This window comes from Sinohyriopsis cumingii, unplaced genomic scaffold, assembly GCF_028554795.1.
Source record: "Sinohyriopsis cumingii isolate HCF-2022 unplaced genomic scaffold, ASM2855479v2 utg001292l, whole genome shotgun sequence".
Classification (NCBI taxonomy): domain Eukaryota; kingdom Metazoa; phylum Mollusca; class Bivalvia; order Unionida; family Unionidae; genus Sinohyriopsis; species Sinohyriopsis cumingii.
In genome coordinates this window covers 578,646-650,734 of record NW_028315979.1, presented here as the reverse complement: position 1 = coordinate 650,734, position 72,089 = coordinate 578,646, and the positions used below count along the sequence as shown (strand labels likewise).

The window sequence follows — 72,089 nt, the reverse complement described above, 5'->3', positions numbered from 1 at the left end:
TATATATATATATATATATATATATATATATATATATATATATATATATATATATATATATATATATATATGTATATATATATATATATATATATATATGTATATATGTATGTATATATGTATATATATGTATATATATATATATATATATATATATATATATATATATATATATATATATATATATATATATATATATATATATATATATATATATATATATATATATATATATATATATATATATATATATATATATATATATATAATTCGCTTCCTAAATGGAGGTTATCCGTAATTAAAACCTACCCTCATTAACGTAATTTTATTTTCTGATGTATGTGTATACCCTGTCTTGGCAATGGACATTTAATAGCCAACCAAGAAACCGATCTCCGAGACAGCGAAATCTTTGTCTAAACTTTGAATATCATTGGCAATATCGTTCATACATAGATGAAATGCTAGTGGTCTTAAAGGTGACCTTTGTGGAACACTTAGTTGAGTTAACCTTAATTCAGATGGGGACAAGTTTAGCTGTACGCATTTTCCCCACAGACGAAAAGGTTCTAAACCATTCTAAAATTTGATGTCTAATGCTATTGGTTTAGTTTAAACAAAAGACCTAAGCCTATATTAATTGTATCACAGAAGATCATGCACATATTCTCATCCTGTCAAGAGTTGTACAAATGTTAGGATAAATACAAATGTGATGGTGAGTAGCAGAATTATAGGCAAACATCCGGTCTGTAACTATAAATATCCGGTCTGGTACCACAAACAAAATCCGGACTGGTACTGTAAAGTTTTCGATAAAGATAATATCATAATCATTTAAATAAGACTCTTTCCGAAATATTTCCTATACAAATCAATATTAGGTAGAATCAGTTTTTAAAACTTGGCAGTTTTCCAGATTCTACACAAATGATGGTGTCTAGCTGATTTATTCCAATGTGACTAATTAATCGCAGAAATTGCGCCTCTAAGCATTTGAGGACTAACTTGGTTATATTCAATTGCCTTACGAGGAGGACTGTTTATATTAACATCACGAAAATATTTTGTTCTAGGATAATAATACATTGGATATCTTGGTTTGTTCTGCCAATGGCAGTAGAGAATGGTCATCATCTAAGGTGGGCATTAGGGCAAATAAGTCGTTGATGCAAGCAGTTTTTTCTTCATTCTGAGGAGTGGTCAGATGCACAGTCCGTATCGTGCTTAAAAAGCAAACGGGAGAATACTGAAGGAGGAGGAGGAATAATCTGTGACCAAACGTCTTGTTAATATTCAATAATCTATTGATTTTGTAGTCAAGACTGTAGTACATTTACTGCTTACAATTCAATTTTCCTTTGCAAACAATTTAATTTTTAGTTGATGTCATTTCTAAGCTGTTTTCAAATTTTTTTTTCAGTGGCTATAGATTTCTATTCTTCATAGCTTCTTTCTTTTAGTCCGTCCCTTGATCGGTTAGATTTTCGAATCAGTTTGTCACGCCGTGATTTATCAGTTGTCTCTTGTTTGACATATTTTGATGGATTACACTGTTTTTGTTTTTTGCGATAACATGGAGAAAAGTAATTTAGCTGGGTATTCCGAATGTCGAAAGGAAAATAAATCCACACAATACACAGTATGTTACGATAAATGCGTTGGTGTGTTCATATTTCTCTCGATAAACAAAATACATTTCCGCCAAAATATAAGTCGCCATATGGTCACTTATTACTAAATTGACTGGAATTAATTCAGAAGCAATTACATTTACGCTATATGTAACAATGATAGGATCAAAAAGAAATACCGTCCGACAAGCGTGTGGGTTATTTTTTTTTATTTTCGCAAAGTGTTTACAGCTTATGTAATGCCATTACTCTGAAAGCGATCATCAAACATGGCTTTATTTTAAAAATCTAAAATAACGATAATTTCATACACATTGAGGGTTTGTTGAATCGGTATATTAAAACAATCCCCAACATGTATGTTTCCTGAAGGAGACCTGTGAATATTATAAGAAAAAAAGTTGTACTTCATCGATATTTCAATACATAATGCTTCGATATTGTCAGATACAACATCGAAATGTAGAGCAATGTTTTAGACATATGTACTGTGAAGACTCTTTCACTTAAGGCCAATTAATCAGTTTAGTCAAGACAGACAAACTAAGTCATTTCTAGACACATCTAACTCACGATACGTTTCTGCAAATAAGATATTATCAAATGCACTTAGTTCAGTTTCATTAAAATCAAGCTTATTGTGGACTGGTCTCGTACTTAAGTTAACTATAGATAAGCAGTTTTGAAGGTCAACAGAGCCAGCCTAGTCGGTGACGCTTGACTCCATAAAAAGCGAAGACTCATCCCAGATAAAATGTTCTCAACCATGTGACAGAGAAATATTGCTGGTTTATGACCCTTATGTTCTTGCCTCGGTCTGGTTAACTCCGGCTGGTTGTCCCGGGCCACCATGTGACAATTTCATGACATTATCATATAGTTTGGTGCACTTTAATGACTTGAGCGTCTTCATCTAACGCCAGTCATTGATGTAATGGAATGAAAATGAATTATCACTGTCCTCGGATTGCAGCGGCATACAATAGTCTTTAATATCCTGATGTGCAGTTTAACACCAGTCAAGGCAACCATTATATCCTGAGGTGTTTAACACCAGTCAAGGCAACCATTATATCCTGAGGTGTTGAACACCAATCAAGGCAACCATTATATCCTGAGATGTTTAACACCAATCAAGGCAACCATTATATCCTGAGGTGTTTAACCCCAATCAAAGCAACCATTATATCCTGAGGTGTTTAACACCAATCAAGGCAACCATTATATCCTGATGTGCAGTTTAACACCAATCAAGGCAACCATTATATCCTGAGGTGTTTAACACCAATCAAGGCAACCATTATATCCTGAGGTGTTTAACACCAATCAAGGCAACCATTATATCCTGAGGTGTTTAACACCAATCAAGGCAACCATTATATCCTGATGTGCAGTTTAACACCAATCAAGGCAACCATTATATCCTGAGGTGTTTAACACCAATCAAGGCAACCATTATATCCTGAGGTGTTTAACACCAATCAAGGCAACCATTATATCCTGAGATGTTTAACACCAATCAAGGCAACCATTATATCCTGATGTGCAGTTTAACACCAATCAAGGCAACCATTATATCCTGAGGTGTTTAACACCAATCAAGGCAGCCATTATATCCTGAGGTGTTTAACACCAATCAAGGCAACCATTATATCCTGAGGTGTTTAACACCAATTAAAGCAACCATTATATCCTGAGGTGTTTAACACCAATCAAGGCAACCATTATATCCTGAGGTGTTTAACACCAATCAAGGCAACCATTATATCCTGAGGTGTTTAACACCAATCAAGGCAACCATTATAGCCTGAGATGCAGTTTAACACCAATCAAGGCAACCATTATATCCTGAGGTGTTTAACACCAATCAAAGCAACCATTATATCCTGAGGTGTTTAACACCAATCAAGGCAACCATTATATCCTGAGGTGCAGTGTAACACCAATCAAGACAACCATTATATCCTGAGGTGTTTAACACCAATCAAGGCAAACATTATATCCTGAGGTGTTTAACACCAATCAAGGCAGCCATTGTATCCTGAGGTGATTAACACCAATCAAGGCAGCCATTATATCCTGAGATGTTTAACACCAATCAAGGCAACCATTATATCCTGAGGTGCAGTTTAACACCAATCAAGTAATCGATGCAATCATTATATTTTCACCGGTTGAAGTCATACAAAAATTAAAATCGCATATATTTCAGTGTCAAATCATAAGACACTTGGTGCTATATTTTCTGGGTAGGTGTCACGATATTGTTAAAAATATTGAGGCCAAAAGACATTTTCCATCACTGAAAGCCTACATTATGTGCATGCGTCATTCAACACAACAATCATCACAGTTGTAATAACTGAATATAGCATCTTACTGATTCTACTTGTTGCAGCTGGTTTGGGAAAGAAGAAACAATACATAATAACTATTTTGTGTACTCTAAGAAGTGGAGCAGGTGTTACAAGGATAATAAATATATTGTTGGACTGAGCCAATCAGCCCTTTATACAGTCACTTTGTCTAGACAAGGTTTGTCATTTTGATGGACAAATATCCCACGCTGTTTTATTCACGGCTCAGGCGATGATCTCAGCTTAAGAGCAGAACAATGATAGTGCTTTGTTTCTGATTCATAACGCATGCGTGAATTTTATGGTTTTTTTTTTCTTTATGTGAAATAGGATTTGTCCATCTTAATAACAGCAATAATGTATCCGATGGTCCGTATTTCACAGTGGCAACACTTTCACTTTGCATCTGTTTTCTCCGTTTGGATTCCTGAAAAGAGCACGCGCGCATTTTGAAACAGCAGATCCAATACGGTCTTTTCCCTCTCGAATTTCTGGTTCTTTCTCCCAATATAGCTACTCCACGTTTGGAAGAAAATAAAGACATACATAGTAATTGCGAGTGACATAGAATACTAGTGGTATTACTATGTGATCTGAACGGTGGTGTTCTTAATATATACAATTTTATTCATTAGTATATTATCTACCTCTGATAGCGTGTACATTATAATCCAAGCTTGTACTTTGTTATTATCAATAAAAGTTTAAGAACTACTGATATACAAAAACAAATATCAACATCGAAGCTTCCACATAAAATCGACTCATTGACGATTTTACATTCCTTATTCAGTTTTTTTCTTTTTCTTTCAATCAATAATAATAAGAGACTATTTTCTTGAGAGAAAAAGAACGTCTACCATCATTAACTAATATAGTGTCGTCCATGGAAGAATGCATATTATTATATGTTGCATTATGAGAGATTAAAATATATCGGCGTGAAAAATGTGGTATGGTAGTGGCTTTTTCACTTTTGGAACTACTTTCTCTTTCCATTTAGGAAGTATATCTGCCATTATGTATTATATCCATATCTATATTTATCTATTTAGATCAGTTTCATTTTCTTTTTCTTTTTCTTCTTCTTCTTCTTCTTCTTCTCTCTCTCTCTCTCTCTCTCTCTCCACAGGATGAGTTAATCCTAAAATGCGTCAAATGTTTAAATCGTATTGTATACATTCATGTAATAAACGAGAATGTGCCATTAAAGAAAACTAAAAATTAAAATTACAAATTAAAATTAAAAATTAACCATAGAAAAGAAAAAGTAGACTTTAGGCATTAATCTTTGTATAATTAGTTTTCCACATAAATTATGCAAAAAATTTCATTGACTGAACTTGCTATTCGATGTTCTGTATCATCCATAATGTATCGTATACCTGTCACACGCAACAACTCTCAATTACATAAAGTAATAAAATTGATTAATTAGCGATTTTAAATGCCATCACAATCATAATAATGTCTGAAAACGATAAAAAAATCAGGCATTGATTAGTGTCGATTGTAAACCGAAATTAAGTGACAATTGAAATTTGGGTGCAGCTTCTGCTTCCGAAATAGACAGCAAGCTTGCCAACACACGACAATTCGCGTCTGAATACAGAAGTTTACAAAAGTTGAAATCAAAATCCTTGCAAGTAAACTCGCAATCATTAAAATATGTTGTTTAATGTTGTTACCCTCTGAAGGATGTTGAACCGTTCTGTTATGGTTCTAAATTTAGAGTATACCCACCCCATGAATGTTCACTATCAATCCGAGCAAAAAAGTCCCTTCGTTTTCGTATGAAAACAGTCATTAGTTTGATAAAATACACAAACTGAAGCATTGTATGTACAATCTACAGGTGCAGAAAGCTCCCTGTGCTAAAAGTATTGTAAACTCTTTGAGCTTCGTTTTTTATTGCTGTAGTTAATCGCATTGACACAGATTAGAGAATAAAATGCATGCAAAATCGAATGGTTTTGCATATAAAAAATAAGTAATGAAAAAAAATTGACGTTTCTTGAGTAGATATAATAAATAGTTCACTCGTGAAGTGGAAACATTTTGCTACTCCACTCGTAACAATACAATGTTTCCACTTCGCTCATGAAATATTTAATTATATCTACTCAAACTATGCATTTATCTTCTATACACCGACCAATGTGGGTTAAAGTCCAATACCGAGACAAAAACCCTTGAGTCAGTTGTTTATTGTTGAAGACTTTAGTTCATAATGGTTTGACTTTTAACATCTGTACTGATTATAAACTCTTTTTTGAACGAGATCATGTGTTGACGATGAATTTGTAGATTTATTTGAGAGGCGTAATGGAGCAATTTATTTCTTGCCACTTTTTATGAAAAACTAATTAATTTTTCCAATACACAAGATTACATCCTGTAATACACACTATTCCCCCTGGAGACGATCACATTTCCGATTATACATATGCCTAGAAAGTTGAGTTTGAAATGTTTACAACAACCGGAAGTAGGGTATATTGATCTGCTTTGAATAGACGCATATTGTCGAAAGCATGGCAGCACACTATTTCCCAATTAAAACACAGAACTGATTCATATCTGATTAACCAATACTACTTGGGAGAACAAGTTAATCAGCAAATTAGAGTGGAATAGACTTGGCATTGAAACTCTAAATTACTAATGACATTTTCGATTGTGTAGATACATTTGGGTTGTTTGAATGATGGTAATAATAGAAGAGTTTTTGCGTACTTTTGAGAGTCGTAATGTGATGGAAAACGGGACAAATGTCTGTGTGCAAAATTGGGTACATGACTGCATATAAAACTGGGTACATGATAGTATTGAAGCTGGATACATGATTCCATGGAAAATTGGGCACATGATTGCATGGAGAATTTGATACATGATTGCATGGAAAATTTGGTATATAATTGCATGGAAAATTGGATACATGATTGCATGGAAATTAGGTACATGATTGCAGGGAAAAATGGATGCACGATTACATGGAAAATTAGGCACATAATTGCAGGGAAAACTGCATAAATGATTGCATGGAAAACTGAATTCATTATTGCATGGAAAATTGGATATGTGATTGCTTGGAAAACTGGCGACATGATTGCATCAATGAGTTTTGTGAATAATCTTTACAGCTCAACTTGTATTCATACTAGACTACGTTTGAGCTTTTGCTATTTGATATGATGGATGATGCATGCTGTGATATAAACTTCCTCATTTCTGATAATACTCCTGTTATAAACACGGATTTAAAGATATTACGGTTGGTGCAAAGTGGACTTTTATAATGCATATGCAGTACACCAAAGATATATGATAGTTGTATTAATGTCTCCGTTTATACCGCTGCTAGATTTTGTGATTATTTGTTGAATATTGGGAGTCGGCATTGGGAAGCTGTTTCTCAGCCCATGTAGTTTGCCAGTTTCCTGGATGTATAGTATTTACGAGATTTTGTGATAGCATGGATTAGTTTTGTAAACTGTGTCTCCCTAATTTCTTAACATAGAATTATCTTGATAACATGGTCATGCATGTTTAGAAATTTGAGATAGGAATAAGTCTCTGAATTAGATTTGTGGGCTGTGTTTTGTATTGTATTGTACGTCGTGAATACTAATATTTGGCTTGGATAGGCTTGCTGGTGAATCATACAAATGTGAAGCAAGAAAAAAACATTCAAGTGTGAATCTTTTATTTTGATGATGTGTGGTCATTAAGTGATTATATAATAATTATTTGTAGTGTTTGCTCCTTAATAACCTTTCAGTTAAAAGACGGAACGGTACCGATACGGTTACTGAATCCTACTAAAAATACAGTAAATTTGCAGGCTGGTGTTTGGTGCACTATCGACACAAAATGTTGAGTGTTCCACCAAGTATTCAGCGGCAGTCTACTTTATGTTAGTTTTTCGAGAGATCAAGCAGCTCCACTCAGTACCAAGTTGAACGAATTTTACACAGTATTTGCTAAAGATGGTAACGACATGGGTAGAACAAATTTGATAGCATACCCTTTCAATAAAGGGAACGCCGTACCGATCCGAGCCCAGCCAGAATATTGCCGTTCCATCTCCGGCAGGAAATTGACACATAAGTCGACGATATTTTGAAGAAGGGAGTTAAAGAACCGTCAGTACGTCCTAGGGCTGCTATGATAGTACTGGTAGCCGAGAGAGATGGGAAGAAGCCATTTTGTATGGACTATATAGCTCTGACTTCGGTTCCCGGAAAGATGCATACCGTCTTTCTCGAATCGATAATAGTCTTGATTCGCTGTCGGGCATTAGCTGGTTATCGACATTAGATCTGATGTCAGGATTCTGGCTAGTGGAATCGAACGGGCTGGCCGACCTAAGATGGTGTTTGCAGCAAGAAGAGGTCTCTGCCAGTTAAAAGCAGAAACCCAGCAAATATAGGTTCTTTGCGCGAGAGGTTCGGTGTCGTGGTCATACCATATTTGCTGCAGGAGTTGCCACTGGTCGTATCAAAGTAATTGTTATAAAGAAATGGCCCACCCCAAAATCAGTTACTGCGGTACTTATATTCCATTGGTTTTGTAGTTATTATCTGTGACAGATCTGGGTCTGTGCAGTTTGTCAGAAGTAATCAGTAGAACAAATAACATAGACCCTGATCTGCGGGCGCATTATGCTACGGTAGCTCAGGATCATTGTTGCTTGCAATTTGACTCTACTTATAAGTGAGTAAATATGGTTTTCTCGGCGTAATATGTAACACACATAAGATTTCCACGTTATGAGCATTCTGCACGTGTTTTGAGAGATATAATTGGTTCATTCAATTGGTTATTTGTCGCCCGAAAATTTTTTTATACTTCTCTGATGAAGTTGAACCCAATTTCCAAATTACATTCTTCAAACGAAAGTGCTCCAGTTACAAATCAGCCACCGAATATAAGTTCAGGACTGTTTACATCGTTAACAGATTACGGAGGTAACCACCTGTTGTATGGTTATTGCTAGTTTGTGGAATAGGTATGAACCAGTCAATCGGAAATGAGTGTGCCGTGATGATTCCAGCCATTTCCACGACCCTGATGAATATGATAATCCCAATTTCGGACATATTTATTTGTATTTACTTACACTGGAAAAGTTACAAAGTTAAAATGATATACAATTCACAACAAAAGGCCATGTAAACACAAGTCTCAAAATATTGACTAAGTGCTTTCTTTCACATCGACACGAGCAGAAGTTATTGAATTTCCAGCTTAAGCAAGACTAGGGCACCCGCGTTCATTGCATACCCTAATAATAGCAGGAATTCTTGTAGTTTTTGTAATATGAAGAGAAGTTTGTACTCGGTGCTTGAGTATGAACTCTACCCCCAAAATTGTTCCCACAGTAAAATTTCCATAAGTTCATTATTTAAATATCAAGCTGTATTGACTTAAACAAACTTTATAGAATACTCGCACTACTTTTACGTCACTTAAATTAAAAATGCTTACATTTATTTAAGTTCCAAAGTTGTTCATTTTTATTGAAGCTAAAGAGTGTAAAATGTCAAATTTTTTTGGACCATACTTGAGTTTCGTATTTAAAACATTTGAGAATACGGGCCAAAGTTAACAAGTGCAGCGCATAGTAAAACGTGTCTTTAAAGGACATTGAAGCGTATTTTCACTGACAGAAGATTCTGTAACAGCGTACAGCATGATTTTAGAATATGCCGACAAATAGAAATACGTGTCTTTTATATGAAGGAGCATCCTACAAAGCCTCTTTTTGCATGTGCTCGTTAGAAGCCAGTACAATATAAAATATGTATACGTGTGTCGGTGAGTTTCATTAAACGAGAGACACTTAAGTGAAATCAAGGTTAGATGATGCCAGAAACTTGATTCATTGGTGCTGGAAAAAGTTCGAAAATAAGATCGTTTGAAACCGTTACTCTTGAATCTTTGAGGTCCGTTTAAGATCTATAGCTCTTTATAACACGCCCATTTCGAACAAAAATCAGTAAAAGTTCACTTCTGCAATTTAAATACATGTTCTTTGCACTATTTCTCGAGTAGCATTTTTGTTTTGTGGTCAAGTATATTTTCCGTATGCATGGTCTGACGGACATGTTTTGCTGCATGTTGCAAAAAGCAGGTATTTCACAAAGTATTATTTCCGCGATGGTAGGTCCGCATACATGTATTAATAATTGACGAACATTGGACTACATCGGTTTCGTTAACATTTAATTACCTTAATAATCGTAAGAGATTTTAAATTATGCACAGATAAATCTAACTAGAATTTTTTGTTTTTTATCTCCAATAACCGTCTGTATTTATTAACGTTCCAGATTCACGATCGTTGTTTCCGGGTTTGAATCGCGCTCTGACATGCCAGAGATGGCTGCTGGGGGAATTTCTGGGAAATTAACTTAACTCTCATTGCTCCAGTTTCTTTTTTATAAACTGATTTGCCGTCCAATACCCAATCAACATAGATAGTCATACATCATTCGGATGTATTCATACATCAATTCGGATATGTATTTATACATCATTCGGATATTTATTTATACATCATTCGGATATGTATTCATGCATCATTCCAATATGTATTTATGCATCATTCGGATGTATTTATACATCATTCGGATATGTATTCATACATCATTCAGATATGTATTTATACATCATTCGGATGTATTCATACATCATTCGGATATGTATTTATACATCAATCGGATTCGCCCAAAACAAAAGTATTAATCGTGTTTCTCTTGCTTTTCGCAGCAATTTGTAATTTGTAATTCGTCCTAGCGCTCTCTTTATCGAATAGATACTGTACGTGCTATTGTTAAGATTTAACATTAATGTTTAATGCTTATGGTAAAGGTAATGAGTCAACCTTTGTTGACGGTACATATAGTAGTTGATTCATCACAATTTATTTCTACTAATCTACCACAAATATTTCAGACTTCAAATAGTTTATGAGAAGTTAAGAGCTTAAGAGAAAATATCCTTTTATAAGAAACTACTCTATATATATATATATATATATATATATATATATATATATATATATATATATATATATATATATATATATATATATATATATATATATATATATATATATATATATATATATATATATATATATATATATGCATGCATGCATGCATGCATGCATACATACATACATACATACATGTTTCTGTTTTCCAGATGATTCTATCTCACAAATCCATTTCGATATAAGGATGTGTGCGTACATATATGTGTGGAGTATGTGTGGAGGTAATGTTTATGTGTGTGAGTGAATGAAAATATTGCTTATCTATTATTGTTACTCTTTTGATATAATTATGACATTTTGTATTTTGTTTCCGATGACGTCTGTCACTCATTGCATGTCTCTCTATTCATGTATTTTACTATTTGCTATTAAAGTTGGCCAAGTGGATTTGTACCCAGCGATCGAGTTGTTTACAATGTTCATTACGTTGCCCATGTAAGAAATTTCTCCTTGTATAACAATCTCTTCACATTCTTGTAAGAGAATGACTCCATTCGTATTTTGAGAGTAAAAGGGTAGGAGTTAGGGTTCAGTTCTTCGCTGAACCAGGGCTAAACTGCCTGACAGTCGGAATCAATTCAGTATCTGTTACAATTTTTGGGCTGGTTGCAAAGAAACACACTTTTTATGAACCGTTTAAATTCAGTTAAATAGTCGTATTCAGTGACTTAAAAATATAAATAGATCAGTCAAGTAATGAATCCAATCATCGATCAGTCAATCAATGAATCGGCTAATTCATCAAGCAGTGTATAAGTGCCAGCCAATTCGTCACTCAGAAACTTAAGGAAACGTTATACTAGCCCCATTTGCATTCTTTACAATTGCAGTTATACTTGAAAAGCCGTATACATTCAGTCTATATTTATTAAGACGATATACATAACATTTTGACGTCAATGTTGTGAATCATGTTTTTCTATAGACGTTGTAAAGAGGAATTACATCTGGTTACATCGTATGCCAACATATTCTGGACTGAGCGCCATGTTTTCTTAGTTATACATCTAGCGAAAATGGTATACCAGCCAATCTTTGGAAAGAATATTGAACAATATGGGGACTGGGTCCGACATTTCTAGCAATGTTTAAACAAAAATTTTCCTGTGATTATTAATTAAACTGGTTGTGTAATTATTGAACTGTGTGTGTGTGAGAGAGAGAGTTTTAAAGTAGCTTTTAACAGTTTTTGTTGGGTCATGTCCAACCCTGACACTAGGCCGACCAGGCCTAACACTAATCTCTTAATACTGAGCTCCTAGCGAGGCATCTGCAAGTAACGTATTATGTTATACCGTGATTATTACACTAGTTTTGCACAACGAGTTCTAGCAATGTAAGCAACATAGCAGATGTTGGTATGAATTGTCTATTAGCGGGAGAAAATCGAAGAAAATGCAGAAATCAACCGTTCTCGAAGGCGTATCACCTACCATGAATAAGTCGATATAGAGAATTGAACCCGAAACAACAGCGGTACACAGTCGTTTTGCTAGACAGGTTCCTTGTATGCATTATGACGGGAATTGTCGTGAGGTAGTGGAGATGTGTGATCTCCCCAAGTTCGTATGCTTTTGGTTATCGATATCTAGGAGATGATCGGCCATTGTGTTATTGCCCAGATCGAGTAAACATTAAAATGAAAATGTGAAATTAATGGATGGAATAACAGAGACCTTAGCAAAGATATATAATAGAACAACACCAGCCACCGTATGTAAAATAAACAACAACAATTAAATCAATTACATAAATAAATTAAAACCGAACATGACATTTGAATGATTCGCTTTCTCTCAGAAATAGAGTTACAAATTTTAATTTGTAAAACTAATAGGAAAAATTTCATCATATGATCGAGTGGAAGATCGAACTCAAACTGCCGGCATGCCAGCATCACCTGCTGCTTCCGGTCTTTTACAAGTAACTGTTGGTGATAGGTCGGCATTTCCACATTTCTCTCTCGCTTTCTTTCTTTCTCTCTCTCTCTCTCTCTCTCTCTCTCCTCTAGCCTCTTCGAGTAATCAGCCTCTTGGTCGCAGACTGCGCTCTCTTTTCTCTGTGCATCAGTTAATGAGCTATTTTCCTTCAAAACTAAAAATAAAGCAGGCATCCTAAATAAATGTCAGCTTTTTCTTCTCCAATATTCCCGCATTTATGTCTCATATATAGTCTATCGAATTTCAGAAGAACTAGTTCTGGTCATTTCGCAACCTAATACACACTGATCACCTTATTAACGTGAATTGTGTCTTGTCTAGTGGCTACTCGCATCGTACTGGGACATGACATGATTAAACCTCTCCAATACTATTACAACCCCGCTACATCTTCGCTAACCATGGTTCACATAATCCTGTCTACATCTTGGCACATCGAGCAGATGTTTCTGTGCTTCGGGTCTCTGAATTTCACTGGATGCGGCGGCAAGCCACTGCATCCAATACAAATTAAGTTGTTTAAATTTGAACACCGTTCCTACGTGAGCACACAACTTGAATGGACTGATAAATAAGCACTTTTCCAGCGTCAGTCCGTGTTTGCACAAACACTGTTGACTCAAATAGACCTGGAATGGCTTCCCTCTGGTACACAGTCATACTTTCGATGTTAAACTTACAAAGTATCCTTTTTAGGTCAATTGACACCGCCGTTTTCGGCCAATGTACAATGCGCCATGGATATACATACTAAAGGAGCCAATACCAGAAATCCAATAGATGTCGCAGGGACAATGCACCGATATAGCTGTTCGATCCGCCAAGGTGTAGATAAGGTTATCGGAACCTTGGCTAGCAACGATGCTAAGGCTATAAATGTATTAGCTGAACTATGCACGTCCCTCGATTCTCGCTTGAAGAGGATTCACAACTTAATTACTCACGAATCAATGGACTTCACTCCTTGTTTTAACTATGTTCCTATGCTAATGAGCGATTCATTGCTATAAAAGGCATAGTAAAATCGGTAATATATAACAACTGAATCTGAACTCATTCATAAAACACGAGTCATATAACATTTGGGTCAAAAATGTATGTACGCAGTTAACTTCTGAACACAAGGAAAACTGTTATATGAATTTAAATGAATAAATTCAACAAATAATAACAAATTTAAATCAATGAACACACGTTGTGTGCAACTGAGACTAATTTTGTGCTTTATTTGAGATTCGCACATCATAATAAAGTTTAATCTCTCTCCATTCCTGTCTCTCCCTTTCCGACACACGCTCATAGACAATTTAGCGACAAATTTTATATTTCACGGAGCTAAATTCTGGCTCGCCATAGAAACTGAGAATAATTAATTTCACGAGGGGAATTTCTTAAAAGCCTGAATTCTGTCTAGGAACACACACACACACACACACACACACACACACACTCGTTTAGTTTAGCCAATCAGGATTGCTTCTTTAACCTCCAAAATTTTTATCACTCCCATATAAATCAGAAAAATCTTCTACAGACCGCCTTTAATAATAACAATTCTGGAAAATATCATTTTATGACACACGTGTCAAATGGCTCACGATCTACTAAATTTTCCCTGGTTCGTCTCACTCTTTGACATTTATTACTATTGACCTTACGTTAACATTGCACTCATATCTGGCTTTTACCATTAACCGATGGAGTCCTATTTAGAAACCAAACATGCTCCCAAACAGGTGAGGTTAAGTATTACAAGTTGCTAAGCTATAACTATCCTAGCCAATGCATCAATCCTAATGGTTACGTGTCATGATAACCACGACAGAATGCACAGTGAACTATTCTGCAATATTTTGCACCATTGTAGTAATCTTCACTCAGAAGCTCTCCTAATTTTGTATTCGGAGCCAAAGCTGTTCATATGAAAGACCTAACAACAAATATGTCCATTGGTTGAGCAGTTTGATTTCCTGAACATCATCCCTCGATTTAGAATAAGGGTACAGCACTTGTGCACCTCATATTTCGCACCTATTGCTATCGTTTCGGATTGCTCGTATCGGGACGGAAGCTGCTTCTGAAAATCCTGAAATAGACAATTCGAGGGAACCCAATACAGCTCTTCACAGAAAAAGTGAAATGACCATTGCAACCAAAAAGTCTGGATGTAAAGGATCACTACAAAAAAAAAACTGTCTAATTCAAGGTGTGAATTTGTCTGAAACGGCATATGCAATATACAGGTCGACCCTGTAATATGAGGTGATTAACTGACTGATTTTGAATTTGAGTCATGTTCGACCATTTGGCCATGTACAACGTTTAGTGTCGAGTATTTTATTGTAAATTGGTTTGTAATCAGACTATAGCTTATAAGACAGTGTCGCTGCAGTAAGATAGTGATGTTTTACGTCGGCTCAGCAGAATAATGCTACGATCAATCTGGTAAGGTAGTAAGTCCATCGTAAGTATGACCTTCGTATCTTCTAACTAATTGGTGCTGATCTTTCTATGCTGTATCTTTTGGGAGCACCTTATACGCCCAGGAAACTCCCCTGATAATAGCATTTAGACATAATATTTGAGGCGGTGGAAAAACTTGCTTGAACTCAATTGTTTACGGGCTTCGACAATTAGACATGCGTCATTCTCCATCATCATCATAGCTGCATAATTAGTTGGAGAGTTTGATAATGGCATTTAGTGGTATGTGTTATAAAATAAAACCACGTCAAATCTATAAATTACTTGTATTTGATTACAATTTCTTATCGAACGTTCATGACATATTTTGTATTTAAAACACGCCCAAAACATTCCTTGGCAAAAAATCATATATATCATGTTATTTTTTATGCCAGTTAAAGGACATGGAGACCGAGCCGTTTGGTTGATGGATAAACAAGATCAAGAGAAATACGTCATTGATGATTAAGTGTGATTTATGATGAAACTTTAAGTTTCCAGCATGTAGACTAAATGATACACTATTCAGATAGATGTAGGGTCGACGTGCAAACGGGATATTATCAAACTAAAAGTTGCATCTAATAAATAGATCAAATGGCATGCCAAAATTAGTTTCGACCAACATGAAGTTTTAAACATTCGTATTGTATGTTTGATACCTACCCACATCCATACAAACGTACACAAAGGAAGCATTACTCATCAAGTTTTAAATCTGCATAAATAATTTAATAGATTTCCTGTTGAATCACGGTATTCCTATCTAAATCGAAGGGTCAATCATAAATTCATTTCCCGACTTCTGACCGCAAATGATAAAAATTTGTACCGGAAATGGGAATGTTAAAGGATGTTAGCTTGTTGACCGTATTGTAGTCTCATTTGGGATCTAGCTACAGTATATCACTTAGTTGAAATGAACTTACCGAGAAACATAAAAAAGGTAAACGTCTAATATAGATGACTTAGATCTACTATATACTTTTTGGTATTTGGGATGGTCTTTATCGGAAATGAGATTTTATAATAATTGGATCGAGAACAAAAATGGAACAGAATCGGAATAGTGTCTGTGTGTGTGTGTGATTTAGATTTGTAACGTAGCTTTAAAAAGTTTTCGGTCATATCGCTACGATTTATGAAGTGTGACAGTTTATAGCGATGTCTAGCACTAGGGCAGCATGCCACATACTTGTGGCATGATGTCCCACCCCGTCACATTATCCTGACACCTAGCCGACCAGTCCTAACACTATCCTCTTAATGCTGAGCGCCTAGCGAGGCAGCTGTATGTACCATTTGTATGTCTTTGGTATGACTTGGTCGGGGTTCTAACCCGCGACCTCCCGCATCCGAGGCGGACGCTCTAACCACAAGGCAACCGGAGCACTTTCATAGCAGAGAGAGAGAGAGAGAGAGAGAGAGAGAGAGAGAGAGAGAGAGAGAGAGAGAGAGAGAAAGAGAGAGAGAGATATTAAACCATGCCATCCTAAAATCAGGATTCCTGTATCATAACTAGTATTTTGTTTGTTAAACATTCCACGTTGCTGATAATGTGCATTGCTCGATCCACAGTAAATCTTTCCTTAAAGTACCAAGACAGTCAGGTAAAATAACGTTATATGAATTTACATTAATGACAACAGCAGTTTTAATTCGCACGCATCCTTACTCCTTAGGCCATGTGGCGTTTACGTAACAGGCTGACATCTGTGTAATGTTGTTGTTGTTGGGTTGTTGTTTGTTTAACGCCATTTGTCAGCAAATTGTAGTCTACACATATAGTATAAATGGTGGAGGAAGAACACGGGAAAGCCCAGGTAATAACCATGCACCCATGGGAAGCTACTGGCGAGCTTTCTCACATAAACACATTGGCCGAGCCTGAGACTCGAACCCACGCGGACAGAGGTGACATGGCAGTGATCGATAAAGGCGAGTGCTTTTGATAGCTTGGCCACCTGGGGCTTTAAAATAGTCACCCGGTGCCCCTCTTTGTAATGTAATCACGGGCATTTAAATCTGTCAGTATGTGAGACAAACAAAGATATTATGTTCATAGTGACACTACTTAAACTTTCATTTCTTATGTCTAGTGTACACATGTTTCTGATTTCTAATAATAAAGCATTTTTTTCTAATGGTATACAAATTTCGAATTTTAGAAAATTAACAGTTTCTGATATTTTAAGTTCAGTCCTCTTTTCGAAGTTAGAAAATCATTTTATAACATCAGAAAATCTGCGAATTGTCCAATATTAGAATAATGTTTGCCATTTTAGAAAATGTTTTTAATATTAGAAAATTATTATGATTATCCACAAAAATTCATAATTTGTTAAATTAAAAAATTATTAACTTGTCCACAAAAACGTGCATTTTCTAATTTTTCAAAATGATTCTTTGATCTTGTGAGGTAATTTTCCAGTATTGCAAAATGATTTTTCTAATATTGGAAAATCAGAATATTTTCTGATATGAGACACTTACCATTTTTATTCGCAACCACTTGCCGTACATCCAATATCATTGTAGATGTTCGAGTTCAGACCGCAATACTGTATGTATGTATGTATGTATGTATGTATGTATGTATGTATGTATGTATGTATGTATGTATGTATGTATGTCTGTAAAAGCTTCCATTTTTTAAATTGAGATTTAGCTTTGTGCATGCACGAAGAATTGCACATTTTTGCGAAGAAAGTTAAATTTTCATAAAGATGGCTAATTGCACCCATAAATAAAAGAAGGAAACGTGTATCTTACTGTTTGATTTGCAAACATTTATTTTGGAGAAAAATATGACATTCTTCTTAAAAACTGCATTCTTTCAATTAAAAATACTGTTTTGTATAAAACTTATTTCAACTCTTGATGAAGATTCTTGTCGTTTGGAAACCATTTTGTTTCGTAAGTTTTTACAATTTATGTGGACGAAACATATTTTTAGCAATTAATCAATCTTTATGGCATTATTGGCTGTTCATATTATACACCCAGCAACATTTTGAAAGGAAAACTCACTGGTTGAAAAGATTTTGGGGCAATAAAAAGATCAATTACAGTAACCAATAATTAATTACGTTCAAAACAGCCGACAGGGTTTTACGGCGTGTAACAAATCTGCATTTCCCCACAAACTCCGCAGACGGATTAAGTGCGTTTATTGGTGTTCATTGATTGACTGTCCTGTTGATTTTTTAATACCTATAAATCGATAGGTATGCTTATTCATATGTGTGTATGTTTACATTAAAACTGATCATAAATTATATTTGTGTTTTTGTTATGAATAAAAAATAATTTTATTTGTATGCCAAAGGCTAACAACTGACACGCAAAAAAAGATTCACCAACAAGTCGATCTGCTAATACGAAGAACAGCATACTCAAATTCCGGCATACTTCGAAAGAAAATCAGGTGGAAAAATTCCTTGCATATTTCTAAAGAAAATCAGGTGGAACATCAGCTGTCAGATATGCCCCCAAGACGATGTCTGAACGAAATAATCTAATCAACCCATCACACATCAGTTTCTAACCACGAGGTGGAATGTATTGATAATACAGATGGATTCCAAGTTACGTGCTTTCTTACCTCCGATATATTTAGAAAGCGTGTGAGTGAAAGTACGTTTACAGGTATGTATGTATGTGTGTGTGTGTATGTATGTGTGTGTGTGTGTATATATATATATATATATATATATATATATATATATATATATATATATATATATATATATATATATATATGTTTTTAGGATGTGAAGTTAAAAAGTTTTCCACATATTGCAATTAAACGTTTGAATTTTAGTCTTGTGTAATTAGTTGTAACATCAATTAATTTTAAATTGACCCCACTCCACCTCACCTATTGCCAAAATACTCCGAACAAAATCAGCTTTATTATAGTGAATTATATGTTTAAAACAATTTAGATTTAAAAGTTTAACATAAGTGCTATAAAGTTACAACAGGTATGTACTTCTCCAGCTTGACACGCACTCTGTAACATAAATACTACAAGGTTATAAACAACTTGTCCACCTTGATATGTACTATATAACATAAGTTCTATAAGGTTATACATAGTGATGTACTCGTCCAGCTTGACGTGTACTCTAATATACGACGAAAAGGATGCGTCACGTACTATTCAGATGATGTCCTGGACGAGCATAATAAGAATGGGACCAGGCGTTATCAAGTGGCACGTGACATTTGACAACAGCGCACAACATCACCTCAAGCCTCAATCCAGCTAGAGCCGGTTAGACTATTTAGGCACAGTAAAATGTGTCTTAACGGTCACCCGAATAAGAAGGTATGTCCGTATTGGAGAGATTTTCACATTACTACGTTGTTTGTGAAATACTTTAGTGATTCTGATCTAGCAAACACCTCTTAAATGGACGGATTAGTTTGTCACTTATGCATCCCCTATCAGCAACATGAACTATTTATTTTTAATCTACATTAAAACAGAACAGTAAAGTAAGTTGATCGGGAAAGCTGTGTCATCGTTTGTTGCTGTATAAATTTGAACTACGAAATAATAAGCTCTTTCGATTCTATAACTTATGTTAAATTCTCGAGTTGTTGGCTGCGTGAAAGTACTTCATTTGATGTCGTAAAAGTAGTTCCAGTTTATCTGATTGCTGTGATGAGTTTTCAGAAAATGCTCGCGGGTAATACAAATGTTCACGTAAAATGCCCCCCCCCCCAAAAAAAAAAAAGATTAGTTGGGTTAGTTGTCATTTAAAGATATATAATTTGTATTTTTTTTTAAAAAACAGTTCTATCCTTTCTTTACAAAAAATTTACTTGAAGTAGATACTGCGTCGCGAGCGTGAATGAATTTCTGTCAGATATTAAGCTTGCTATACGCACAAACCTTGACTGTTAAATACATACCGCCGTCATAACATCAGTCAGCAGTGAGTTTGTTTATTAATATAGATTTCCATATATCTCAAGTTGATTAAAACGTCACACTCGAGAAGGTATTGCTATATATTGGCAGCATTCATACCTCTATGAAATTTCTACGGTTCACAACTGAAAGTGAAAGGTGATAAACTAGATGTGCACGTAACTTTGCAAATATGAAATCCTTCCATTTAGAATTTACATTTTGTAATTCGTCATTTCGTTCAATATTTCTTTTCAATATCTGTCAGTAAATACCTAGGTTTAACGTTCATTCAGATGTTTATCGTTATTTTTTTAATATATATGTATAAATGAAGAATCATAAAAGCTTTATTAGTACGAGTTTATAATGGTACATAAATTAATGTACTGTATTTTTCGTTTGGGAATTATTTATATGCTAAAAAGTGACGTCAACACAAGATTTATGTTAGTTTCTTTTCTTGAATAAGTATTAAACTTTATTCACCATCAGATCTTTAAAGGTCGATATATAAAGGTCAATATTTAAAGGTCATATATATATATATATATATATATATATATATATATATATATATATATATATATATATATATATATATATATATATATATATATATATATATATATATATATATATATATATATATATGTGTGTGTGTCTGTGTCTGTGTGTGTGCGTGTTACTTGCTCTTAACAATATACGCATGCGTATATAGGCATATGTAGGTTTGCTGGTATTTTAATAGATACAACGCTATATTTCCCAAACTGCATTGAAAACAATGCGCAATGTTTCCATTTCGCGAATGAGATATGTCCCTGAATCTTCTCAGCAAATTTTGCTTATCCTTTTTGCTATATTTTGAAACCGGAAAACGTCAATTTACAATTTGTTATTGTTTTTTTTTCTCTTCAAGTTTGTTTGTTGTACTACTGTTGTTAACGCTGCATACGTTTAAGCCTTATAAGTATTGTTACGTATATTGAATTTTTAATGTTATGTATATTTAATTTGTATTGTTTGTTGGCTTTTCTTAATGATTGTGTGTTATGTATATATGTTATTTGTACTTCACTTTGTCCAAAGTCAAGTTCATGGTGTACCTGACCACAATCAAGTTCCTGGTGTACCTGACCAGTAACATTTATTTTGTAAACAACATAACACATAGCTAAATATTTCTCTATAATTGTTAATTAAATATTCAGATCATTATTAATGGTAGACATGTTTATTGTCTTGATTCTGACTTTAGAAACCCCTAGAATGGAAAATTTCATTAAGGTGTTAGATTATTTCCAGAAAATGGTAATTGAGACTTAGGTAAAGTATATAATCTTGTTTACGTGAAAAGTATTAATTCGTTCTTGCTTTGCCATCTGAAGCAGAATCAATCTTACTGGTGTGTTCAGGTTTTCATTTGGGTGGATTTATTTATTGAAATTATTATTTACTGGAAATACAAAGTGCTCAATAATATTCTTGGACAGAAATATCAATTTGGAACTACACTGAATTCATATAAGGGCATTTTAGTTTTTATTATTGCATTCCATCCAAAGACTATTAGCATATCCCCACACTCCATGCCATCGACACATCAACACATTCAATATCAGAATTTATTTGAAATACCAATGGAATACAATTGAATATCATATATTTGGACCTGTGATAGAACGTTTATGAAAATTTATGACTAAATTCACAAACAGTAACTTCGTTTTTAAAATATCACTTTGTATTCCTGTGACATAAATTATTTCGTTGAATTTTACAACACTTACTGGTTTTCGTACTTTTCTGTTACTTAGTTTATGACCATACAGTCGTAACACTATGTAAAGAGAGATTGAAAAATAATAACGTTGTACACAATCTTTCTCTTACATTAAACAGTGCTTCTGTTTACTTAATCTTTGTTTGAATTAAGAAATGAAACAAATATTTTCGATAACACGCTTGTTTGTTGTTGTAGGGGGATTGATGTTGTGGACATTGTTGCGGTGGGTTTCGCACGAGATCACGGCAGTAGAAACCGACATCATTTAGATCATGACATCTTTAAACTAAATATTATAATACCTAGTTGTGAATGTATCTGTTATTTTTGTGTGTGCATATTCTGAGGGGTTATTTCTGCAGTCCGTGAATGGCAATATGATCTGGTAATAGACCCTACCCCATAATAATTACTTGATTCGGTTTGCAATCAACACTCATTCATGTCAAATTTCTCTATCGTTTACAGACAGAGGCATCAATGTTATGACAGTTAATAATTGCTACTTAGTCAAGTTGTATTATTATATAGAACGGAGAGATTCGCCTGTAAGTGTTTTGTATTGTTGGTCGTAAGGTTCACTGGGTATTTTATCGAATAGCAAATTGTAAAAGATCATGGTAAATTGTATATGATTCATGACTATCATTATTTAAATGAGGTCATATTTGAAATCAACTTGTTGTAATTTGAAGTTTGCTTCTAATTTTTTTAACACCTCCTCTTCATTCTTTCGCAATGCACTCATATGTCAATCATTGTGGCTTGCTTTATGTCTGATCTGTTCATTTTGTGTGGATGTGTGTGCGTGATTGTCTGTGCGCGCGCGAAGAGAGACCTTTTTATCCTAGAGTTTTCTGAACATTTTAAGATAATTTTAGGAAATACAATGTAATACATAGGGGCAATGAAATACATTATTCAAAACTTATGAATCCCTGTGAATTAATTTAAAATCCAACTTTAGCAAATTATAAAATAAAAAAGTATACCAAAAAAAGCAATTATAAATGCTTTTCAAGATTAGGCCTAAAAATATATGTCGATACCACTTTTCTCACACATTTTATTATTCTACGAAGATCGCTCCGGTGGCCTAATGGTTAGAGCATCAGCCTCGGGAGCGGGAGGTCGTGGGTTCGAACCCCGGCCGAGTCATACCAAAGACTTACAAAAATGGTACTAACAGCTAGGCGCTCAGCATTAAGAGGTTAGTGGTAGGACTGGTCGGCCTGGTGTCAGGATAATGTGACTAGGTGGGAAATCGTGCTACATGTCTGCGGCATTATGCCCCAGTGCTAAATATCACTATAAACTGCCACACTGCAGACATCCGATATAATATATTTTCTTTTCCTACGTTAATACTGGATATACTTTATTGTATGGTACAGAAAAGATGATAGTATAAACCTGTGGGGAAATCACGTGTGAAAATACACTGGGGTTTATATTTTGTATTGTATAGTTTGGTTTCAGTTCCAGAACCCCCATCCCCATCCCCACCCCACATCCCCAACCCTCACTCGCTTTGGGAAAAGAACCACGCCATTTGCGGGCCAGTCTTTCCTCAACATTATATTGTTGTTTTGTTTAAAGTCATTTTCATCCATGTCGGCCAGTATATCTGATGGAGTAAGAACCCTGGAAAACCCAAGTAGGAATCACCGACCCACGGAAAGCTACTAACAAGCTTTCTCGCATGCCTGTATTGGCCGAGACCGAAACTCGAACCCAGGCAGACGAACGTGAGATGGCAGCGATCGGTAAAGGCCAGAGCATTAGACCATTCGGTACACCGGGGCATGTCCTCAGCATTATGCTTGATTCGTATGGTCATCTGTTAATGATTGACCCATTGTATATTATGGTGATTTGCAAATTTTTATGACCATATAAATGTAATATATCCGGCGCAAATTAAAGTAATTTGCTACGTGTTATGAGATATGACTTTATAAATGTGATTTATCCGGTGTATTGATTATATTCAGATCAGACACACTGGTTAGTAGAGATCGTCTGATATTTGACGAAATTAATTTATATAAACCATTTACGCTCGGAGGATGGGCAAATAAGACGGCGGTTTTCGGTTGAAATAATTATGTAAGCCAATGACACAATTAGCATGACGGTATATAGGCAATATGTTATGTTCATTTTTCTGCCATGACTAATAACCCAATAAATAACAGTTTAATTATGTTCAAGCATATTACAAGAGTATCGAATTACTTTAAGAAAATTACAGAGACAGACAAACAGACATACTGAGTGTAGGGACTGTTTACATTCATGATAACCGCTAAGGCGGTGTTTGACAAACAAAAGATATAACTCGTCTCACATTTCTATCTGGCAGTCCGATAACAGTAATTATTGGGAAGCATTGACCGCTAGGCCTGTAACTGTTAGTCCTACGTAGGTGATGAACTTTTGTATCAATGGCGGGAGCCAATCGAAGGAGTCCAGTGCATGTACTGTATTAACTATAGGCCAAATGAAAATAAGCAGAGACACTCTTATTATCTCATTATATCCTGAAGACATTTTATTAAAGTTTATATTTTCCCATTATAAAGCCCCTAATGTGACCAGTGCATATATACGATGAAAAAGTTTCGTCTGGAAATTTTTGGATCACATTTAAGGTGCCGAGCATTCAACAATCAGGATTAAATTGACTTGGTTAAAATATAATCTCTATTAGTAGAACAATAAGTAATATTTAGTTGAACCTGAGTAAATAGGTCTACTTGACCACGTTGACATATACGTTAATTAGCTCAAAGAGTAAGCAGTTGACGAGCAAAATTAAAACATGCGATATTTTTACTTTTTATTTCCGTCATCAATAACAATAAATTTCATGCTATTTATTGTTAATAACAAGTGTTATGAAGCCATGCAAGATCAAAGATAAGGCCGACTTTGCTGTGGGCTGACTCAGTAATCGGGGTGGGGGTGCGGGGGATGCGGACCGCACCGGTGACACCAAAATGATCGTGTATAAAAAAAATTGAATTTTTGTGCAGGAAGTTTGTCCATGGGGGTGACACCATGAGTTACCGCAAATGACTGTCTATAAAAAAAAATTAAATTTTGTGCAGGAAGTAGGTCCATGGGGTGACACCATGAGTTACCGCACTTGGTGACACCAACCCTAGAGACGCCACTGCCGAGTATGTTATGAGGAGATTTCCTAATGAAATCTGTATGGGCAGACTTTGTTACGGGTCGACTACGTTATGAGCGGACAATGCTATGTGCCTGGATTTCCAGTCACCATACAATAGAATGCCGTGTAGAAACACCATACAGGGATTCCAAAATGCAATAAAAGCAGCGTAAAGTCATGTATGTAATGTTTGTTTGCTAAAAGTTTAATTTGATGGAAATATAAAGTTGGTTTATTAAAAGAAAGATGAGATTAGTTTTTGGGTTGACAAATATAATGTATGTCGACCCTCAGTGATGTGTGCACTTTCAGATTTTTTTTCTTTCTTCTTCTTTTTAAATGAACGAGTTCGTTATATTAAACCTGCACGATGATCTGGTTAACGACTTTCAACAGCATTTTGACTTCCTTCTTCAGAGTCGTTGTGATCCGGCTTTCCGAAGTCATGTTTATGACCTCAGTCATTTCAAAATTGTGTTGAACTGAGTAGAAAGTGGCATTAAAACTGAAATCGTGAGAAGTTTCGAATTCGTAAGCCCAACAACCCTATTGAGCTGGCTAAAATTTATTCGACATTTTACTCTTCACCCACATATGGGAAGTATCACTTGAACGCCAATATCTTTTATCACAGGTATATACATTCTGTGATGCTATGTAAATAATTCTGACGAACAATAAGATAGCGATTAATAATGAAAAGGATTTAATCTACACCCTGGACATCAAGACACATAAAACGCATTAAACAAAGTGGTCTTAAGATGCTATGCCTGCATTCATTTTGATAACAGGAAGTGATTAATTCATCTGAAGTATGCGCGTGACAATTGAATCCTTGTCCGTTTCTTCCGCCCAGCACGTGCTCTCTAGGAGGCGGCCAATATCATGTTTTTCCACAGAGCTAAATTCTGATAGTGTCAGGGGAAAAAATCACTGCCGGACGGAGTTCTCGCCTGTTCTAAACGCTCTGTTGAAAGGAGACCCATCTCATCCCCAAGCCAGTCCCCTACAAAGGTCAAAGTTTAGAAACATGAAAAACTTGGTTGCAGGCTTTTGTGTATCCTGAATTACAAACTAAATTCGTTGAAAAGCTCCCTACTCAGTCACATGTACAAAACATACCGATAAAATGTACATGTAGTTCGATGCAATGTACACGTATGTAAACATTTACACTTTTTAGCAGTCTTATTTTGAAACTGGTCCTAACTTTTGAAGAATAAAAAATACACTTTGAGAAAAACACAACATCAATTCGAAAACAGAAAAAAAACCAGCAGTAATAATAATAATAATAATAACCGCAGCGCTCATGGGAATGATAAATCAGTTATGAATAAGGAATGAAACAACGGACAAAAAGTGATCGAGTAAATGAATAAATTAATGAATTAATATTTACTATGAATTTAATGAATGGACTAGTGAAAGAGCAACCAAATGAATCGGTTAATTTACCAATCAGTTTAACACACAGGTGAAAACAAAATCAATAAAGAAGGCCTCATAAAATCTGTAACTTCACAACACTTGATTTGGGAGTAAAATACTTTCTTTGACTACGAAGATTGTTACCGTTTTCAGCAGGATTTTGGACTTGAGATTATTTCACTGTATCGTACATACTCGCTTATAAGTCGAGTCCAGCTGCAAACTGCGCAGACCCAGATCTGCTGTTGCATAATGGTCGGCAAATCTGGGTCTATGCAGTTTGTTAGGAGCAATCTATAGAACAAACAATATAGACCCTCATCTGCAGACGCATTATGTTACTTCACGTTAGGATCTTTGTTGTTTACAGTTTGACTCGTCTTATAAGCGGTAATATTGGCACGTTAAAAGTAATAGCGCCGACGACTTTTATGTTAATATTATTAATTGTTGTCTTCTTTAATTAGTCACGTGCTAATACTAATCTTAGCTAAAGTTCATAAGATGTGAGAACGATAAAGTTTTAAAGGACTACATTAGAACTTTGGTACAGGATGTCTATTTTTCGCTAAGTTCAAAAGATGTGAGAAAGCTAATGTTTTAATGTACTACATTAGTACATTGGTACAGGATGTCTGTTTTTCACTAAAGTTCATAAGATGTGAGAACGCTAAAGTTTTAATGCACTACATTAGTACATTGGTACAGTATGTCTGTTTTTCACTGTCTTGTGTCATTGAAGGGTCTGTTTGATGTACTGTATGTATATCAATACACAAGAGCATAGACTTGTACCTTTCCATCGCTTTGTACTGATGGAACGAAAGACGTTCACAGGAAAGAAAACAATTAAAGAGACACCGTTATCACACACACACACACACACATATACACACGCACGCACGCACGCACGCACTCACACACGACAGTGATTACAAATCATTATAGTCCTTCACCTGAGGAGTACGGTTATACTAGTCAGTATTGGCTTAGATCTTTCTAGCATTCAAACCGTATCTCTTTTTACAGTCTACCAACAACAACACACCAATGTTATCTTATTTTACATTACTATCAATTATGTTTATTCAGAAAATAATACGCTTGTACAGGTAATTGGTAATCTATATAAGCAATGATAGATCAGTATTTTTCAGGAAGAAAAAAAAAACCTGTAAGTTGTTTTGCCTTTGAAAAGATAAAGAAAAAAGAAACCTTTATCAAAACCTTTTATCTGTATCTTGGGAAGAAAACTTATCAGCTAATTCCATATTGGTGTCATACCTTGCTACTTTTGAACTGACCTAAATTAATAAAATGAAAGTAGATTGTTTGTATTCTGTAAGGACATTACATGAACTATTTAAAAACTAATTTTCTGTTCCAATTTGGACCAGGTAACTAGAAGGGTATGTACTTTAAAAAAAAAACTTGGAAAGATCTTACGAATGTGTACATGTAGTTCGTTTCTTCTCTCATAATTGTTTCAGACATTATTGACGAAAATCAGAGCTAAATATACAATAAAGTCATTCAAGAATATACAGTGTCCCCCCCCCCCGGAAAAAAGGAGAAACAAAACTAGTTCGAGTCTCGTGATGCTATCTTTAGAATAGTGTAACGTACGTTATGAGATATAAAGGCGCCGTTGTACAATTAACTGGGTGCTATTACGTTTCTGACACGTTCTTTTGGAACCAGGAGATATATATCAAATTAATGACAAGATACCCATCAAAATTTACCACAGGTGAGAGAATGTTCCCTGCAACGATCACAGGTAGATATTTTATGAATGAATACCTTTTATGAATGGGTAAATAAATATACACACGCAATTAAAGTACAAAGAGAAATATAATTAGCCCCTTTTGTGGTACAGAAACATCAAGTTGACTACTGTTCTGAAAGAATAGTACGTACCTACATATTAGCGGCCTCGACCTCTATATTTTGGTGATTGCTGCTACTTCGTAGAGGCAAACAAAAAGCAAAGTATAAAACACGTATTTTTTAGAAAATGTAAATAGAAAGCAAGTGATGGAATACAGTTTTTGTTTAAACAGATTATTGTCACAATAGAATACAATGGGACTGGGCACAAGTTATAACAACTTAAATTAGCCCTCCCCCTACATGATAAAAGTATTACAACATATTCAACATGATAAACATAATAATAATGAAAAATGACTGGAGAAATGGGGGGGGGGGGGAAGAGAAAAGGCAGGCACAATGACAGTAATCACGATTTGCGAAAGTTATTGAAATCGATCTTCCTGTATCAGTTATTTATTTGTACACATGATCAAACATTCTATGTTTCATTCGCATCGCCCTTTGCAAAGCAGCAATTCTAAGCTAATAATAGTTTCATATGAAACTAATTGAAAGTAATTTTGTCTTTTATTCAGTTGTTGTCAATCTACTTGGGAGAGACATGAAGAAATGTCTGGTGGTTTCGATCCTATCGCAGGAACAAAAAGGGGCGTCAGTAAAATGAAAGCGGTAAATATCAGCTTTTAATGAACTTACATTATGTCGTAATTCAGTATGGATACTATCGAGCGTTCGATTAAGAAAACATGTCATTTTGCTATATACAATATATGGACATAAACACTTTTTCAAAGCACCGTAAGACATGCTATACTGAGTATCCTGTTCGATATTTTTCCACAAAGATACCGTTGAAGGTGTAAAATATGATTGGTTAGAATTTAGCCGAAAGTGCAAATGACTATATTATTTGAACGTCGAAGGTTATAATTTTTCTGTACGGACACAAAAGGAGGGAGTAATTCAATGAGATAGTCTGTAGTTTGGCTCATTTTAATGTTGTAGAGTGTTGATAATTTTTGTCTTTTTCTTCTAGACTGCAGGCTTTCCAATCCTGTTTCAAAATAGAAAGATTGCCTACTAGTGTATTTTGCAAGTCATGTAGCTATTCTTGCCGCATGAAGCTGTATTTTTTCCTTTTTTTTCTGAATCGACCAACGTGCATCCGTGTCAGACAACGCTGTCATATTCCAAGATAGGACTGATAAAAGTTATATACAGTGGTTGATAAAATTTGCCTGCTAAGACTGTATTTTGGTTTTCGAAAATTGGTTGATGATTCTGTTTTAAAATGATATAAATGTGACAAGTTCATTTGATATTTGCTGAAAGTAATAATCCTAGATGTCAATGATAATCCACATATTTAAGTTCAATATTACCAAAAAGAAATTCAGGATTATTTGTTACGTTTTTGTTTGTGAAAAATATAGCTACTGTTTCTTCTGGATTAAACTTTAAGAGCTATTGCTTGGACTAATTATGTAGTTTTTTAGATCATTATTCAAGACTAGCTCTATTTCAGCACAATAAGGCTATGAATAAGGCAGAGATGCCACGTCTGCAAAAGACGAATGAGAGAGTTTGCATACATTAAAAACAAGAGTGGTCCAAGCACGGATCCTTGTAGCACACCGGCATTTATAATCATTTCCCGTTAATAATTATCATGCAAAAGGACCGTTTGTTTCTTAAATAACTTTCAAATCATTTTTCACCAGAAACAATTTAGATAATATGCCTCTGTGCCAGACCCTATCAAAAGCTTTTGATAGATTACAAAATAAAATACACGCATTTTGAGATTGTTCTAATGAATTGCATGTACTATCATACATTTCAGTAAGCTGAAAAAGTTAAGTGACCAGGTAAGGAATCCTGATTGATACTTATAAAAAAGATGGCATTCATGAAAGCAATTATATACTTGTTTAAAATGCATCTTTCGAAGATTGTTTGCGAAACAGCTAAGTAAAGATAATGGTCCAAAATTGGCAACCTCGTGTGGATCACCTTTTTCAGGAATGATAACTGGAAATGTATTTTCCTGCAACGTTCGACTATTAAAGCATTGAAAGTGGTGCTGCTATTGCTTCACTGACGCTTTTAAATATTCTATGGCTTACGCCATCAGGCCCAGTCGCCTTACTGACAGAAATTAATTAATGATATCTTTTATTTCTTTTTCAGTACTAGTAATTTCGTTTCGGGTATCAGACAATCATTTTTTGAAAAAATAGGAAGAGGAACATTACAATCACCAATAGCTGAAACTGAGGTGAAATAATCGTTTAATAAGTTAGCCTTTTCTTTTTAAATCATAGATGCAAAACGAAGGATGGTTTGTTGTACCTATTGTATCTATAAGTGATGGAATAATGCAAAACGGTTTTTATAACTTTTCAAAATGTTTTAGGAACATTTTTTGAGAGTCTGGAATAATTAAACCTTTAAGTATTCTGAGTGTGATAAGTTGTTTTCTTAATGAGATATGACGCGTGTTTATGAGTTAGATATTGGAATCGTTAAGGGGCGGAGAATGTCAAAATTATATGACTCTCATACGGTTAGAAATTGTTACGTTTGCTTCCAGATTACAAGGATTTTCAAGGTTGTTTGACTTTATTAATACACTGTCACGGCGAAATAAAGACGGCAACATATATTTATGTAAGTATATAATTACGTTTCTCAAGACAGCTGTCAGTAGCTTGCATTCAAAAGAAAGAACAGTTTCAATTTCCACCATTTTTCGTACTAAATGATCCATACTGGTCAATTCATTCTAGAGAGCTGCAGACGGGCGCCATGAAGTGGAAGATTACACATTGACCAAGAGAACTGAAACAATTCTGTCATTACGCCAACTAGATTTCGACCAGTCAGCTGTTGTTTTGACAGTATTTGCTTTAGAAGTAGATTACAACAAAATCCATTGTGCGAAAGTTGGTGAGAATCGCCTGAGACAATTAAAACACTTATTTCATATGTAAGTTGGAAAATTTATTTTTGTGAAAAGTAATTACGTGAGTATAAAATTATTTGCTGGCACCTTCCCTTTAGCACGACAATATAACAATAAAGCTTTAGCCCTGAAACTAGCCGCATAATTTGACCAATGTAACATTGCCCGGCCATATGAAAAATTACAGATTTTACATTCTTTGTCTCCTAACTTGCCAGGTGTCTGACTCCTAAAAAAATTTGACAGCTAATAGAAAGCGAATCTTCCTCCATATTAAAAAAACGACGCCTGCATTACTTTCAAGTGTCATTGTAAATGCAGACATGAATAAGAAATCGATGGCTAAGTGTGAAACAGCAACATAAATTGTTCACAATACTTACTAATTTTAGTGTCAAGTATTCGGCACCATATCTTTGCAACATGTTGTTGACTGATAAGTAGGTAGAGAAGGCATAAGTTATTTATGACTGACGCAACCCAAATGAAACGTTAAGTGATGTTAAACGTCGGAGTTTTTGAGGTTAGAAAATGCATTCAGATTTTATTTTCCATATGCGATGCTGCGTCTTCCGGGATGAGTACGTAACAACATTAAATTTTTCACGTACACACTTTTTACCCGATCTGGACGAGTGGACGAGTGCTTTTTCCTGGTCTCTGACTACGTTTTCCACAATGCTACATTATATGCTCGCTTATAAGTTTGATCAAACTGCAGGCAGGATGCACCCTGATCTGCCGTCCAAAAATGTGTTGTTTGAATTATTATTAGCAGCCACAACAATAATATCAACAACTGTTGGTATTACTACTTCGTTTACCGCAAATCCGTGTACTGTTACAGCACCAATAATAACAATATCACTACTGCTACTACAATGACTTGTGTACTTAATTATGCTAATTTAGGTGAAAGGGAAATTAAAAAACCCTATTGATCTAAAATTCTCTTTTTAGCATAGACAGTAAATGTGATATTTTGACCGTGAACCTGAAGAGACCCTTTATGTATCAGGAGTTAAATGTGCCCAACCTTGGTTACCATAAGCTAGTTTTATCATCCTTTTTTCATTTAAGTTATTTACTTATTGCATGAGAGAAAGCAATATAGGTGACGTACGTTCGTTTCTATTTTCCTCTTGAAGTATATCTGATGTCCTAAATACTGAAGTGATACAGACATAATTTTGTAACAGTTAAATTTTCGAAACTAATACAAAGTTTACATTTCATTGACATACGTATAGGGTTTCTGACATTTAAGTTGATATTATTTTGTAAAGAATGGAAGGACTGTTTATAGATAATTTTTCTGATGAACAGTTTCGAAATTGCGACCCTCGAGTTACGATTGGTGACACTTCACATACCTGGATATTTCTGTAAACGTTCAGCGTACTCGCTGTACCAAAATGTTTTTGTGCTCAAACATTTTAAAACGAATATTGCAAGTAGTTATTGAGAGATCATTTTGCAAGTTCATAGTGGTAAATAAACGCACTGTCATAAGGAAAATGAAATATCTTCCACCATAAAGCTTTTATTACTTTTTCACCCACCCGACTCTGCCCTCTGGCCCATCAGTTTCATCTCGAAAGGATTGATCAAAAATCTTACACCGTTTTTCATCTTAATGCTTAAAGGACTAATACTAAATGATTCGTAACTACAATGTATCATTTATATGCGTCTTAAATTTGAGGAATTTATTATAAGTTTTATGACTTTGTGTCATCAATCCTAAGATAGAATGTATGTATTTTCTGCTCTGAACGATTTAGCCAAAAGTGCGGAGCTTTACAATTCCAATTTTCGGCGTCGGATTTTTTTCTTCCGTCAGATATTTCAACGTTTCCATTTCAATAAAAATCTAAAGCTTGCAGTGTCAAGTAATCATCGGCACCATCATATCATCATCGTCATCATTAACATCAGATAGACAAACTGACAGACAGACAGACAACAACAGACAAATAATTGATAAACAAATAAATGCCATCAATAACAATTTGTTGACTAGCTCTTGCGGCTACTATTCTTAGAATAAATAACGCTACTTTCGCTGTGTACTTGCTTATAAGTCGAGTCCAACTGCAAGCGTCACTGACCCCGATCTTCCGACGCATTCTTGGGTCTGCGCAATTTGTTAGGGGTAGCTATTTGAACATCATAGACCCTGATCTGCAGGCGCATTATGCTACGACAGATCAGGATCTATGTTGTTTGCAGTCAGACTCGGCGTATAGCGGGTTCATACAGTATAACAAAGTGTGTAACAATCAAAGGTTACTGCTTCCTCTCCTTTTCACCTCATGTACATTTTGTTATCTTTGCATTCATTTAATGTGACCGGGTGGGACATCATGCTACATGTCTGCGGCATGATGCCCCAGTGCTAGATATCACTATTAACTGCCACAGTGCAGAGATCTTAGCGATTATGACTGATGAATTTTTTTTTAAAGCTACGTTAAAAATCCAAATCACACACACACACACACACACACACACACTTTGCATCTACCACACACACACACACTTTGCATCTACTATTTTTCTTTAAAATATTAAGGTTTCAATTTATATATGTAATAATTTATTCTGTTGAGAACACTTTCTTCCAGTTCAATACGATATATTATTACGACTCCATGGTCTTAAAATAGTTAATAGAAAAGAGTGAGAAGCAACAAACTTTGTAAAATTCAATAAATAATTTATTTTCTTTATAATACAAAGTGAGAAATGTAACAAGAACTTACAATATTGAGAAACAAATCCCAAATAATCCTAGAATTTCTAAAAAGTCATAATGATTCATGACTGGGAGTGCTGATGTGCCCGTTTAGTGGTGATGTACCGACAGTCTTTTTATTGAATTGCAACAATCCAAGAATATATTCTTATTTGAAATTTCACCATGAATCCAAGTCTCTATTACTTAGAATGTTATTTCTGGACATTTTGTATTTCCAGAGAAGAATAACTTGAATTATATAATTTGAATAAATAAATTCCAGCCCAAATGAAATACTGGACACAACAATCATAAACGGATTTTGCTCAGCTCTTGCATCACGAATAAATAATTTCAAGAAAAGGAAGAAAAGGTCACAATTAACATTTTCAAAAAAAACCCACAATAAACAACAACAACAGCAACAAACAATTGCCTAACGGAACATTTTATTCTGGAAGGTGTCAAATGTTTACAGGATAAAATCTTGCTTATAAATATAAGGTTTAATACTAAAATTATAATAAAAAACATAGTAAGCACAATGTCCTTGACTTCGACTAAGATAAAAATATTTTACTTCTATTAATAATTATCCTAATGTTAAACCCATACTCAGAGAGCGAATATTAGCTATGTGTTAATTCGTTCCAGAATAAAAAAAATCAATGATTGAAGTCAGGTAGAAAATGAACTTGATTTTGGACACGTTAGCTATTAGCTACAAAATTACAATTTTACATAACCGATTGCATATAATGAGATAAAAAGTATTTAAAAAAACAACAACAAACAAACAATGCAGATTATATAGACATACCAATATACTCGCCTATAAGTCGAGTGCAACATGAAATGTAAAAAATCATTACAAATCTTAGTATATCTTTAAAAACAGAGTCCATGGGTCCTGATGGTAAGATTAATCACTAGTGTAGCGCAGAAAAAGCTGTCGCACCGCATATTTCTCTTAAATTCTTTCCGTTGCGACGTTTCGTAAATACTCGCCTATAAGTCGAGTCAAACTGCAAAGTACATAGATCGTAATCTGCAGCAGCATAAAGCGGCTGCGGGGTCTAAGTTGTTTGTTCTACCAATTACTTCTAACAAACTGCACAGATTATGATCTCCTTGCGCATTATGCGACAACAGATTTGGATCTGGGCAGTTTGCAGGTGGACTTGTCTTATAAGCGATACTATTATTAAATGTCCCTCGCTTCAACCGCTAAGAAAGATAGAAGCATACACACTTCATAAAATGAAGTCTATTTAGTATCATATATTCATTTTCATGATAACATCGCTGTGATACAAATCAGCAAAAATGTTTTATGTGTTTCTCTAGGCATACAACAGATGTCATATTTTATGAGTCTAGTTTACTGTCTCGGTCGATTTTGTTTCTACAGTTTTACTATGTAAAAGTCTAGTGACCACATATCTCTATTCAGAGCTATACATATAATTTATTGTGTCACCCCTATATGTTATATATAACGTGCATCTCTCTTCCACTCGGATGTGAAATTATCTCTGCAATGGTTTCTTGAGTTTATATACTACATTTTGTAGATTTTACTGATAAGAAATCTTAAGAAATTTCTCTTAGTAAATTTCGAGAATAAATTATAAAGTTCGGTGCAATTGCCTCAAATCTGGGTTAATTGGCCTTTAGTGGATGTGTACCTCAAAGTATATCTGACTTGATGATTAAATATTCATTTACTTGGTATTTCAAAATGGCTGTTTAAAGGAGCCATGGGCGTAAAATATAGATTTTATGACCATATTTATATCATATGTTAAGGGCTAATCCAGCCATCCCTGAAAAATATAAAAGTCATGAACATGTAAGGAACATGTTAAAAATCACTATTAACGGTTTTGTGGTATGTGTCGTTGTAATAAAGCTGTACTTCTCGCGTTGGGCTTTCTCTGTCACCATCCAGGAGTTAAAGCCTGGAGAGGTCTGATATAATTAATATGCTCCTTGTGTGACCATTATTATTTTGAACTCGACCTATTTTCCAATCAAATACTCATACTTTGTGTAATTAGAGTGTAATGTAAACTATCAAAAGAAAATCTACACTCGATATACCTTGAAAATATTATCCATTAATAATCTGAATGTCATGAGGCATACGGTTTATTGTTCTCGTGTTACAGCTCTCTTTAATAAAACACGAAAAATACAAGGATAGTTTCGTCCTTCTGTTTCTGTATTGGAGTAGAAGCTTCATTATTCATTTGAGACATAAAAGGTTTACAATCTTTTTTTGACCCATTTCTGCTGTATATTCACATTTTTTTGTCTGAAATTTTAACTCGGTTCGAAAATCAGTCAGCTAAGACAAGAGTTGCAGATGCATGATTCGTCATGAATTCTGATTATATATATATATATATATATATATATATATATATATATATATATATATATATATATATATATATATATATATACCAGAAAATATCAACACCCACCGATCGAAATCCCCTCTGCTTACATTGTTTTCTCTCTTGTCTGCCTGACTCTGTTCGCCAGACTACTGACCACCGAGAGAGAGAGAGAGAGAGAGAGAGAGAGAGAGAGAGAGAGAGAGAGAATGTTTTATAAAGAATATTATGGTTAGGAGTAGTGTTAAATTAGGATATATATATATATATATATATATATATATATATATATATATATATATATATATATATATATATATATATATAAGATATGTGCTTCATGTATTTACGTCTCCGGTTAGGAGCTTAGATTTAAATGATAATTTGTTTCATTATTGTGAGTCGTTGTGGGGGAGACATTTCTCAAGCTGAGTATTTAGCCACTTATACAAGGAGCAGGCCTCATAGTGAACAGCATTACGAGATTTTATGGTAGAATAGATTAGTTTCGTAAAATATATCTTCTTCAGTTTCTTAACATAAATTCTGGAGGTATTTCAATGTATACGTGTTGGTAACCACCATAATTTATTTGGCTCTTGAACTGTTTGCATAAGGACGGCCGAACGCTGTGAAACGGATTGAATTGGCAAAGTCGCATGGATAATACAGACAACTTCGTGACCTAGGGTTGTTGTATTTTTTTAAAAATATTCTTTATAATTGTAAATGCAAATGCCTATTTTTTTCTTTCTATTGGTAATTTTTGTTACGCTTAATCATATGCAGTATTAACTTCCGTCAGCATTGGGCAGGACTATTTTATTTGTTGCTTTGAACAAAATTTAAGAAAATCTGTGTTGGTTGTGTGCTTTTAGAGAATCAGTCAAAAATGACGCAATATTTGTTAAAGATCAGATTAGTGGATTTCGCCAACTGATTAAAATTAGATCTCCACTGGCATACATGAATATCGGACAGCGACCACTTAGGGGCCATGTTCTGGTAACCTATGTTATTATCATAATTGCTAATTTTATCAGTCACTTAGATGAAGCCTTATATCTTCGCGTTTGGAGACTGAGCAGTGTGGATGAAGAGCATCAATGTGTACCGAACGATTTGATTAACTTTTAGATTTTTAAAAACTGTATTTCTATTGGCTAATTAAAAGGTCACCAGATCATGACTCCTAAGCGGTCTTCGTCAGATCTTCACGTAGGACAGCGGAGATTTGTTGTATAAGCATTTGTGATAGTGAAATCGGACATTTTCAGCTGTGGTTGTTCGCATGCTGGTAATGGATTTACACAACTGTATCACCCGTATTTTAGCAGTGATGTCGATATGAAGATGCAGCTTTTAATGATGATGATGATGATGATGATGAATGTGTTGCAGTTTCGTACGAGCGCTGATGATCTAAGTAACGTATGGTTTTGATAGAGATGAGTGATCTTTCTACCTGAATTTTCGACTGATTATGAAGTGCAAGACTGCGTTTTTGACGTGTTAAAGACATGTTTCGTTGAGAAGCTTATGTTACAGTTTGCTTTGAAAACTGTTGGGCATCAGAACAACATCGGCGATTGTCAACTATGGTTTTTCGTTATGCACAGATTGATGAATCAGGTTGAGATAATCAGTACTTATTGGAGAATCCCCGAAAGACCGTTCTTCGTACATGAAAATTAACTAGCAACATTGCTTGATGGACTATCGCATTATCATCTTTAAAACTGATTTGTTTGTGCTGTGAAAAAGGTAATACTATCTACCTTTGAGTTTCTGTGGTCATCCATTTGATATTGTTCAGAGTCTACTCTTTGGCGCCAAGCTACTTGATTCGGTCGCATACTGACCTAAAGCCTTTGTGATTCGGCTTGGATACCTGCAGGCGTGCCAGACTCTTTTGGAAACATACCGAGTGACATCATGAGTGTTAATCGTACTGGTGCTGGGGAGAAGAGGTACAATTCCTGACGTCACGTCTTAGCTGTCATGGAAGGGCGAATTTATAGACAGGAGTTGCTTTGTAACCTGGTATGATTTAAAGCCAACGCAGTGTGTTTGGGAGCTTGTTTAGTTTGGAAGCGCCGCGTTTCTTTGCCGATGTATTTGGGCGACTTGTTGCTGGTAGAGAGGGTGCTATGTCAAATGCTTGTAGACAGTATAATTTGAAATTTAGCGACGGTTTGTGTGGAAAACTGTTCGACCGGCAGTATCTTCGTCGTGGTAATTGTGCGACGTGCGGGGTATTTCGTGCGTATTATAACATAAAATCACCTCTTCGTCGTTTCGAAATCTCGACCATCAGATCCTAAGATCTTAGGGAAAATATCTACTGGCACTTGCTATTCAAGAGAAGAAATTTACAATTTGATTCAAATCGAGATCTCTGGCATAGCCGAGATCTGGCAGACAACAATATGAGGTGATGTTATGTTGACCTTTCAATTTAGCAATTAGATTAAGGCTTTCCCATGTATACAAATAATAAACGTTGTTCGGAACATATAATTTATAACGGTAACTCGACCTAACACGCAATGCAGGCTTATGAAAAATGAGTGGACCTGGAAATCCAAAGTTCGCTACAACAAGAACCGTTATCGGTACCAGTCAGATCTACAACAAGAACCGTTATCGGTACCAGTCAGATCTACAACAAGAACCGTTATCAGTACCAGTCAGATCTACAACAAGAACCGTTATCGGTACCAGTCAGATCTACTTAGCATAAAGCAGATACAGATTTGAAAAGATTGAATAAATTTTATACCGTTAACGCAGTCAGGACCGGAGTAAGGTCTTTGGGGGCCCTGGGCACAGCTAACATAGGGGCCCTTAGCTATCCTGCCCTTTCCATAGATATGGTTACAGTACTATTAACAACACTGCCTGTGAAATCAGACGATAATATACGGGGCCTCTTGAGCATCGGGGTCCCTGAGCACCTTGCCCACTTTGCTCTATGGATAATCCGGCCGGCCCTGAACGCAGTTAAAGGTACTAAACAGAGTATGTGTAGTCGATACCTGTTCATTATATCAATACTCCGTAGTTTATGAGCGGTGGTTGCTCAATGGCTAAAGCATTAGACTGAAGACAAGTTGTTGTGGTTGTGTTGTTGTAGGGTTTAACGCCATTTCTGAGTACACGATAGGCTATCCATGGTGGCCAGTATAACCGGTGCAGGAAGAACCCTGGAAAACCCAGGAAAGAACCACCGACCCACGAGAAGCTACTGCTGAGCTTTCTCACGTACCCACGTTAGCCGAGCCTGAGACTCGAATCCACGCAGACAGAGGTGAGATGGCAGTGATCCGGAACGAGGAGCGCTTTAGACCACTCGGGGCCCCACTGGAGACCAGAAAGGTGCTGGTTCTATCCCCACCACCAGATCATGAAATCATCTTGATAATATAAATTCAATATGGGAGGAGTGCGATCGTAGCTAAGAAATCCTCACTTTATAAACTTTACCGAATCAGTCGCGTTTGCTGGAGGGATTTAAATGTGTTTATTTATGTGTTGTTATATGATTAAAACAGACGTATGTCATTTGTAATGTTAATGATACAATGATATAATTATGTTAAAACTGAAACGCGAGATGCTAATCAACAATAGTTTTTTGAACCCGTACTTACTCGTTTATAAGTCGAGTCAAACTGCTAAAAGAAACCCAAAGATTATGACCTGCCGTAGCATAATGCGCAGATCAAGTTCTATATTGCTTGTTCTTACTCCTAACAGACTGTACAGACCCAAATCTACCAGCGCATGATGTGACGGTAGATCTGGGTCTTAGCAGTTTGCAGTTGGACTCGTCTTATAAGCGAGTTCATACGGTATATGTCTCAATAAATCGGTGACTGAAGTGGACCCATCGCAGTAATAAATACTAAGCGAATGTATAGTGTTTCAAATTGCCATGTAAGTGCAATTTTCATTCAATCTACCATCTTTGCTCACTTATTAGACGGATCCATGTAATTATGTTTTTAAACAGGCAACCACTAGTTATTTCTCCACTTGATGGAAATGGCTGAACAATGTTCCGTTCGAGTAATTATGTCCCTCTAGACTGGCTACTCTCGACATAAATGTCGAAATTTTATTTCCCCTAAGTCCGGTTTAGGGAAGTTTCACCGTTTTATGTGCTTGATCTTTTGGAAGTATCTAATTTTATGATGCCATTTAAATAACATATTCGAATCTCAGAATTTTTTAGTAAAACAACAAACAACCTTCCTAACAATGTAACATAACAACGACTGTCATTATTCTGCCCCTATACAGCGACAACCAGTAATTTTTCTTCAATGCACAAACCGTCCTGTCTCAAATTTTCTTAAAAGTAATGACACACTAAGGTACACTTATTCTATATACAATACGATCTGAGCTAACTTTGTGGTTCAGAAATTAAACGAGGAAACGTATTTTAAATTTTTTATTTCTCAAGTTGCACTAAACTAAGGGTGTTGTAGCTCATGGAACATTTAAAGTTGTATTCATTGGAACCTTGAGATAGCGTCTTCTGTTGTAACATAATTCAGATTGTCGAAATAAGAACGTTGATTGGATGATCTCATATTTTATGTCCAACCAAAATCATGATTATTGTTTGTCACAGTTGTCAGAGAGATTTATGAGAATAAAATCAATTAGTTCCCCTGAGTTGATGCAAAACGGCGTTATCAATCCCATTAAAATCGTCTAATATTACAGAAATAATAGATTTCCAGAAATCCATGACTCGCGACTACGGTTTAATGAATGCCTCCTGAAAATCTTTACAAAAGAAGACATCCAAGACTTTTATTGGTTTATGCAGGCCATTAGGGAGACGACTTGGGGTATCTCCACTTGAGAAATAAATTTATTAACATGTCAGAATGATAGATTAGTTTGATTTCTGAAATATAATTTGAGAACATATAAACGACATGCAAAGTTGGTGGTCCTACTGCTTTGAGCTTAAGCCTCCATGTCTAACTGATTATCATTGTTACTATTACATACATATTAAATATCTCACAACTCTCAAATGATTACAGGAGTTTTGTGTTAAGACTTCAAGACAAATGGGAAGATTCTTCTCAATGAAAACAAACTGAACCGGTTAATCATATCATATTTGAAACCGCGCTATTTTTGTTTGTCCAATCTGGCCTAAAAAGGCTTTTTTTTTCCAGACTGAACACAGCTAAACTTCACAATGCTCAAAAGAGCTTCGGGTCTAAAACATTTTATTCCAGTGTTTGTGATGTCTCGGATAAATGAATACCCTTTAAACCGTGACCGAACAAATTATTCGAGTGAAAGCGAATGTTCGAGCGAAAGCGAGTATTCGAGTGAAAGCGAGTATTCGAGTTGTCAAGGTTTGACGCTGACTGCATACAATAGGCATTAAAAGTTCGATTTCAACCAGGACTGAACTTATCTGGTCTCTCGTGCCCTCTGATGGGGCTGTTGGCAAGAAAAACTCGTTTTCGCGATATGTTTTTCAAAACTAGTGTTTGCAGAATAAGTTATGGACATTTGCATAAAGGGTGAACTCTTTCCAGTTCTTTGAATGGGATTTCAAATAAAATAACACGAGGTGTTAAATTATAGATCAATGTGGTCTCGAATTACCGTTGTGCATCGATTAGGTTTCCTGTATGATCTAATTGTTTATAGTTTTCTAAAAATCGGTGATTACTATTGCCTATCATTAGTAGGCATAGGGGGAATTATATGGTTCTATTGGAATTTAACATTATTTTGGCCATGATGGAGTCTTATGGTAATTTAAAATCACATTTTCCCACGGTATGGAGCCCTATGGGAATTTAACATGGCTACATAATCTACTTATTACACACTCTTTGCTCAAATACCACATAACAAGCTTTAGAACCAATAAAATATGGCTTCCAGCTAGGCACCATATAGGACCTAACTTTATAAATGATCTCTCTCTCTCTAATACCATAATTCAAATATATTCCCTGATGACGCAACTATCCACCATATGTCTCACCGTTATCCGAACGGACACTAATTAAAATTAACTCATGCCCGCCCAACCCAACAAGAGAGGTTAGCCATCGCAAGCTACCAATTTATTGCGAGCCTAGGTCATATGTCAGTCTTAACGGTTACGTGTCACGCTGACCATGACAAAATATTCTGCGACAAAACAGGTACAAAACGTTTGCACCATTACAACCGCAACTTCAGGTACTTAATGCGTGAACACATGAAATACAAATTAGACATGTTTCGCAAATATTATTAATGTTACCCGGTGTGTATGCTCATGTGTGCGCATGCTCATGTGCGTGTGTGAGCGAGATATGCAGATAATTTAAAAATGCAAGTAATGCAATAAATTTGTATTTTAAGGATTAAAACAGCACACATATATAAAGACAATAATATAGTTGCCCAATTAAAGGTGATGGGATGTCGCTCAAAACCAAATATGAAATAACAAACAAATAGGAAGTAGAAAAGAGGGGTAGGGAATGATATCTTTTTCATATAATACACACATATCATCACTCATACAAAGGAATAAGCTATTATTTGGTTTTCATGCATATATATATATATATATATATATATATATATATATATATATATATATATATATATATATATATATATATATCAAGGGAGGGAGTAAAATTTTGGTTTAAACACGCAAAACAACATTGAATGGTGCAGGTGGTGGAGTTTATTTTTTTTATACATGACCATACAATCGCATACAAAGGGAAAGTAGGATATATTTTTGTTTTCATACACAAACATAAGATCACAGATACAAAATAAATGATTAAGTGTGATATTGTTTACACACCAACACACTCGCAGCATCACACAAAAGGAACGAGTATGTTTTGAAAACAAACGCATCATTTTTGTTCAGAAAAACATAAGTTGACATTAACACTACTCGACGATCCGACGGTTGGTACGTGCACCAAAACATGAATTACCTTGAAGCCGGATGTCAGCTAATTTTTCGGAAGAGTCTACGATTGTTTTATAAAAATGGGATTCCAATGCAGTAGCATCCCGTCCAAAAATAAATGCACGAGGAAGACAAAGAAAGTCTCCACTTCAACCACCAATAAAGAATCAATAAATACAATGAATAAGTAAACCACAACAGTAGCCAAGACGAAAAAGGTGATAAAGACGACGACCACATCCACAACCAAAAGAAAACAACGCATTGCAGTAAGAACGCGCACGTACCTACGGAAACATCGAATAGCAGCCACTAATCAAGCATCAGCCTCACTAGTACCATCATTAGCGCTAATGTTCTCTCCTTATTTGTTGATGATGCCAGGTTAACTCCATTTAAGAAAGGTACCTTCCAAGCTCTTGAAGACTTTCCCGAAATGGACACTCACTTCAAAAACTGCTTCTTCTTTTATGTATTCTTTTAATTCTTCCTTTTTACTTCAGCTCTGCGAGTAAAGTATCACTGCCTATGAACAAAAACATATCAGGTGTGTTACATCTGTGGAAACAAAATCTCAATCGATTTAGTCCAATGCAAACATCTTCGTTTTCTCGTCGTCCTATGTTTAATCCAATTTCATAAGCTAAAGTTTGTACGTAGTCCAGCCAACAGTTGGACGTCTTTTGTCTTATTTACCATCACAAGCTGCCACCCCCGAGGAGACCATGGCATCGTCATCATCGTTGACAAAAGACTAACATAATAGGACAGCTATTAATATGTATGCTTTTTCAAATACTGCGATGTGTTGTCTACGATAACCAAAGCTCTAACACCGATGCGAAAAGAGATCATTCAAAACACTCCAAGATATAATCCATACTTTATGTTGGAACGTGTTAAACGATCTGTTCCAACGACGAAGACACAGAAACAGCAGTTAGGACAAATTCGTCACATTCTTCTATTTTGAAAAAAATAAGTTCCATCAGACAAAATGAAAAAGTGTTTGTTCAGTCAGTAGGGATTATTCCAATGTTGACAGCCACATTGCTAGCCTAAACAGCTACCTTCGTGTTAAAATGCGATAGCTGGTCCCGCTTATGCGGAAGTTATGGAATCAGATTTTTAAAATCAAAATGACAGATTATTCTCGAGGAATATGAACCATACAAAACAATAGTCCATGAAAGTGCGAAAATTAATCTTGGTTCCTTAAAACGGTGGGTAGATTTCCAGCAGTCATACGACCAGCGAACAGTACATTTGCCACATACTCCTAATATCAAGGAGATAGCTCAAGTAGAATGAGAGATACAATCTTTGATTGATATATCAATTTCACCAGAAAGCTGCAGCAAAGTACCCTCAATACTTTGATCATGGAAGAAAGCAGCAAATACGGCGGCAACGAGGAAAGCCACATCCACTGCCGCTACCAATGTTACAGACTTTTGTTTAGAAGATAATGCATTACGAAAGATAGCTGATGAAAGCGTCCCCAAACGAATGCAAAGGTGAGCACTATTTGCTTCTAGGCGTTAGCAACAACCATCCACGCACATCCTACAGTGAGAAAATTCGTTTAGTATTTCAATGAACTTATATCCCCCGATACAATGTGATAGACTTGATCAACTATTAATTTAGATACCGTCAACAATTTTAGCTTGTTGTGATATCAGCCGGTCTCACTATGACCGCGTGTACCCAGTTTTACTGATGATGCCATAGTCAATATACAACTTTGCTATGGATTTAATATCAGCGAATCTTAAAATCAATGCATATATTCGGAGAGCTCTATGAACACGGTGAAGTGGAAACATTAAAAGACATAGAAGGAGGAGATACTAAAAGGCTTCATCCCCACTTGCTAAAAGACCAACTCCAAAGGCAACATCCAGTCTCGCAGACACTTAATATCCTCGACAAGAAAGGAAATTATAAGATCACAGAGATGCTCTCGACCCAATCACCATCAGAAACCGCAAAGAAGGAAGCGAAAAAATAATGAAGAAGCATCGATCACGCCAGTTTTGCCATCATTATCGACTTCCATTACTTGCAAACGCAAAGCATCGCAACAGTAGCTATCACAATTACAGAAAAGCATCAGAAATTGTTTGACTTACTGAGCAGCATGGACAAATGTTTTTCTGCCTTTGCTACTAACCCAAACATGCCTCTAGCTACATGAACGCCAGTCACCGCAACCGCACGGAACAATTGGAATGTTAGTTATTTGAAACGATACGAACTGAAATATGAAAGATTAGTTTTATTTCACGTTACCAAGTTAACTATTTTTAATGTGTTCTTATCAACAACTTGTGTCATTTACTACATTCCACACAACTCAACCACGAGGCCGAATAAATTAGCTTTGATAGAAATAATTCATCCAACTCAAGTCTTGAATAGCACTCGGAATCAAACTAAATTCTTCGTAGAAATACTTGACAATCAAGTAAAAGAACAGTTTGACCGAATAACTTCTGGCTTTAATGAATAAAGATACTATCGACAGCCAGTTCCAAACGAGATGAAAATTTAAGACGGAATATTCTTTTAATGCACGACATATCGTCGACACGATTTCAAATAGTTAATGCCACGTTTCACGATACGCTTTCCAAAACCAACAAGCGTTTGCTAATCTACTAGCATGCGGATACTCATCGTCAAATAACGGATTTTTCCCAAAACAAAAGGCAGCTTATAAACGTTTTTCCAAGTTTATTTGCTATTTCGGGATGAAAACACGAACCTAGCTTATTAATTGAAAGATTTAAACAGGTTCACTTTTTCAAACGATTCTCGAGCGACTTGCATCCCATATACTGAGGAGTAACTCGACAACGAGGAATTGTTTGGGGAGTATGTTAAGATTAGTCTTTTGTACTGTTCTATTAGTCTTTAAACCTTTCGTCGTTCAATGATAGCATCGTTCGAAATGCCATACCCTTGCAAAGAAAATGCAACTCATTTAATTCACGACTCTTTTTCAAACAGCCATTATTGAGTGCTGCAAAAACTGTTGATCTAGACAGGAAATGAACTTTTTGGACCACATCACACGCATGCCAAGCAGCTTCTTAGCGCAGCAACAATAACGATGCAGAAAGAGATGCAGAAAAAATATTAACGGATAAGACAAGAAGGAAAGACAGAATAATCAGGGCCTTCGATGTTATCATTACTAGATTAAAAATTAAAATTTGCGGCACAAAGAATAATACAAATGTTTCAAGACGGAACTCGATCTGTTTGCCATGCCACGATGCAAGAAACCCTTTGGGTAGAGTACCATACAGTGTCGTCTCATAAAACATATCTTCACAGTTTCGAAATCAAGGAACACATCGAAACTACATCGATCTGCATAACAATTACCTCTACCTGCTAGTGAAAGCCATCCAAAACGACAATGCAAATCCAACTCAAGATGCCCCACTCGCTCTTGTTTAGTGAAGTAGATTTGTATCTGAACAACAAACTAGTCAGCATCAGTATGGACACTTCCCCATATAGGGCCTCTCTAGACTGATAAGTTCGGGGTTTTGTTTTACATTTATCCCCGAAGTGTCTAGCGTGCAGATGGAAAGCTAACTTATGGTCATGAATAAGTCATTGCATTGATTCTCCTACACAACGGGTGTGAAAAAAACCGTCAAGAAAGCATTGGGCCATCTTGATTTCTGTACTAATTACAAAAGTACATACAAATAGTTTTGATTTGAGCAGTTTTCTTATGATTATTTCTGAACTCTGTTTAAGCTTGTATATAGTTAATTATCAACAGTACACATACCTTCTGACCTAGAACAGATCCAATGCTGCAGAGTTAAGGTGAAACCAAACTTACACTGTGTAGTACTTAAAATATCCGAAAAAGCAGAAAACAGCATATTTGAATTATTCACACAGTAGCAAAACAAATATTCCAATTGGAAAGAAGACTACTTTGTTCCAACCTGCCCTCAAATGAACCAGTGTTTACCTGCCTCAAACATAGGAAATGTATCAGTATCATGCGCCATCTGTATTTTGTGGCTGAGAAATGGCAACACAAAATGTTTGTCCCGGATAACATCTGTTGCACAGTTCTAGTCCACATAATATACATAAAGTTTTGTGCCAAATTTAAGAATGAGGCACACAGGAACATAATTAAAAATTTGCATAGGTTTATATTCTTCTTGATTCAAGCCGCATGGCATGTCACCTCAGAGGAAGCGGATCCAATATGTTTTCTTCAAAACTTTTCTCGTTTTAAATTTTCTCTCTAATTCGTTGTATACATTTGCTTTATTTCCTTCCTTCTTTCACAAATTAAATATACAGTGCTTTTTAATTTCTTTCTTTCTCGCTCGTACTTAAGAAACGTTAATATGCTGACGTGTTCTGACGAATCTATTTGCAAATGGAAAATAGTGCATTCCTTCCACACCAACATGGATATCATGTGAATATTAATGGATACAGCAGATGCAGTATAGATATAACAGGCGGACCTAGAAATTTTATTCTAGTAAACATGTCCAACAATTTACACAACGGTGGGAAGTTTCATGTTTCCCTGTAAACTGATGTACTGAAACCCAGGGCGGAAAAACAGTTCGTCTCTCGTCTATATCTTGCATGTCAGAAAAAAAGACAGAGAAAAAAATAATTTGAGAGGTTGGCTTTTTTTGTCGCGAGCCAACGGTTTGTCGGATCATTTAAACACGTAAAGCGTTGCGCACATTAATCATTTTTGCCCATTTTTTGCCCACTTTTGATAAGTTCGAAATGTAAAACAGTTTGCAGAAGGCGTACAAATCTGGAATGTACCGAAGTAGTACAAGATAAAACAACAATTTCAGACAGATATGACAAAAGAAGTATATTAAATCCTGCTTGTATTGAAGAACTGAACTTGTTTCAGGAGAAGAAGAAACCAGTACACGAGTAACAGGTGAAACATGGCATGAGCACGTTGGAATTTTCATGTCAAACATTGATTTTATTTGTATTTGTTATACTTTCTTTAGGCCTTTATTATACTTTCTTTGGGCATTTCTTATAATTACTATAGGCCTTGATTATACTTTCTTTAGTCCTTTGTTACCGTTACTTTAAGCCTTTGTAATAATTTCTTTAGGGCTTTGTTATCATTTCTTTATGCCTTTCTTATAATTAATATAGGCTCTTGTTATACTTTCTTTAGGCCTTTGTTATATTTACTTTAGGCCTTTATTATACTTTCTTTAGGCCTTTGTTATACTTTCTTTAGGTCTTTGTTATATTTACTTTAGGCCTTTGTTATACTTTCTTTAGGCCTTATTATACTTTCTTTAGGTCTTTGTTATATTTACTTTAGGCCTTTGTTATACTTTCTTTAGACCTTTGTTATACTTTCTTTAGGCCTTTGTTACATTTACATTAGGTCTTTGTTATACTTTCTTTAGGCCTTTGTTATATTTACTTTAGGCTTTTGCTATACTTTCTTTAGGCATTTTCTATAATTACTATTGGCTTTTATAAAACTTGCTTTATGCTTTTATTATACGTACTTTAGGCCCTTTATCATACTTACTTTATCACAACTAATCATCAAGAATAAAGGATCAGTCATTTACAGGAATAGCTCAGTTCTAATAATAGCAGGCTTGCACAAGTAAGTTTATGTTAGTGGGTGCAATACCTTGGGTACATAATACAATCCAGTGCACGTCATGACCATGTTGACTATTTTAGTAACCAGTCACATCTGATCATTATGCTACATGATCTTCCCACAACTTCTACGTATGCGTAGGGTCTCGGTTTCAGGCAGGTAAAACAATTCGGCTGACTCCGACCTTTTTCAATAGTCATATGTTCAACTTTTATATTCCTATAAGTACTTAAATTGTTCCAAATAAAAGCTTAGAAAATATGAAAATAAAATAGCGTTTACTTTAGGACACACGCTTCTCCAGATTAAAAAGGCTGCCTCAGAAAGTGCATTGATGAATTAAGTTAAAGTGAAAGAACCATAAAAATAAACTCCGAATAAATCACTTCGCCAAATGAAGGACAGCAGACATCGATGATACATCTGTGGATATGAGTTACAACTACGTGGTATAACTTTAAAGGATCTTGTTGATCAACATTTGTTGTACTATACTTTGGCAACATTTAAACCATTTTAAAAATTCTTTTTAAAAAATGAGCAATTCGGACAACAGCAATTTACAAACTGACTTCACTTAAATTTATCGAAGAATTCAAATAAAACTCGTTTTTTTTTTTCGGCGATCCTTGGTTAGAAACATATTTCCAACATGTGTAAGGACATGCGAGTGTGTTCCCAAGACTATGTTGTTTGAGGGCACATTTTATGCAACCTCGAAATTTTAGACTACACGATGCAAATATATATATATATATATATATATATATATATATATATATATATATATATATATATATATATATATATATATATATATATATATATATATATATATATATATATATATATATATATATATATATATATCGTACTTTGCAGAACTTGTTGTTCAATTACCTCAAGATATATAAAGTCAACAGCCTCGGCAGCTGAACAAGTAGAGCGCCTGACTCGTAATCCAAGTTTCGCGAGTTCACTACTCATCCAACTCAACTGGGCTTGGATGCATCGGGTTGTTCTTGGAATAGTTACTGTTATGTAAATTTGATTTAATTATATCTGATTTAAAATATATTTGTTTCACTTTAACTGTTTGTTTGTCAGTTTAAAATTTCATTTTTTTTCATTGCATGTTATTGTTATGTAAATTTATTCACTGGAGATGATACTTTTTCTAGAAAATAGTTTAACCATGACTGTTTGTTTTGTAAACACCTGGTGTTGACCTAGATCCTGACCTTGATTCAAAATTAGTAGCAACCACGTAAATAAGTTCTAATTTTATTTTAAAATGACTGGTTGTTGTCGAGGTCATGATGGGACTAAGTGTTTAAGATGTAAACAAGTTTTTACAATTTTATTTCTTAGAAAAAAATGATTGGTTTTCGTGACGGCCACACTGGGTGTACATGTATTTTAACAAGTAAATAATTTTTTTGGGAGTTATTGCAAAGTACTTGGATTCAAAAGGGTTAATTCTTTTTTCCTGGAAAATACGTGTGCTCATATGAAATTGTTGAACAAGGACAGCTTTTATAAAAATTATTCAGATTTCCAAAACCGGAGTGATATTTCTCGTTTCTACAAGGAACTGTAGACTTCAGCATCACAGATTACAGCATAGGTCATCGCCTTCCATCTTGGATTCTTCGTCGGGACTCGAACTTGAAATCATAAGAAAATTTTATTATTAGGACTACTAAAATTTTATTCGTGGATTATTCTTGGATTATTTTTGGATTTGATTCTTAAAACCCGAAAGTTCATATTTTATCAGTTTTACATCAATATTCCAAGGAAATAAATTATTAATTTTTCAAAGCTTGTTGTTTTCACTCTTTCTTGTGTTACTGTTTATTTGAGCCTAAACAAGTAACATAAGACCACTTAGCTCCCATCTTCTGTACATCATGTGTTAGAAGTGTGGTTAAACCAACCAGTCAGCAGCGGAGATGAGATCAAGAGAACATTCTCTGGAGATCTGGGCGGAAACCAAAGAATTTGGAGAGAAGACAACCAGATCATATCGGTGACCATAGAGGTACAAAAGCGAGAGAGAGAGAAATAGAGAGTCTGGAAGCTGTGTTCGTTTGTTTCTTTCGTTTTTTGTTGTTGTTTATTTTACAAATAGTTATTCCATTCTTGCTGAAGACGAATGTAAACAACATAATAGGTAATCATCACGTTTCAAAGCCATTATTGATGCCTTGATTTAAGAATTATGATTAACGAATGCTTGACACTAACGCAGTAGGAATAAAATATTTTTGATTTAATAATTGATTTGGTTGACCCAAATTTCACATGCAGGGTAGATTACATTACAAGAAAGAATTATTGCTTAATATGAAAGGAGCCATTAGTACCACTTAAAGTGAAACAGTCATTCTTCTGAAAGAAAATGGTTATACGAGGCACCAAGGTCATATAAATATTATTATATTTAAACTCAGGTTCGAGTGAAAGTTCTGATTGTCCGCATCATATTACTAATAAATTAGTTAATCTGGTTGATATATTCATAAAACCGTAAGATATAGACCGTTGCACCCCACCCCACCCCCGATATTTAGGTTGCAATTATTTGAAAATGAACCTGGAATTATAGTACCATGAGACAGTTGACTTTTGTTCAGTTAGAGCTACCTTGGCCTTTTTGACGTTTTGCCCATGGAATGAAAAGGGACATGTCCAGTTATGAACCTCATCGATAACTGATTAAGTTAAGTAAAGAATAGTTCAGGTGGACTGAAGTTCGACTAGGGCTATTACTTAATTAGGTAATGGGAAATTTTGCTGATGATTCATGTATACATATCTTCTTATAGTTAATTCGTAGCTAAGAATACCTTGGGTAACATCAATCCGTATTATGTAAGATCACAAATATAGACCCGATTCTGGACACAAAGAAACTGCATGTCTGTTGTACGCAACAACGTAACGACCCGTCAGAGGAAAGTTCAAAAGGAATTCTACAAACTAGACAACGGAGCAGAGACTACGATGTTTGTTTTGCAGGGGCGGATCATAAGGACGTTGAGAGCCATTAGACTGTACTCCGAGTAACATAAGTTGTGGACTCGTTCAAAGCGGGAAGAAAATTCAGGTTGGAATTCGAGATTTTGATTTGCGAATAAAAGCTTCTTGAGGTAACATATCTTCGCGCGAATTTGTCTTACTTTCATAAATAGGTGTTGTGAGATTGATACATTATTACGTACAGATTGTTTTGTTTTTTTTTAAATGGAATCTTCAACGTATAGCTGAATTATCAACCTATCGTAACGTAACGTATATCAAATTATTAACATCCAAGAGTAACTCATGTAGATTGTTGGACTGGGATCTAAGTGGATTGTGTAATTTAATATTATGTTGTCTCGCAATGCATAACTGAATTTAATAGAGAACTGTGTTAGAACTTACACTTGCTTCATCGGTATGTGAATATATAGATTGTAATTGTTGGACTTCTGCACACATAATCAGGTATTTGTATACTTGTATGTGTCTTTTATAATTCGTAGGGTAGGAAATGCGTTTGATTACTATTGATGATGATAGTTTACTATATCGAGAAGTTAACAATTAGGGATGTGCATGCACGTGTTAGAACTCGTTAATAATAATAATAATATTATTATTATAGCACAATTATTATAGAACAAAGTGTGCATGGAATACTTATATGTGAGTGCGAGAGTTGACCTGTTAATTTATTCGCCATTATTATGATGGAAGGTCTGTGAGAGTGTGGTGAATTTTCCTGAGATTAGAGTAAGGAGACTTGAATATGTGTCAGTTCTCATTCTACAGGAAACTTTCCGGGTGGGTGATAGAGTCGACATCCAGGATCGGAGACGATGGAAGAAATGTGGAGAGCACGTGATAGGCGTTTATAGTGACGTAAGCAGTTCGCGTGGAGGTGCAGTGCCGGAAGAAGCACGTGATAGAGAGTACTGGATGTGTCGGAGGAACGGATCCAGAAGTGCCGGGAAGCATGATGTCAAGGGTACCGGAAATACCAAAGAGAAAAAAGAGTCAGACAGTGAATGATAGATGAGTAACAAAGACAACACTGAAAGGAAACGATCTCACTTAAGAACTTTAATTTCATGTGATGGAATAATAATTGGCAATTGTTAATAGGTCGTTGATTGTGTTTGTTAGAAAGAAATTGCGATTGAGAAATTTGTCGATGAAATTATTGAATATATTTGCTATATTTTATTAAATTGTTATAGTTTGCACCTCGAGTTATTTATTCACAAAGATCGTCAGCATTACTCACTGGGGGCTCGGAACTATTTAATTTGTAATTGTCCACCTTCTCCGGTATTAGAAATAATACTGTACTAGGCATATGACAGGTAATATAAACAAACGTTCCTGTGGGATGGAATTCTACCATGAATTTTACGTAATTAGGTAATGTAAAAAATGTGCATATGGGTTGGAGTTCTGCCATGGCTATTATGTGATTAGGTAATGTAAGCAAGTGCTCGTATGTGTTGGAAATCTGCCCTGGGGCTATTACGTCATTAGGTGATGTAGACAATTATTCCAATGATTTGGAATTCTACCATGTCTATTATGCAAGTGAGTGATTTTAGAATTTTTAACATAGCTTTAACATTGTTAGTCATATTGCTAGGATGTCTGCATTGTGTCAGTTTATAGTGAGGTCGCTCTAGGCATCATGTCGGAGACATGTAACACCATGTCCTACCCAGTCACATTGGCCAACCAGTCTTAACACTAACCTCTTAATGCTGCGCCAAGCGAGGTATCTGCTAGTGCCATTATTATAAGTCTTTGGTATGACTCGACCGGGGTCCCAACCCGAGACCTCCCATCATCCGAGGCGGGCGCTCCGATCACTTAGGCCACCTGAGCGGTTCGGCTATTACGTGATTAGGTAATGTAAAAAATTGTTCTTCTGGGTTAGAATTCTGGCACTGGTATTAAGTGATGATTTAATTTAACAGTTGTGAGCTGGAACTCTATCATGGCTATTACATGATCACATGATTAGGTAATGTAAACAGGTGTTCGTGTGGGTTGGAATTCTACCATTGAAAGTACGTGATTATGTTATTTAAACGGGTGTTCATGTTATTTGAAATTCTGCCATGGTTTTCATGTCAGAAGGTAATGTAACAAGACGTGTTCATGTGAACTGGAATTCGGTCATGACTATTAAGTGATTTGGTAATGTTAGCAAATGTTCATGTTGGATGGAATTCTACCAAGGTTATTAGGTAATGTAAACAAGTGTTCACGTGGGGTGGAATTCTATCCTGGCTATTACGTGATTAGAAAATGTAAACACGTATTCAGGTGGGTTGGAATTTGATAATGGCTATCGCGTGTTTAGGTAATGTAAAGAAGTGTTCGTGCGGATTGGACATCTACCATTCGTATGCCTCCAAAAAGGCACGTTCATTTTCCTGATTCTGTCGTTGTATACATTTTTCATTAAAATGAATCTCGGCAAACCTCATTTCCTTTGAAGGAAAAATGTATGCATCTTGTGGTATATCACTGATGCAGCGAATAAATAAATAAATAAATAAATAAATAAATAAATAAATAAATAAATAAAAACATCAGCTTTGAAGTATTTCCTTGTAATTTATTGATGCACTATTTTAAAGAAAATACATATGTATCTACATTCGGATTATATTATGAGCAGCACTTTTGTTTAATTTTTTTTTTAAAGTCAGGAACTCAGTTTTCTTTCAGTTAGAAAAAAACTCTCATGAGTATGAATTCAGCTTTGTTTAGGTATCTTATGTGAATTTGTTTTAGTTTACCTGTTCAGCTATACTAACCTATGTCCTTTGAATGCTAACTAATTTGATCATCGCATTCAAGTCAGCCAGGTGCCTTACGTTGTCTAAACGTTCATACGTTTGTATGTATCATTGGAGAATCCTCGTATGACGTCACAGTTACGCGCGTGTAGAGCTCTGGTTGGCAGAACCACTGAGGCAGCGAAGGAAGGAGACGAACTATATACGATGCAAATTTATTATCAAATGAAGCGCGTACTTGCTATATATACAAAATGTAAATAGCGTTAAGAATTATAAGGGACTGGTTGATCCTTGTAAACTCAAATCGGGATGTATAGGATTTGTTAAATTTGTTTGTATTTTGTTATTGTTTGTATATTTCTTGCATGGTGATATTTTATACAGGCCTTTTTGGCATTTAATTCCAAACCGTCATTTGTTATTTTTATTAAAGATTGGATTGCTATTATTTATTATAAAACATTCTGAATCAATGTCATTATATAATGATGAGATTAGTAACTATAGATTGTTATTGTCATTCTGATATATGGTTTGATATATGGATTATATACCAATTTGTGCACCACGAGTTCTTTTTTTTTTACTATCTCTTCTAGTTTTCCGGTAACATTATATTAAAAAAAAATCAATCTATTTTCTTGCCATATCGGCTTTTGTCATAATTTATTATCCTTTATAAGTAATATTTGCTTAAGTTTGTGGTAAAATCTAAAACTAGTAATTAACATTGAATGGCCAGCTTTAAAACATGGGTCTAATTCATTTTGCAGAAATTATTGTCATATTTCGGGGCGGTGCTTGAAACAACAGAATAGCCAATAACGAATGTACCTCGAAAAGTTGTAGAACCAACACTTGTATCGTCGCCACATCTTCCATTTAATATACTATGGTGATTATTTCTACTTATATCTATAACAACTTTTCCGTTGGTATTAGTTTCAGAATTCTAAGTTTTACTCGTTTCTTTGGCAATTTGCTTAATTAATTAACAATGATTGGCCAGCTTTAAAAAGTGGATCAAATTCATTTTGCAGAAAGTATTATCACATTTCGGGGCGGTGCTTGAAACAACTCACAGAAATTTTCGCGGCATCATGGAAAAACTTTACATATCGACACCAAAATCTGAGTACTTGAGAAGAAAATCGTCTTTTCCAAATTATCATAGACTTCAAGAGTTCTGTCATTAAAATCTCCCATTAAAACCCATACTTGTTCAAAGTCAGCATGCCAGTAACTTAATAAAGCAAACGCATCTATTTCGTCTTAAGCAGAAAACATTGAATCAGATGGAGGAACACAGATGACGACAAAATAAACGTCAATGTTAGTTTCCGAACCAATTTTATCTTCTTTGAACCATATTATGTTATCGGAGTCAGATAGAATGATAGTTAGAGAAGGAGAAGTAATCTATTCGCAGTTAGTGGCCGTTCTTTTATGAATCTTTACAGTTTAAAGTACGCAATTTATCAGCCTTGCTGAATTCGTACAATGTAACCACTAAGAATGGCCAAAACGTCCCAGTTCAAAGATGTACTCGTTAGTTATATTGAAAGTAAAACTGGCTTTTAATGAATATTTTAGACCGATCTCAAAATTCAAATTACACTTTAGTTGTACTACATTCATTCATTTAATGTCGTATTTGCAATAATTTCCGACAACGTAGCATGATTGTAGAAACGATGCGGAGGGAGGGGTTGTAGGGCGGACAATACCCTATCTTCTCGTTTATAACAATCCAACTGCTAACTGCACAGACCGAGATTTGGGGCTGTGCAGTTTGTTAGGAGTAATCAGTAGAAAAAACATCGCTTGCCAGTAGCTTCTCGTGGGTCGGTGGTTCTTTCCGGGGTATTCCGGAGTTCTTCCTCCACCATTAATACTGGCCGTCATATATAGCCTATCGTGTGCTGAAAAATGGCGTTAAACCCTGCAACAACAACAACAACATAGAACAAACATCATAGACCCTGAACGACGGGCACATTATGCTACAGTATATAATGACCTTTGTTGTTTGCAGTTTGACTCGACTTGTAAGTGAATATAGGTGATTGCTACCCTGGATGGGTAACCATTGACCTTGTACTCCAACACTTGAGATCAATCGTCGGACATGTAAGATTTAATAACTATAGTTGCACGCTAAGTAACGTGCAGTAATCAAGACATTTATTAGATTACGATCTGCCGTTACATAACGCGCTTCTAGATTAAGGTCTACTTACATTATGAGCAAACAATGTGGACCCTGGTCTATAGTCGCTTGATGCAACAGCAGAACATGGCCTTTGCTTGTCGTTCGCACTTGGATGCCCTTGTTTATATGTTGTAAATGGGTGGCTTATCGAGAAATTTTGATACATATTGTGTCATTTTTATTTCAATCAATTCGCTAAAAGGTATTATAATTATGGGTACACTATATGCATTTAAAAAGTAATTTAAATTCCAAACAAAATATTGAGACATCTTTAAAAAAATGATTCATCATTTGTCGTTCTAACCCAGGTGTTCAAGCAAACATAATTAGGCAACAATGTAAAATTTTGTACGTTGCATTTTTGTGCTTTCTATTTTATGTTGCGTTTTGGGTTAAACTCTCATGAAATATCAATGTTGCCTCGCTACGACCATTCATGCAGTGTATATTTATTTTATCTTCAAGCTTCATTACTCCCTGAATCGTGATTCTTAAATAATTTAAAACTGACATCATCCGAATCCTACAGAGTAAAATGAAGTAAACATTGTGTGCAATGGGTCCGAATGTTATTAAAATCTCTAACAATTTTCCATTTTAAAACAAGAGTCTTTGCAAAACACACATCCATGTGTGTCCCTTCTTTGACCCCAACCTCTCAAAATTACTGTCAGCATAAAGTTCCAGAGGAATAAAAATTGACCCCCAGGGATGTCAATAAATGTATTACGGTTATTGGGTGGGGATTTCAACAATTTGTTATGACCCTGGGGCTTTATGTAGGAAAGTGTGTGTGTGTGTGTGTGTGTTACACACACGCACACACGCACGCGCGCACACACATACATACATACATACATATTTACATACACACACACGCGTGCGTGATTGCGCGCGCGCGTGCGTGTGTGTGTGTGATCTTATAATTATAGTGTTTTCCTTAAATGCATGCTCAATACTCCACTGACACAATAGCTCCACCCACGAGAGCTGTCTAAAAATTCTTAATGTATGCTGAGTATCACACACACACAATAAGCGCGTAAACACTCTTAAACGTATGTTCAATATCACACGCACGCACACACTAGCCCTACCCACAAGAGTTGTGTAAAACTCCTAAACGTATGCTCAATAGCACACACACATACACACACACACACGCGCGAGGTCTACCCCCAAGAGTTGTGTAAAACCTCTTAAATGTACGCCCAATATCCCACTAACACTTTAGTCCTACCCTGCAAGAGCTGTGTAAACACTCTTAAATGTATGCTCAATATCGCACGCACACACTAGCCCTACCCCCAAGAGCTTTGTACAAACTCTTAAATGCTCTGCAAATCAATAGACCACTCCCAATCGCATCCTAAAGTTTGAAGTCATCTTGAACCGCGTAACAGGAGATGAATGACATTTCAAACGCACTCAGACCAGTGGGATCGCATAATCAGCACATTGTCATCGCCAAGCGCGTGAATGGGGATAAATCGGGAAAGCGTGTATTGTTAAGATCAAACAATAGTGCAGTATTTTAGTTTTGAAAAGTGACAATGATATCAGTTTTAACTGTAACTGACACAAGATTCGTGCACTAAAACAGAATAATGACAGGATATACAATACAAGGTACCATAGAATGTTCATTTTGTTCTTTAAAATTCACTTACAAAGAAATTGTCTACAGGTTAAGATCATAAATACTATGCTATTTAAGGCATGGTGAAGTCGAAACGGCACATATTTATAAACCCATGCCAGTACAGTAAATGGTACGGTGACAGAACTGTGCGCATGTAACACTGCCGTTTTGAAATGAAATTCTTGAATTTTTTATACGTATACAGACCGTGTTACTCTGAGTCATCACTGTAACTAACCGAGAGTATCATAGCTGTAACGAACTAGCTTCTGTTACTTAAGTTTCTTCGTTGGAGATGGAATTTGGAAGTAATTTGTCAAGAAATTTAAAGAGTTTTTAAAATTCATTTGACTGTTATTATATTTATTTCGTTTTGGGATTTTTTGCAACTAATTAATATTATATTTAAATATCCCCAAGTTTCAAAACGACAAGCAAATGTAGTTGATGCCATGATGGATTTCAAACAAATATATTTTTCTCCTCTCCTTTATATAAATTAGTACAAAAGAACTGTACAGAAGCAATCAATAAACATGAAGCAATTAATTACAGAGTTAGACAACAACAAAAAAACCCCATTAAAATAAGGTTAAAAAAATGAAGGGCATATTTAAAAAAAAATATATCTCAGTAATTCCAGTAGGATTTTCAGTGTAGGAATTTGCTCATGAAGAATTAACGATAAAAACGTGATAGAATCATTCTTTCTTCAAGGCATAATATACAACAAATACATTTACCAGATTTCCATTGCATCTGCTGTAATATTCATTGTAACAAGTCGTGGATGATTAATGAAATATAAGATGAAAATGAGGTTTGAAATTTTGACTTTTGAACATATTTCGTATAATTCTGGATTGTATAGGGCACTGTATAGGTCATCAAACATGAATTGTTTTCTGATATTTCCCCAGGCATTCCCCAGGCATTCTTTAGAATGAAAGCCTAATGCAGCCCAGGTGTTATCACATGAATGTGATAAAATCTAACAGGTGTCTTTTTGAAAAAAATTATGTGTGAAATCGACTAGATCTATTTTCCTTATCAGGGATAGAAATCACTCTAATTTCCCTCCAATTATTAAAAACCAGTAAAATAAATACTGCATCCATAAAATATATAGTTATTACAAGGTCTGTTACCGCTTTTATGAATCCATCCAAGTTGTCAGAGTTTGCGGACGTAACTAAAAAGATGTTTAAATAATTTAACATAATTAAGTAAACATGATATTTTATACACATTGAGCGTGCCAATGTGACAGAACTATTATGAAAACGGTCTTCAAAATTTACATTGTATGTTGAATTAGTTTGGCAGTTTTGCTGGTGATGACTCATACATGACACAACGTATTTCACAGTTTCATGTCGATATATTCCATATGGACCTCCTGTGTTGGCTATTGAGTCTATCGATCTTTCTGTATTTGTAAAGCACATATCTTTCAATCACTCCAGTGCTAGTCCGAACTTTGTCGACCCCGCCTTGGCGAAAGCTTGACATTGCAATCACGTTGACGTCCGTGTGAGTGTCCGTCCGTACATCCGTGCACAAGTCCACACCCTAGATTAATGTCAATGTGAAAGTTTATGTATTTAAACTTTTCTTCTCTGTTTCAGCGCCATTTTATCCTATCCTTTTCGGAGTTAGTGTACAAGTTTGATATGTATGTCATAATCTTTAACTTTATCTTGTTTCTTGGGTCATCGAAAGGCGATATAATGTTCTCCGTTTTTCACATTGGTAGCACATAAAACTTGCTATTAACCTTACGTTGCAGTATTTTTTGTATACCTTGGTTATACTTAAATACTGTCATCAGTTCCTCAAGCACAGACACCGCTGAGTCATTTTTATTGGTATGTGGATACATCTTGCAGTGCATAACACAAATCTATGAAATGTAGGTCAGTGTGAGATACATTTCATACTCCTATGGCTTATATAAAGTTTTCTCAGTTACCTCAGTTTCTGCTGTTCTGTTGTGTAGGAAGTTATGCAACGTAACTCGTAGATACATCGTATTGTATAAAAATGTCCGGTTATCAAAATAAGGTTAATTTTTACGCAGACTTCATGCTTCAGTAACTGTGTCACATTTTGCTCTTTAACCAGTTGCTTTCGTAATACGAAATTATGTTATGACAATGTATTTTGGTGCGTGCGGGTACAGCACCTTTCCACCTCTCCGCCAAAAGTAATCATTATGAACCGTATTTCGCTTGGAAGCTAAGTGATGAAGAAGGAGTATGACAGAAATGCCGGTTACAATCAGCTCCGTATTGTGATTTACATTGTAAACGTTTTGTCAACGTCTGTCATGTATAAGCTGGCTTCAGTCCACACCTTCGGGGATTTTGTATTGTTCTCCTGTGTACAATTTTATCCCTGTCATTTTGTTTTCTTTCAAATATTTTTGACACTTGACCTTACGCATAATACACTACTGTGTGACAAACAAAGTCGAAAGGGGACGCTAGTATTGCGATGTCATATAATCAACTCGGAGATGTAAACCTTTATAAGACCAATAAACACAAACTTAAATTACAGTAAATCGTCAATAGTTTGGTTTGGTTTTGTGGGGTTTAGCGCCAGTTTTCAGCACATGACTGGCTATATTTGGTGGCCAGTCTAAGTAAATGCAGGAAGAACCGCTGACTCACCGGAAGCTGCTGGCAAGCTTTCCCACATACCCACATTGGTCCAACCAAAGATCGAACTCAAGAGGACAGAGGTGAGATGTATGAGTGTGCTGTAAAGGCGAGAGCCTAAGACCACTCGGACACCCACGGCTCCAAAGTCTCTAATATTGATAGAATGATCACGACTAAGTCAGACATGAGAAATGTCAAACTGTGGCATGATATTAATATGATCTTTCAGTGCTTTGTTGTACCTTAGGAAAATTCCACTAAAGTCAGAATTTCGTGTCTGACACGAAGTTTAGGCAAGTGTTTCTTTGACGCAAAATTTTCATCTCAGACTTGGAATCGCTTGTCCAACAACAATGCATAATGACGAGTCTTTTTCTCACTTTCCTGAAGACGAAATGATGGTCGAACGCAAATGTGGCACGTTGTCAATACTGAAGCAATTTTCAAACGGCAAAACACTTAGTGAAAATTTACTCTTTTTAAAATATAGCTTAAAATGTTAGGTTTAACTTTAAATGACATTAAAACACATACAAGCACTGAACAATGGCTGATACCCCTAGGGTAATGCCATTACACTGCGTGCAAAGTGTGTTAGGCAAATAACTTGTGCAATGATACAAACACGAAGAGGTCAAGAAATAAAGTTCATTTTTATCCCGAAGATTAATCGAGACAGACATAAAATAATGGTATAGTGCTCAATCCGACTTTGATCTAGAATTCACATATCCTTTATGAATAATAAGGAGAAAATCAATTTGAAGAGATAACAATTACAACAACCGCTGTGGTGGACTAAATAAGCAAGCTACGTCAAGCGTTATGAAACGTCCTGTTTGTAGGACACTAACTTTAACCGCGGCTCGTTTTAGTTGTAATTATATTGCAATTAATGTTTACCTTCCTTATGGTGGAATAATGATCAAGTGATAACTGAGTGACTCATGCTGGAATGTAAGAAAATTGTTCTTTATACTTCAGGTTCATAATGTCGTACAATCTCAATTTAAGTTTAGTTTCTGGGATATTACTAGGAGCTTTTAACCTGGCTTAACAACCTGTGTCAATGTCTTATATAACCCATGAATTTACCCTTATATCACACTCGACTAAGTCACAATTACACTCCGTGTGTGACAAAATACGGGGTTCATCTTGTGTAGTTTCCGCGCATGTACTTGACTTGCCGGAATTGTTAATGCATGGGTTTTATTCTGACACGATCAAGCCGCGATACGGGGACAAAATCAAGGTGCTGTACATGGGTACCGACTTGCTGCTGATGCACATTACCACCTATGGTATCTACGCGGACATGCGCAAAATATTGTGTTTGAACGAGTTTGACACTAGCGGGTACCCGAAGGACCATCCTCTGTTCAGCAACGCCAAGAAGACGAATAGACAAGCAAGCTAATCGAAGAATTCATGGTTTGTATGTGGAATATCTGTGCGAGTATCGCGAATTCACGCACACGCCGCTAATCTTACCCTGTCACGGCAAGCAGCAGAGAGGGTGAACAGACCATAAAATTCCGACAAAACAAATAAAACAAACAAATAAATCATCTCGTAGAAAGGTCCAGATTTTACAAATGAACTTTCCTTGAGATGTTTATTTTTGCAATGACCGATTGTGCTAATAAAACCTCAGTTTGAAATAGTATCTGAAAAAATAAAGTACTCTACGTGTTTATTTATTTCTTGTTTATTTTTTTGACGACCAACGTTGGTAGGTACCCTCTCTGCTGCTCCCCCTGTTACCCAAATATTTTATCAATACCCACACGATATCTTGTTCTTGGATCATGTAAATTTATTGTTATAAATCCATGCGGAGTAGCTTGCGCTCGTGAGAAGAAATTTTTGAATTTAATTATATCCATGTCACCACCACACCAGGTTTGATGAATATTTCGCAACGTGTGTGTGTCTACGCCATTAAACACAACTAAAATGTTGCAGTTGTCTCTGATCACCTTCGGAATTTGTGTATATCGTTGAGTAACATAGATCACGTCTGTATTTTTATGTCTCCCTCGGGAAAATATTCTGGCTGGATTTGATTGTTTATCTAGCATCACATCGTCGTATACAACTAAATTATTAATAAATCCGTCTATGGAATCTACGGATGGTGCTTCATCAATATCGGTTATAAACTCTATAACATCATTATCTTCATCCAGTAATCGCGCGTTTTCATTGAAATCTTTAAGTACATCATAACATCGCTGATCATCAACGGATGGTGCTACTAAATATAATTTATCCCATTTCAACCATCTCATTATCAGATTAAGTAATAATTGCGTCTTACCCGATCCAGATGGTCCTATGATAATCATTCTGATGGAGTTCGGTAGCGCAGGATGATGCTTAACTGGCTCTCGCTGCCGAGTTGCTGACAAATCAATTATATCCATATATGTTCTAACATGAATTTATATTGTTTACGCTGTAGAGTTAAAACTCCAACTATTGATTTAGCTACAGTTACAACAAAAAATAAAAAAATAGCGTACGGTGGAAAATGTTCTATGTGCTGTAGAAAGAAATTTTCGTTTTTACCTAATAAGCGCGGTGGTGATATTGCTAATTTGATGTCAAAGTTTCCAGGTGCTCCATGGGCTAAATACAGCGGAGAAAAACATCTACCAGGATATAATTATTGCGGTCCTGGTACCAGACTTGATATCAGGCTCGATAATCAAGATCAACCAAAACCAGGCGAGGAACCAATAAATGCTATTGATCGAGCTTGTCATGCTCATGATGTAGCTTATAAAAGTCAAAATCTACAAGATAGGCATATTGCAGATGTAAAATTAATTCATTCATTAAATTCTATAAAAAATAAAAATATTAGAGAATCATTAGCTAATTGGTTAGTAAGATCCTCGATGAAAGGTAAATTAGCGATTGGGGCTGGTAATTAATAATGGAATCAATTTATTATTCACCGAGAGGATACTGGAGAGGCAAAGCAGCAATTGGTAAACTCGCTGATGCAGCATCGGTTAAACATTCTACTGCTAAAACGTGGTTATCTAAACAAGCAATATGGCAAATTTATCTACCACGTCCTAAACAAATTCAGTACGCGTATTTCGATGTCAGTGTTCCTAATGAAGTTCATCAAGCTGATATTCTGTTTTTACCGCATGATACTGTACGTGGAAAAACGTACAAGTACGCGTTAACCGTAGTTGATGTTGCAAGTAGATATAAAGAAGCAGAGCCGCTATCGGCGAAAACATCATCTGAAGTAGCCGATGCGTTTGAACGAATTTATCAACGAGGACTCGGACCACGAGGTGGTCTACGATGGCCGCAGCTACTACAGGTTGATCCTGGTAAGGAATTTCTTGGTCCAGTATCATCGTTGATGAAACAACATAATACCAAAATACGACGAGGTCATACTGCAATTCATCGTGATCAAGCAATTGTTGAGCGATTTAATCGAACACTTGCTGAGCGGTTATTTGGATATCAATACGCGAGGGAATTTATTCAGGATAAAAGATCTCGCGAATGGGTGGCAAGATTACCAATCGTGATAGCTGCATTAAATAATGAGATCACACGAACAACCAACATGAAACCCATTAGCGCGGTCACAAAAAAAAATATACCAACACAACGGAAAGATGCTGGAAAACAAAAAATATTAGGTGATGTTACAGTCAGATATTTATATGAGCCTGGTGAACTTGAAGGTGGTAGCGCGAGAGCAACTGATCCTATTTGGAGTGTTACCACACACAAAATATCTACCGTGACAAGATCCACTGGAAGAAATGTAGGCGTTTCCAGACCTGCAATCTACAGATTAGATTCGGCCGCTCCTCAACGTGGATTTACACGTGAACAACTACAAATAATTCCCGAGGATACACAACTACCGCCGCGATCACTTCGGTGATTTCGATCACTTAACTAGCACTAGCGCCAAGGGTGCCTGCACCCCGACGTCGATTACACTCAAGACAGGTTAACATGGTATTTTCTCGTGTATGACCGCGACTATTATCTTTTCTATCTACGGTAAATTGTCTTGAATCATTACTCGAATACCGCCATAACATTATACAATTACAACTGGTGCAATGATTGTTCTGCTGCTGTTTTAACTCAATAATAAATTCAACATCAAGATCAAAGTCGCGTTTATTTTTTTTGTCAGATTGTTTGTATCCGATTAATTTTTTTCTTATTATATCATCATCGATGATGTTAAATTTATCAACGATTTCAGGAATTATAATTCTACGTAATTGAGATATATTTCTGACCCTCGATACCGCTAAATAAACTAAATTTGACCACTCGATGCGATCGTCTACAATCCAGACTCGTGTATCAGAAATAGTTAATCCCTGAGACGAGTGGATCGTCATAGCGTATCCCAACACCCATGGAGATTTGTCAGCGCGTAATGCATCTTCAACCACACTGATATCAACGGCGACAATATCATTTAATACGAGATTCTGTTTCCTTGACTCTGTCAAGGGTCCTGGAATATCAACATTAATATTCTGTTTTCGTGTATCTGATGGTCTATAACATAACGGAACAGGTAGTTCTGAATATTGTTCTTTATGTAGTTGAAATAACTGTTGTTGTAAAGCGTCTCTGATTATTTTTCTACTTGCTACGATCAAATCGTTGGGTCTCCATGAGTTCAAAAAATCACTCATTGATGTCTCTGAGATCACTCCACGTATTATTTCACACTGAATTTTGTTTGATTGTAATCTGATTAATTTTTTAAACTCCTTCAAATTTGCATCAAGAGCTCTATGATCATCATCTATTTCTTCGTAATAATCAACGAAATTTTTTAACCAATCATGTGGAGATGGTCCAACAAAAGGCGGAGGTTGACCATGATCGCCACACATTATTATAGCGGTATTTTTCGTCAACAACCAATCAAGAAACATTTTTAATGTATCCAATGACACCGTGCATATCTCATCCCAAATAATTATTTTAGGTATATATTTTTCTCCCATTCGTTCAGGAGTCCATGTATCCCCGCGCCATCGGAAGAAACTATGATACGTGCACGATTGTACTTGCCGCTGTTTCATCTCACGTGCAAGTCTATGTGTGGGTGTCAGCACGATTATATCTGAATTTCTAAAAACATTAATTGTTCGAGTTGTTTTGCCGCATCCACCAGGTCCATTGAGATATACTGTCTTATATCTCGTTATTGGATCACTCAACGATGGTGCCTTTGACATTTCTGATATTTTATTACCCTCACGATAAACATCTGTCATTGGAACATCTGCTGATTCTGTGTAATTGTGTAATAGTTCCTTTTTGATTCTCCACGAACCCCATCGTTCATCATTACTTGTAAATTTCATAACAGGTTCTAAATATTTACTTGAAATATAAAACGAATCTGTTGCGACTCTGACTGCGGTCTCAGGAAATCTATTAATCATCGATAATAAATTTATGGAAACATAAGCCAACATGGAAGATCTTAGATGAGTATATTGCGGGGATACGTCATTTATGTAACTAACGATCGTACCTAATTTTGTTCCGTCGGATAAATAAACACTCTCTCGATTTACAAATATATTTTTCGCCGTTGCATCAGCGATTATAAAATCGTACTCGGCATCATCTAGAATTAATCGTGCGTGATGTCTTTTATAATCATATGCACCACCTTGAGTAAATTTACCTATAATTTTTCTACCGAGATCTTTTGCGGTTTTGAGTCTATTAGGAATATCATGTTCGGAAATATCAGGATATTTTTTCTTAAACTCGCTGATAACTTCAGAATCTGACATGGGCAACCAAACTTTGGTCTGTGCATGATATGATATAATTGCCTCACTGACCACCAACGATGTCAGTATCATACAATCTAGCATATATCGCAACAAAACTATAGGTGCCCAACGTTTTTCACAAAAATGTCTGCCAAACCAAACATAACAAATCTTGTGAAGATTTTCGTTAAACTCGAACGACTCAATACAGGCGAATCCAGTCAGATCAAAATCAGGTAATGGTCCATTAATTGCCACTCGCGTCATCTCGTTTGTAGGGTGACCAAATCTTTCAAAGTACACAGAACAATCTCCGTATCCCAGAAAACTTCCTGGATAACATGCAACCATATCAACCGAAATAACATCATTGTAATTGTATTTGGTATTCCATAATCCGCCATGTCCATATTCGACGCAACTTGCGCGTACGTCCTCGAGTAAATCAAATCGTGTTGGTTTCCATGAATTTCTTTCTCTGGCGAAATGAGCCGCAACAGATGGAACGGTAAAACAATTAGTTAGTAATTTGTCAGTATTTTCCGCGTGCTTGCATTGTTAAAACGTCGCAAGATTTTTCATCTCGTCATGGAGGGATTCTGTGCGATATATTTCACCGTTCGGTTTGACAAACTGATCAAATTCACCCTCCTCATTACTTTTAAATAACCATACCGATACAGGATCGGTTTTACTTATTTCGTTGATAAAATCAAACATATCTGTGGGGTAAAATCTAACAGTTCGATCACGTGGAAATATTGTTACTGCGTTAGTCCATGCGTGTGCGTTATGATCGATAATATTTATTGGAGCTCCCTTTGATTTATATTTCGACTGGTACAGTACTTCTCCTGTTATTGTCGCCACAGTTATTGGAAATTTTAATATTTTTCCTAACCCAGCAACATCTTTTATTGTAGCACCGGTATCCTTAACTGAATCAGCCCACGAGTTTATTTTTTCACGCCTTAAATCAGTTAATCCATTTCCACGCATCGCGTTTGTAAAGTGTTCTATTACTCGTTCAGCCACACAATTTAACCTTGAAAATTTCATCGGCGCTAGTTTATCAACGTTGGGTTTTTTATTTATCTCATAAATTCCATAAATAACTGCTGTTACAGGATACGCTCGCTCATAATACGGTTTATCAATACCTGTCAGTAGACCCGGTCTGGAATTTTTACTTAATATGATAGTTTTATTATTACCAAGGACAGGATCATATTTGTCACGGATAATCCAACTATCTGTTTCTGTTAATACAATAAATTTTACTCTGAAGAAATATTTTTGATTGCCCTCGTATTCAGCGATGTAGTTAATGATAGTTGCCGCTCGCTTGTCGTTCATTGTGGCGTCCGTGACAAAGTCAGTGTTGCGTATAATCTTGAACGTTGACCATGTATGAGATGCACCATCCGTGTAAAATTCTTTCTTGGCGTCGTGAATTTTCGAGATCAAACTTTTATTTTTCGGATCAACCAGATCTCGTACTGGCAAGTCAGAAGATAATCTGTCAAGGTTGAATTTATACTTAACAGGCCTAGTTTGGGATAATCTCTCAAACTCGTTCATATAATTAAAACAAATATTTAAATAAAGAAAATTATATATATATATACAATGTCCCAATGTAGATGGCTGATGATCGGCTCAGTAAATCGATGCAACAAATCCTGTAGAAAGGAATTTTGTTGGATGCACTCACAAAACATACGACGAGGAAGTCTAGGACCAATACCATGTCTACGGTGTGGTATTGGAGTGCGAGGAAAGACAAAATTATGTGGGAAGTGCGGCGGAAAACGGTTCAGAGAGCTTAAAAGATATTATGACAAAAAAAATAATAGCGGTGAAAACGCTATAAAATCCGTGGAGGATTATATATCAAGATTTCAGACAAACAATGATTTAAACATATAATATTATTATAATGGAGCAAAATATATTTGTCCCACATCCTGTCATAACAAACTATGAATCAAATATTAATGGTATCATCAGACACTGCAAGTTGAAGAAACAAGTTGGTTATATTACTAATGCTGGTTATCTAATGTTCACATGCGGGGGGGAAAAGAAACATTATCTGTGTCATAGATTTACGTATGAATGTTTCTTCGGAGTGATCAATGATGGTCTTGTTATTGATCATATTGACGGGGACACTCAAAACAATAATTTATCCAATTTACAAGCTATCTCTCACAGCGAGAATAATACACGCGGTAATACAGGAAGATGTAAGACAATCGGAAAGAGGGCGGTAATTTCCTCAAACATAGAAACTGGCAAAGAAATTATGTTTCGTTCAATATCTTCTGCTGCGAAATATTTTGATATTCACCCGCAATCAGTACAAAAAGTCGCAGAAAATATATATAAAACAGCTTTTTCGAAAAAATATAAACAGAAAATTATCTTTAAGTATCAATAACTATCATCACCACATTATTAACTATCATCACCACATTATTAACTATCATCACAACATTATTAACTATCATCACCACATTGAATTAATTTTTTAATTTATGTCACAGTAGGTCCTCCATACACTACTGAATTTTTGATTACATAAGGGGAGATTACTTTGTAATATATAGTTTTCTTCGTAGATGGTTGGTTTTTTATGATCGTAATTAGTCAGTTTAACTAATTACATCGTAACTAATTACTCGTAGAAGTATTATTTATGGTTTTTAAATATTTCCCCATCATACAACACATGCTAATGTTATTGATCCGTAGGAAGCTGTGTGTGAAACAGAAACCGTTGCTCATTGTAATCGACCTGCAGTTGTGCATAATGCCACTGTTATTATTGATTCTCAGTCTACTTGGGAAACCCGCTACAAATACAGAAACTGTTATTATTGATTCTCAGTCTACTTAGGAAACCCGCTACAAATACAGAAACTATTATTCAGAAACTGTTATTATTGTATCTCAGTCTACTTAGGAAACCCGCTACAAATACAGAAACTATTATTCAGAAACTGTTATAAATACAGAAACTATTATTCAGAAACCGCTACAAATACAGAAACTGTTACTATTCAGAAACCGCTACAAATACAGAAACTGTTATAAATACAGAAACTGTTATTATTCAGAAACTGTTATAAATACAGAAACTGTTATAAATACAGAAACTGTTATGATTCAGAAACCGCTGTTTAGTGTAAATATTGGTTCCTTAGCTATATAGCTAGCTATATATTAACTTCCGAAACATATGTTCGTAACAATGTTTGATAGCTCGATCAGTATGGTATTGGACTGTGGCGCTCGCGGTCCAGGATCAAACCCCCATGGCTGACAATTTGTCGGTGGTGCGCATAATTGCGATTTTTATAATAGTGGGGGGAACCGCAAGAACCTCCCCGCTCAGCAAATTCACAACCACAATATTGACTTGTGGTTGATACATATTTTCGTATCACCCACTGGATTAATTATTGTGGGTGTGATTTTGCTGAGCGTACATGTTTGTACTGTCCTTAGTTAGTGCCGTTGCATTCATAATCTGAGCTCGCTAATACACTCGATAGGGGCTCTTCATTCATTGTATATATGTTATATGTATATCCTCTAAACTTGGTAGATTGCGGTGGCAAGCTACGAGTTTAATGAGGACTGTGCTGTCCTTGTGCTGTCCTTAGTTAGTGCCGTTTCATTCATAATCTGAGCTCGCTAATACACTCGATAGGGGCTCTTCATTCATTGTATATAACCATTCATTGTATATATGTTATATGTATATCCTCTAAACTTGGTAGATTGCGGTGGCAAGCTACGAGTTTAACGAGGACTGTGCTGTCCTTGTGCTGTCCTTAGTTAGTTATATGTTATGTGTATATCCTCTAAACTTGGTAGATTGCGGTGGCAAGCTACGAGTTTAATGAGGGTTGTGCTGTCCTCCCTCTTGGGCCTCTAGACCGTTGTTTGGCGGGTTAGGGGCTCTCGTAGAGGGAATATTTGCCTAATGAACTTGGTAGATTGCGGTGGCAAGCTACGAGTTCTTGGTTGTGCTGTCCCTGAAACATCCCGACGAACTCGCTAATACACTCGATAGGTGTTCTAGGGATTTTTTTTTTATTTTAAAGATTTATATATTATATAATGAACCATGAAAATATCAATGATGTAATTGTCGCTATTAAAAAATTGAAAAAAGATGGAATTAATATATGTGATGAACTTAATCCTGAAAAAATAGTTTCTGACTTTGAGATTTTACAAGAACGTAAAACCATGGGCACACACACACTATCATCTGAATACAGGCTCATGAAACGGATTCAATCGGCAATGTTTCAGTCGCTAGCTACCGTGGAAGATGATCATGTGAAGGAGTTCGTTCCTCTTTCTACCGCCGTAGAAAGAATTAAGTCGTTATTATCCCACGAGTATGAGGCAAAGAAAACGATTAGTACTCGCATAAGACTATTAAGAAAAATTATGTCAGAGAGTAACCCCGTTACTGGTGAAAAGATCCAAGGTAACTTCGTTACTGGTGAAACGATCCAAGGTAACCTCGTTACTGGTGA

The 72,089-nt window shown here is 35.6% G+C and overlaps 1 long non-coding RNA gene across 1 annotated transcript; it reads right to left on the bottom strand.

The window, feature by feature from the left end:
• Window positions 1–26,040: 26,040 nt before the first annotated feature.
• On the bottom strand, window positions 26,041–47,858 carry LOC149772677 (uncharacterized). The gene is made up of 2 exons (XR_016417621.1): window positions 47,519–47,858; window positions 26,041–26,360 (listed from the first exon to the last, which is right to left on the bottom strand). It is a non-coding gene; the product is annotated as an uncharacterized LOC149772677 (long non-coding RNA).
• Between the last annotated feature and the right edge of the window lie 24,231 nt (window positions 47,859–72,089).